This window comes from Salmo salar, chromosome 07 (genome assembly GCF_965601325.2).
Source record: "Salmo salar chromosome 07, fSalSal1, whole genome shotgun sequence".
Taxonomy (NCBI): domain Eukaryota; kingdom Metazoa; phylum Chordata; class Actinopteri; order Salmoniformes; family Salmonidae; genus Salmo; species Salmo salar.
In genome coordinates, this window is record NC_138297.1 from 51,779,216 (window position 1) to 51,851,304 (window position 72,089).

Here is a 72,089-nt window from a genome sequence, read left to right on the forward strand (position 1 = left end):
GAACACTGTTTTTATTCACCCAATTATCTGGACCCAGTTCAGCAAGAGATCTTTGTTTATTGTCTTTGCATGTGCATTGATAAAGGAAACTAGAGTCTCGTGGCTCAACCAACATCATGTTGATTGAAACTCCTAATTGTGTTTCAGATGCGGGAATTGTGATTTGTTTTTGTTTTTCTAGAATGGAAATGTCACACAGTGTCACACAACCCAAAAAGTTTTCACTTGTATTAAGGCTTCCCAAGTGGCGCAGTGGTCTAAGGCGAGGCGTCATTACAGACCTGGGTTCTATCCAAGGCTGTATCGCAGCCAGCCGCGACCAGGAGACCCATGAGGCGGCACACAATTGGCCCAGCGTCGTCCGGGTTAGGGGAGGATTTGACCGGCCGGGAAGTCCTTGTCCTTGTCCCACCGCGCTCTAGCGACTCCTTGTGGTGGGCCGGGCGCATGCACGCTAACTTTGGTCGCCAGCTGTATGGCGTTTCCTCCTACACATTGGTGCGGCTGGCTTATGGGTTAAGCGAGCAGTGTGTCAAGAAGCAGTGCGGCTTGGCAGGGTCGTGTTTCGGAGGACGCTTGGCTCTTGATCTTCGCCTCTCCCGAGTCCGTACGGGAGTTGCAACGATGAGACAAGACTAACTACCAATTGGGGAGAAAAACGAGGTAAAAGTAAAATCATGATTTGTATAGTAATTAACAGTCAAATGAATGATGTGAAAGGTGAAATTATGTGGAATCAGCAAATCTGCCTAAGCTGAAAAGTACTTCCTTCTTTTACAAAATGTGGTTTCCAAATTGGTATTATTGTGTGCAGTCTATCTCTGCAGAGAAACTGTCCTCAAGTCCAAGACAGGAACCGACACAGTCTGGTGATCTGTCAGCAAGAAACCAATCAAATCTATATTGGCTTCCACATGTGACTGCTCCCCCAGACCCTTGTAAACAAAACGGAATGTCATGAAACGCTCACCATATACTGTATATCCAGGGATCGAGACGACAGCTCTTCCTCTACTACTTACTGTGGAAATGTATCACGTCTTCATTTACATAATTAACTTTCACATCCTCACTACCTCTGAAATTGAGTTAATTTCATCCACACAATCCATTCTCCTCCTATAGACATACTTCTCATCTATTGTGAAGTGGATCTGCAGCTTCTCCTTGACCATGGCCTTCAGCTCAGAGTCCCTGGGGTTGTGTGAAAGAAGACCTGACTGCAGTAGAATAGTCCCATTGAACAGGCCAGGACCAACCGGCCTGTTGTCCTGGATGGGCAGCTGCTGATCCCAGGAGGATGTTGGAATGATCAACAAACCCCGAAACCCCAGCAGGATTAGGAGCGCTCCCTAAAGTGTCAGTTACTGGGAGAGATGAGTACATTTACAGGCTGGAACAGAGCTGTAGAACAATAGAATAGTGTAGAGAATGAGGCATGGATTGATGGAGGGTCACGGATACAATATATAGAAGAGATTGTATATTTGAGGGGCAATATTTCAATAGAAATTGAAATCTACTTTGATTTGGGTAATTTACGTCAGCGATATTTTATCCAAATGGGTTTAGAAGAGATGACTTGACACGGGCCAGAGAGATGTGACACTGACTGACAGGTATTCCAGAGCCAGAGTGTGACATCCATGCGACATCCATAAGGTTTAACCAAGAGTGGTTGCACAACAGTATAGTACACACTGATCTGGAACGTACTCAATGCACTGCTTATCATACAGTATGATATTACACACACACACACACACACACACACACACACACACACACACACACACACACACACACACACACACACACACACACACACACACACACACACACACACACACACACACACACACACACACACACACACACACACACACACACACACACATAATAGTTTCATGAATGTTCAGTTAACCGCAACCCTAATACTATAAATGGTAAACAGTGGCCGAAGGGTGACAAAAATGTACTTGGCTAATTTCTTGGCACATGTCATGGATTCCATACCTCCAGGCAGAAACAGGAGCCCTCAGCGACCACTAGTATCCCAGCTGAGAGAAGCAGACTTTGCAGATCGTAGAAAAAAAATGCAAAGGCCACATAGCACCACTGAGAAGGCTTTCATCTATTTTATGGATTTAAGATGAATGAGTCCCAGATTTATTTATACCACCTAGATACCACGTGTGTCATTTTGACTGCACATTCATATCTATTTATGATTGGACATGCCACAAGTTACAGTTGCACTTAAACATTCTCACTGTCTAGGATATGTTTCTTTGAAATGTAATAGGCTATACTGTAGAATTTCAGAATTGGGGTTAAAGGTGGAACGTTTTTGATAAGACAAGTCAACAAGAACAAATAGACTTTATTATTACTATACATTATGAACATAATGTTTTTGGAACTTCGCAAGTCAGTTGAGGGCCAATATTTGGGGGGGGAGCCAACTTCTTGGGGAGGGCCTGAAGATTTCATTGACATTTATCTTGCAGTTCGAAAAGTTGAGATGGGCACCGGTACAGTATGTTACCATTTCACTGTGAAACAGATATTGAAAACACCTGTCATAAGTTTGAAGTGACGTTTTAACTTTCATTGAGAGGTGTTAACGCTTATTTATTTTCTACACAAACTCGCTTGGTAGTAAAAAACCCCATTGAGAAAAAAAAGGTTGATGCACTGCGACAGCTAAGCGTTGGATAGAGTTTCACATTCTATATATAAGCCTGGTAACTTGTGTCACTGGGCTATTTAAATGCCATGCAGTGTCCCACTGTCAAAACATAGGCCGTGCGAGGGTAGAACAGTATGGTGGAACTTTTTGAGACCAACACTTATTTCTTCAACGATCTGCGCTATCTCGAGGGAGATCATGGACCATTGCAGCACTTGGACATGGCGGGGGTGTCCCCTTTGTACCACGGGAATGACAGCCCGTTGTCACCTGGGGGGGATCCGTCCGAGACTGGATGTGACAGCAGCGGAGAGGAGCATGTCCTCGCACACCCGGGTCTTCAGCCGCACTGCGAGGGGCAATGCCTCATCTGGGCTTGTAAGGTTTGTAAAAGAAAGTCTGCACCGACCGACAGGCGCAAAGCGGCCACTCTCAGGGAAAGAAGGCGGCTCAAGAAGATCAATGAAGCATTCGATGCGTTGAAGAAAAAGACCGTGCCCAATCCGAACCAGCGGCTGCCCAAAGTGGAGATTTTACGCAGCGCCATAAACTACATCGAGCAATTGCAGGACCTGTTGCATACACTGGATGAGCAAGAAAAAACGCCCCAAAATGGGTCATATAACTATAACGTGAAAGAACACCATGTAAGCTTCATTTGAGAAATATTTGCATCTGCATTTTTTGTCACTTTATGCGTACAATAATTGGCTTTACACTTAAAGGGAAAATTGCCATAATGAGAAATATCTTACTGTGCATTATACTTGTAGGCTTACTACTTTGTATAATAACACGTGTGTTAGTAGACACTTAAGCTAATACATGTGTGTGTACGTGAAGGCGTCCAATAAGGAGTACCATTGGAAGAAGAACTGTCAAAACTGGCAGACCTCAGCTGATCATTCCAATGCACCAATGACGAATCAGAGAGAAGGTTGGTGCCAATTATGAATAGTAAATTAGATCTAAATTGCTATTTTGCAACTCATCAACTGATTGTACGTCTTATATATTTGATTTCTATATTTCAGGCTTCACGGAGTCTTCAGCGTCCACCAGCCTTCTTCGCCTGTCATCAATCGTTGACAGCATCTCAAGTGAAGAGAAACCGACTTGCAACGAAGAAGTCTCAGAAAAATAATGCATGATTTATTGGAATTATGTAGCCTGTATAAGCGACGTCAACATTTCGTATTTCAATTGTCTATTTCGAAATTATTTTCACTTCTTTATTCATATGTTTTAGTTTCCATTTACTTATATTCATTTGTACAAATTAACGGGCATTTTGTAGTCACTGTTTTCTTTTAAATTGTATGAATGGTCAATATTTTATTTCTAAAGTATGACAACAATGGAACTATAATCTTTTATTTCCAAATGGACATTTGATAATTGTAAATATTTTATAATATATTAACAACTTAATTTATTTTACATATAAAAGGCAGAAACACAACCTCAAGAGATTCATTGTTGTATTTGAGTATTTCTATATGAACTGACCAACAAAATAAATTGTAAGCATTGTATCTTACAAGGCATCTACACGTTTTGTTTTGTTCATCACTAACTATGCACTTCATTATTTATTTTAAATACTTGTCAGGTATTTTAAGAAAAATTCAGTTTTTACACATTTTGATATAATTACAAATGACATTTTCTACACTATATATCCTTGACACATATAGTATAATATAGTATCATGAAACCCATGCATTTAAATCCTCAGGTATTCATTTTGTAATTATCCTATGTTGTACCAGTCTTTTAATTAGACTTGACTCACTCCAAATACTATAGTTTAATGTATGTTTGTATGGGTACTTAAGGTAGGTCCTACTGTGTTCAACCTCTTTGCAGGTCATGTCATTCTTATTATGTGACAAACCTTCAGCCATACCTTTCAGGTCCCATAATGATATCCGAGGATATCCCTAATGTCCCCACTAACCCACTTGATCATGTGGAATTTGAATAGAGATATGACACTGTACATGCAAGCATCGGCCACAAGTTCCCCCAGTATTCATGGGTATTAGAAGACCATAAAATCCAACGGGACCTGAAATGGGCTCCTTTCTTTGTTCCAGCTGCCAGAGAGCTAGCCTGGTCCACTTCAGTAGCGTTACATTTACGTTTTAGTCATTTAGCAGACGCTCTTAAACCAGAGCGAATTACAATTAGTGTGTCCATCTTAGGATAGCTAGGTGAGACTACCACATTTCACAGTCGTAGCAAGTACATTTTCCCTCATAAAGTAGTTAGCAAAGTTGGTGCTAGTCGGGAAAGAATGTATTTAAAAAATATATATTTTATTAAAGATTATTACCATTATTATTATTATTATTATTTTACTATTATTATTATCATTGTTTTGTCACCTCTAAACTTGGTCAGGAGGCAATGGTGCAATGGCTCAGTGATAATGAAGCCAGCTATTAGCTCCTAATTAATGATCACTTGTTTGATCATGCACATTAGCACAACGTTTACACATAGTTTATAAGGGACCCCCTGAATGTATGTTTGATATGATGATCTCTTTCTCCTACATGTGTTGACTTGGGGAGGCCTACTTGTTTATGATCCCACAGTGCATTGCTGTGCTGACCTAACCCTGCATCACAGTGAGCACTGCTCCTCTCCCTCTCAGATCTCTGGGGCTGACACACTGCCCCTGCTGACCCCTGTGTGTCCAGCCTGGTGTCATAGACTAGTCATAACATAATGTTAGCCACAACAAATTGGAATGTGTAACATATCATAAGAATTGTAAATTCAAAACATATTGTACGAATTGCAATTTGTAACATATCATATGAAATGTAATTCGTAAAATATCATACGAATTGTAATTTGTAACATATAATAAGAAATGGATGATAAACATCCAGAAATTAATACATGTCATACCAAACGTAAAATATCATCATAATTTCAGCGTCCCAGATTTTTGTTTACTATGTTACGTCCACCCCTGATTCCAGGTTGTTTTGTCTGCCTTTCCCTCAGCCCTCACACAAATGTAAGCACACACACACACACACACACACACACACACACACACACACACACACACACACACACACACACACACACACACACACACACACACACACACACACACACACACACACACACACACACACACACACACACACACACACACACACACACACACACCTCACACTGACTCATGACCCCATGCACACACACAACTTATTAGTGACTCATCCAACAGTCATTTGAAAAAGAGGCCATAGTAGAGATGCAGTAGGGTCTCTGTGGTGTGTTGTTTTGTATTGCCGCTGAGTACATTCAAATTAATTAACCTTGCCGTCTTTGTATAAAGGCGTAAAAGGCTTTAGGGTAGGGCATGTTTTGGGTGATTTCTCAAAACAGCAGATTGCATATCCAATGTACTAACATTTAGCCAAATCACAATGTCAAACCACCCATGCTCCTATTTCTAGTGCGATTAAAAATAGATTTAATGAGCACTTCAGTGATGCCTGATACAGTAAGTACTATCAAAGGATATAGGGCCTGTACTTCAAAGTCCCTTCACATCTTTACTTTTACTTCTGATTCTCTCACTGAACCAAACTGAAACTAGATAGCCCCCACAGTAATGTTATTTTAATGGATCGAAGCAGCTTTCTCACAGTGAGTTTGTGGGCCTGTTTCCCGGTGTCCATGAGAATTGTCCAGCGTCTTCCTTCCAAATGAGTTCTAAGGCTCTCCTAGATCCCCCTAAATGACTTTGTCAATCTACTGTTTGTTTTTGGATAATATCATTGATATGTTTTAACAAAATCTACCACCTGCTCAACATTGAGACCTAAACCTTGGGAAAATAGCAATTACCACCTTTATGTTGAGAGGGACGTAATTTCATTGGGACCTGTTATTTTAAGATTTAGATGCAAATTGATCAGTCTGGGGTATAATAGATGTGATTCCTATACTAATGTCTATGATTACTGTCTTATTTATGTATAATACAGTCTTTATAAGTTAGGTGTTATAGATTAAATTGTTTAATCCTCTCTCTGGGTGTTTCAAATGGAGGATAAGTGCAGTATGATGTATTATCACTATATGACTTGTTAGTAGACAACATCGGCCTGCAATTTTACAGAGATTTCCTTGTCACTTACGATGCGATTGAAATGGATTTTGCTGTGGAGGATGTGTTTAAAAAGTCAAGGCCGATGAAAGGGGAGATTTTATAGGAGAGGATCAGCCTTTGGGAGAAATGCCTTGATTTATCAGGCTTTCCTAGAATATCCTGCTACGAAATGGTTCCCTGCAACATTGTAGTTGGCAGCACACTGCAGCTCCCTGCCAGACAAGTGGTGTTGCCAATCAAAAACCCTTGTCATGTGATATGATCTAATGCACTCACTAAAGTAACTGTCCAGTGAAAGCCTCTGTTAACTCATACCCAAATAATCTTACTCATACCCGAATAATCTTGTTGACTCATCCAATACTCGCATTTGCGGCCAAAGCCTAAATTGGACAACAAAACACTTCGAAAACCCCACCTCAAACTTCTGTCTCAAACAGAACATTTGAAAAATGCTTGCTATTTCCTCATAAAGTATGATGTCATACTCCTGAGGAGGATAAGCTGGCCAATCAGTGGTCTAAAGGAGGATAAACTGGCCAATCAGCGGTCTACTCACATGAATATTTGTAATGCTTGCATTAATATTTGTAATTATGGTATATGCCCACAACATTCTGTTGCTGAGGTACACCCACACAATTCCAACACGGTAAAGCTGCTTTTTAACATACTTAATTACACTTTTTGGAAGGAAAACTATTTCACTCATATTGTAACTGACTGTTGGTCATATTTCATAGAAATCTAGAAAGTTACTTTTAAGAAATGGGCTGCCTCCCATTTATAAAAACAAACATTGGTTAACTGGAAAAGTGAAATACTATACTTGAAGGATTATAATGTGTCACAAGTGTGATTTAAATTATTGTATCAGTCTGAAACATGTTGTTCATCAGACAAAATTGAGATGATTTGTCACCATACTCTACATCTTTCAGAAATATAACAAAAATACGTTTCCATCTATGGCATATAGTGGTAAGTAAACCTTTATGGAACATTTGATACATGACACCTATGGAGACCGGATAAGAGGGGCACAACATCACATGCAATCAAAGTTTAAGCAGTTTAGAAGAAATACGGGTTCCACACGTGAGGGAAAAGGGACATTAAATCCCAGCTAATACCATACACTTAACTCTGCCTCTGACCCCTGACAACAACTCCGGAATAGAGGCGATAAAAAACAAACCCCCTAGTTCCCAAGAGACACCACTACCACTTCAGATCACAGAGCCAGAGTGAGTGTGTACAACGACTGGAGCAGCGCATAGGCCTCTGCTAGATGTATCGCCACTAACACCATATGCTGGTGCAATCGTATCCTATAGGCTCAATTAGCTGTCGGTTGTTGCCAGGTTTTCTCGTTGTCCATATTGTTGGGGTTGTTCACAGTCAATATAGCCTTTGATCTCATCGGCAGCATCGAGGGCCAGGCTCATGCCAATGTCTTCTTCAGCTGTGCGCAATACAAACTCGGACGGCAATTCCGTGGCAGGTATTCGGGTGTTTTCTTAGGTGTGCGCTGTTCCCAGAGATAGAGGAGGACAAACGTTTTGACACGTTGTGAGAAATATCCACATTGTATCCTTGTAGGGTGTCAACAAACACAAAGCTCGAATAATTACTCCGACGACTGAAACAGGCAGCTCATCATGGCTATTCATCAGTGTTTGTTCTAGCTAGTCACTCATGCGTAATTAGGCTATGCACATGTGGTTGGGACGACAGCGGCCTCTTTCGAGATGCAGCTTAAATAATGAATATAGCATGCTTATTAACATGTATTACAAGCCGAATGTTTTAAAAATTAACACAATTGTAATGCCAGATTTCTAATTTTATTGAGTAAAATTAATCAAGGATAGAATGCGATACAGGTATTTTAAGAGGGGCCTCAAAACTATACAGTATTAGACATTAAGAGACCTTTCCAGGTGCAACAATTATATGTACATGTTTAAATGTATAGGCCTATCTGTTTTGAATATCATTTGACATAATTAGGTTTTAATAGTGTTTGTTTGGCTATGGCAGTAAGCTAGGTCTTGCAAATTATTCACGAATTGAAGCCCTCGTGTTAATTGCTCAATTACCTATTTTAATGAGCTTTAACAAACACGGACACCCCGTGTATGACACCTTCAATGATGAGTTAGGACCGGTTAGTGGAGTTACCGCTGCAAAATGATCCGGATTTGAAATGTTACACCTCTCTTTGCAGCTGGGCTGCATCTGTAACGCTGCTATTTGTCTCAAGCATAAAATTGGCCTGCGAACTCTTGTACATGGTTCACCTCGTTGCTATTGCTCAGTTTTAGAAAACAAAACTAATCTCCATTATTATCACACTTACATATGTGTAAGATTTTGAGTGTTGGCTCATTGCAATATTAGTAGTGTATATATTTAGAAATTGGTATAGAAAAAGCACAATTTTGTCGCATCTGAGAGGTAAAGTTATTCTCCTCTTTACCTGTTCAACTATTGGTGTTCACCAACCATTACCTTTAGTCAGAATAGCTCTGTTTCTTACAGAAAAGGGCCATGTAGTGGTGTAATGAGTGGGAAAACACCAGGGAGTGCAGATCTGGGGAACTCTGCAGGGTAGTGGGGGTGAGGGAGCGGGTGGGGTGGAGAGCTGAGCTAACCCCAGTCTGCCTGGGCCAATGGGGCATGGTAATTAGATCTGGCCAATGTGGGCCTTGGGCTCTGGACTGGGGGCATATAAGGGGGGCCCCATGGCAGCAGCCCCCTCATATCACTCAGAGGTCTCCTCTCTCACCCCACTGCTCTCCCAAAGCAGAGAGTTATTTGCTTCCTTTCTTCAACCACAACAACAGCCCAGCCATGGATGTCTTCTCCCCATCCCAGATTTTCTATGACAGCGCCTGTGCCTCCTCGCCAGAGGACCTGGACTTCGGCCCCGGGGAACTGGATGGCTCAGAGGAGGACGAGCACGTCCGGGTCCCTGGGACTCCTCACCAGGCGGGTCACTGCCTTCAGTGGGCCTGCAAGGCCTGCAAGCGTAAGTCCAGCACGGTGGACCGGCGGCGGGCTGCCACCATGAGGGAACGACGCCGGCTGAAAAAGGTGAACCACGGCTTCGAGGCTCTGAGGCGCTGCACCTCAGCCAACCCCAGCCAGAGGCTGCCTAAGGTGGAGATCCTGCGCAACGCCATCCAGTACATCGAGAGCCTCCAGGAGCTGCTCCATGAGCATGTGGAGAACTACTACGGCCTTCCTGGGGAGAGCAGCTCAGAGCCTGGGAGCCCCTCGTCCAGCTGCTCCGACAGCATGGTGAGACTGAGACCAGACACACACGGACTCATATACAGCTTTTCTCACTGTCTCCTCATCTCTGTGCAGCACACAAAGGTTTTATCAGGTCCTGCAAGTTCAGTGTCTGCTGAAACGTTTTCCCTCATTGGACTAATTCAGAGTACTCTAATTGCATGATGGATCACATTGCTGTTAGCCTCTGTCTTGTTGCATCTCCCAAGATCTTGAGTTGAAAAGCTTTTGTTTGGGACTCTAGCTCAGTAGCTTCATTTCCGATGTCTCTGAGCATGCATATTGTAATAATTTGATATTACGATGCCATATCTAATTTGCATTTAGAATATCTCCCTGGATCTGAAGGGGAATAGGCTCACTTCAAATGTAGAATGTTTATTGAATAGACTTGCACTGATTGTGCTGTTGGGGGATCTCAATTACAATGTTCCCTTGTGCATTTCATCTTCTTTGGCTGCATCATTCATGCAAACATCTCTTTTGCAGTGTTATATATGCATGATGCTTTATGTTTCACCTGGAAATCCTATCCTTTTTTTATTGGTGTGTTTCGTGCATGTACATTACCCCAGTGCGGGCATGATACCTTCTCAGTTGGCCAGACAAGATTAGAATCAGCTCTACAAAACAGTGGTTAAAAGGTGATGCAATGCTAAATAATATAATGGATCTTTATGATGGTGGATGGAGTAATGGCTTTCCCACTGCTGGACACATTATAGCCTAATAAACCCTGCTAAATCCACCTTACTGAAGTCTGGCAGGAAAGACTGTGCTTTTCTGCATTCCATTCTGACTGCATGTTCTCCGCCGCTGCCAGGATTTTCTGCAGATTTACTGGGAGAAAGTGTCATCTTGCACAAACTGGTGTTGCTTCCACTGATACAATCGATTCGCCACGGCTAGAGCCAGGCAGATCATGGGAGTAGCCTGCAACTTTGGCCCTGAGGTGGCTGTGAAATAAAGAACCCTAGCCAGACAAGCAGGAACACTGTGGATTTATCAGTCTGGCAAGATGACCAAGGATTACATTATTTACCCATATTTTAATCTTATTTAATATATGTATGTTCTTATCTTAGTAGCTTTCTTTGTTGTGCACCATTTACAATCCTCAGATGAGGAAAATGCGCTTGACATTTCAAAATGTCTGAAACGTAGAAAGGTGAATAATATCACGTGCTTTGTTATGACTGCTGTGCTAACGTTAGTTTACTCTGTTTGTTTCCGTGTAGGTTGACTGTAACATTCCTGTTGTGTGGCCTCAGATGAACACAAGCTATGGCAACAACTACAGTTATACTAAGAATGGTAAGACAAATTGATTCATACGTTATTATTTTGTTATGTCATGAAAACGTATAGACATAGTCTAATGAATACATGTAATGGGCTTATGTAAGGTCTGTCTGCCACCTGTGTATGTTGAGTATTGTAAAACTTGCCAGGTTTACTTTCATTAGTTTTGATTCGTACTATAAAGACACAAATGGGGTTCCAAGTTAAGTGAATAATTTTGCCTTTCTTTTTAAGTTCACCATAACCATAAAATGACTCAATGGGACGTGGTAGTTAACTGATCTCATCCATAAGATAGCTCCCTTCTTTGTCTTGACTGACCTTGTCCTTCCCCTGTTTGTCCTGTCCAGTGAGCTCTGGAGAGAGAGGTGCTGGTGCCTCCAGCCTGGCCTGCCTGTCTAACATAGTAGATCGCCTCTCCTCGGTGGATGCCAGTGCCCCAGCAGGGCTCAGAGATATGCTTACCTTCTCGCCCTCCAGCACCGACTCCCAGCCTTGCACTCCAGAAAGCCCCGGGACCAGACCTGTGTACCACGTGTTGTGAAGAAAACCTGCATTAGAATATAAATATTCTCATGGCCCTGATCTTCAACCGCATACCGCTTTTACTTCCTATTTCGGTGATGGCTAAGATCGATCAGCACCTGCCAACCTTTGTATTGTAAATAAGATTGTAAATATGTACTGTAAATGTTCATTTATTTTAAACAATATTATACCAAATGTAACATATTTAATTGATCCTTTTCATGTGTCTGTCCTAATATAGGCCTATGCATCATTCAAACAAGTTGTATTTAAGCTATTGCATTTGTTAGCTTCATGTTTCTCATGATCAATAAACGTTTCAATAATTCTAGAGTTCCCACATCTGTTGGTGTAAATGCTGTTTATTCTATCTAATAGAGTGTTGGTGTGGTGGGAGGAGATGGGAAGGGGAGGAGAGAGGGTTTGTGTACCTGTTTTTTCTTTAGTAACAGATGTTTCTCATTGTTAACACCCCTAACTACACCCTAAACACTATCGCTTTCAACAAATGGCCTGAACGTAACACTTGAAATTGTGTGTAAGGGAGAGGAAGGGGTTACTAGTATCATATGTTGCGTGTCATCAAAGCCTATAGCTCATAAAATCAAAGCGTTGCAGTCTTTCTCCTGTTGTATTGTGACCCCATTAGGCTAAAAGGATTTCCCTCACATTTATAATAGAAGAAGACGGTGAAATCAAATGTTTTTTGACTTGGGTTTGAGAGCAACCAACAGGTGATGTAGGTCCTGTATCACTTGCCCTATGGCAGCACAGCACACAGTCACGACCATGTGAAAACATAGAAACCTGTCTCGTCGTGACACAACCTTCGAGAGACACTTAAGTCTTCATATTTATGACAAGCACCTTCCTGGTGTGACACCAGAGGGAGAGACTCAGTGGCGAGTGGGCCGTACTGGTAGTTAAACTCTGGCTCTGCCTCTGTGGCACGATGCTAGATGGCTCTGTGGCATAGCAAGCATACCAGCGAGGGCTTCTATTTCAGTAAGCCACACCGCTGGCTACGAAGCTCCCCATGCATTGAAGTCATTTTCCATGGCTAAACCTTGGATATATTCATAAATCACTCATCATGCACCAGGCATGTGACGTCATGAGATGACAAGATATTTAATATTTTTTCCCCACATCAACAGATAGTTTGACCCATGGTTACAAACGGGGTAATTTGCATCAAGTACTTTATTATTAGGATATCATTAATCGATTTCAATTTGATTCATATTCCAACCTGGACAATGTAAGGACTAAACGAAGCCTGACACAAATCACTCTAATGTGAAGTACTCTGGCATTTCTCACAATAGCCAAAGCCATTATTTGCAGTACTGAGTATACACTATTACCACAAGAGGGAGGTATTTCTAATACTTGACTATGAGATGTCACTTCTCATTCTCTCATGACTCCATAGCTTGTTTTATTGCTTATCTAATAAGTAGGCTGTGATATTGTTTCATCATATTCCAGTTAAACAATAACTACCTGACAATTTGATACTGATGTAGGATCTTCATTTTAGCCAGTTTACTACAGCAGGAAAATGATTCTGCAGCAACAGGAGATGTGAATTATTATGTGGATTATAATTAATGGACATTTTGTAGGGGTTGATACATTTTTAGTAACGGAAAATCAAGTCTGAGATTTCATAGTGGAAATGACAAACTCCAGAAGCCTTTTTAAACATCAAATACACTACACGTTTTACATTTCCTGGATTGCAGGAAAGCTCTCCAGCAACAGGGTGATCAAATTAAGATCCTACATCTGTAGGTCTTTGACAGACATTGTGCTCTTCTAACGGGACAGGTTGGGATGAAAGGAAGACAGGTAACAATTCAATTGCTCTGTAGGCTACATCAAAACTCCAAAATCCACGTGCTCAAGTGGAGCCAATGTTGTCCTCATGTGTTCACTGTAAATCCCTCCTTCAAATTATGAGGAGGCTATGAGGAGGTTAGCTAGCTGTCAGACTCTTAAATTAAACATATTTATCCACATTAAGTGATTTATAATCGCATCAATTCAATACAATTCAAACAATTTTGTCATTATGATGGCTAACTATTGCCCTTTCATTGAGGACATATCTTTGAGTGAGTAATCTAGACACCATGTTGATTTGTCCCACTGGGCACAGACGTCTATTCTACATTGGTTAACCAACGTTGATTCAACCAGTGTGCCCAGTGGGATTTTAGGCTATAGCTAGTTGGCTAGTTAATAATAGTATACACCCCTCAAATTCAAATCTGGACCTCAAACCATAATTCAGTCCCTCTAATCAGGGATTGATTTAAACCTGGGAGACCAGAGGGATATACCACAAAGCAGGAACAATGAGTTAGCCAGCTAACTTGCCTAAATTTAAAATGTGTATTTTTTTGTTTTTTGGGTCTATACAATTTATTTGGTCTATACTATTAGCCTGGCTGACGCGCGACCCACGTGACTACACAGCGAGGTGTGACTGGAAGACTTCCAGACTTGGTGCCAGACAGACTACCATACTATAGGCTTCAGTCTAATCTTCCATGCTTTTCCTCTGTATAGTAGACTGTATCATCATTTATGTTAACATAACCTTTGTAGTTAGTCTATCCTTTCCTTTTTCATTTTCTTCCATGGGGAATCATATAAAGTATTGTTTTATCACCTACTTCCAAATGTCTGTGGTACAAAAGCAACGTTTTTGACCTCTAGGTTGCCACGGCAGACCAACAGGGTATCACAACACATCACATGCGTGCAATGCACCCACCCTACAGAATAAATTCAGACACCCCCACCCCTGCATCTGGAAGTATGTTGTCGTCACAGAGACAGAGAAGATGTGATTTCACCTGGCTATAAAGTAAGTGTTGTGTTCCAGCATTACATAGAAACACATCAATTCACACCAGCCATATAAGTGTGAATTTCTTACAGTGTTATACAGTGAATACATATGCCAGCTATGCTGTTCTTAATTTGCATTAGACTCATCAGATCATTTAGATGAATTTAAAGGTTGTGATCATGGAAATGACTTGTAGCCAGGATTCATATGTCCACAAAGATGAGATGAGATGCATATAATGCAATGTCATTCCTGAGGGCTCAAATGTCAGTAACCACGACATGGCGCAGTCTCTGTAGCTTGTACATTCTCCAACACAAGCCCTCTAGACTATATGAAGGTCTCGGTAGTGTGTAGCCTACTGATTGATGAATTCAAGCTGAGATCTATTCGTTTTACAGAATAAGAATGACAGATATTAACATATTTCACTGATCTCTCATCAGTGATGCCTAATTACGAGTTTGCGTTTCCATCCTCACTACTCAGTTCATTAGCCCCGTGGAATGAGAAAAGAGGTGATTAAACAGATAGATGGATTGCGAGGATGACTCGCTGTTTATGAATTAGACATTCCTGATGGAAATATTCCTTTGATTCTATCTGAGGGAAATATATTTAAGATATAAGGCCCGAGGAGGTGTGGTTTATGGCCAATATACCACGGCTAAGGGCTGTTCTTAGGCACAATGCAACGTGGAGTGCCTGGACACAACCCTTAGCCGTGGTATACTGGCCATACATCACAAACCCCTGAGGTGCCTTATTGCTATTATAAACTGGTTACCAATGTAATTAGAGCAGTAAAAATAAATGTTTTGTCATAATCGTGGTATACGGTCTACAGCTTCAGCCAATCAGCATTCAGGGCTCGAACCACCCAGTTTATAATAGCACACACAGCCTGGCTTGTCTAGTGGTGTTCCCTTTGACAAACACAATAGTAGGCCGATACACACTATGTTCTATATAGTCAGTTTAGCTGGCGCAAGCAAATCCACATCCTCAGCTTGAGTTTCCTTCCGTCATCTTACAAGGACCACTGAGCTCCGGCATTACTTTCAGTGTCTGCCTTCTGTATTGACATGCCATTGGCGATTGGGTTTATATTCAGATGCTTAAAAAAAAGGGGGAATTATAATGTAAAAGCGTCAACCACAGGCACTTCCATCTCAGTACCTGTCAGTGGAAGGCAGTGTCAGAACCAGTGACCTCATCATGGAGAGACCTTAATTGCTTTTGAAGAGTGCTACACTGCTGCCCTAAAACTTCTGTTCACAGCTCAAACAAACAGGGGTCACGAGTTAGTCCCCTTACCCCAGATTCCAGACAAGCACAATCGACACAGTAGAAGAAGAAGAAGTTTGGGGTCAATAAAGTCGTCATTGTACACACGCACATATATTTATTTATACAAATATAATATGTATAACAATTGCATATCACCTGGTGTTGTCTTTTTTTTCTGTACAATCAGGAAGTACAGTACGTCCAATCAGGAAGTACAGTACGTCAAATCAGGAAGTACAGTACGTAGAATCAGGAAGTACAGTAGATTGAATCAGGAAGTACAGTACGTCGAATCAGGAAGTACAGTACGTCCAGTCAGGAAGTACAGTACTTCCAGCCTAAAAAAATGCAAGTCGTCAATAAGAAAGAGAATAAGTAAATGTACAAAAGGGATCTGTCAGAGGCAAGATGAACTGCTCAAAAGTTGAGGGACAAAACACGTTCACAGCCCAATCTGGTTGGACTATCATGATGGCACATTGCACACAGTGTGGATGTTAAATGATCTTGCACTACTTCAATACCCACCCACAAAGGAACTAGGCCTATATAGAACATACACACATACTAGAGTTTGCTACTAGGAAAACCATCCAATGTAATGTTTGTCTGACAGTACTACAGATACAAGACTCCTTTTCAGTATCAGTGTCGATCATCAACTGGTTTTCTAATAGCTTTCAATGAATCCACATTGCAACTTGTTATACCTAAATATGGTTACTTGTTATGAGAATACTACGTCAGACTATAGGTAGAGGGTTGAAGGAGAGAGTTTAAAACAGAGGTCCCTCATTGATAAGACAACTAGAACATTCCACAGTCCCTTACTCACAATGTAAAGGTGACGACGCAGATCCAGGAGAATGAGTCCATTAACCATACTATTCCGGTACGAATTATACACTGGGCTATAGGTCTTATACAATTCAATCTATTAAATAATCATCTGAATGTTAACAAACACACATGCCTTAATGAAATTACTTTATGCAAAACTCAGATTATAAACAATAAAATAGATTGATTTGAAAATAAAGACAATTGTACCATATGATTAACCCTCCAGGTCATTAATATATATATATAAATGTGTTTGACATTCCTCATATAAATGATATAGCAAATGTTAAAATTATATACGTAGATTTTATTTTATATGATTACTCTATATACTCTCTGTATATATTAATTTGATGGGAGTAGATGACTAACAATCATTAAATGGCTGACTTGAGAGCTGAAAGTCAAGTTATGAAATTGCACGATAATTGTACTCGCCTATTCAATTGTATGAATACACTTATCTCTGTGTATTCATCCCCCTTTATGTACCCCTCTTTTAACAGCCATTTGATTTTAATGGCAGAAGCTGCCTTATGACACACAGTGCATAAGATACAGTTGACCTAGTATAACATTGTTAAGTTTTGTATCTTTACCACATACTGTATATCTCTAATCATTACTTTCATGTGAAATGTAAAACCAACGAAAGTCTGTTATTGCTAAATCCACAAGTTTCCATACAAAATATTTTCTCGCTGCAATATATAAGGTAAAAAAGAGTTCACATTTATCCAAAGCAGGACAAGTTTGACACAAAAAAAAGCAATGTTCATTCACACACAGACACAAGCTCCCATAGAAGAAACAATAGAAATATCACTGTACAAAGCTATAGCAAAACCAAAGTCAGGAAACAGGTGAAATGAATTCAAAACAGATAACAAAAATAAATAAACTATCACAAATGACAAGAAGGAACATTGAGGAGGGTCACAACTTTCAACTGTTAGAGGAAAACTTCAAATGAACACAAACAAAATAAAAGTCAAAAGGATGGGTTTCAGTGCTAGCCTCCAATGTCTCAAATCACAAGCACCATTGTTTACATTTCAGAACACAAATCTTTCAGTTTTGCTTCCTTCTGTTGGTAGTACATTGAAGGGGGAGAGAGAGTCTTCACTGCTTAACAGTATCATATTCTCCTCTACCAGGTGGTTCCTTCAGGATCCTCCGCACAGAGATGGACTTAGAAAATTCCTTTCAGCGTCCTTCACTTCTTCTTTTGGAACAGCCTGTGAGGGATAGATGTAAGAAAAGCTGAGAGCAATGCTTGAAACCATTTGACAAGTCAGTACTTTGACAGGTCAGTAAAGTGGGATGCTAATGTCATATTCTGGTAGAATTATTTACAAAAAAGTGAAGTGTACTCTGCTGCGAATTGCGAAAAGCCCATTGAACTGTGAAAAGCCAATTAAAAATGATTGTGAATTAACCTTTTACTGCAGTGGGCTAAATCAGGGTCACACAGAGTGTTTCTTGGTAGTCTTAAACAAATCTACTTTGAAACAAAAGTATACACATCACACAGATGGTTATGGGCTTAAATAAAAGAAGACACCTGTACCATGTCAGATATAGAGTTGAAATGCATTCAATTTGAGTTTGCATCCCAATAATACACTTTATATACATCATAGAAGACTGAAATAAAACAAAACCGTCTGACATAAAAACAGGATTTTCGGTCGGGTTTTAGAAATAATGTTTATTAATTATGAAATTATGAAAAATATGAATAACATTCCACCTATGAGAGCACTAGGTCATTTGACAGCAGGAAATGGCTACATGTCTGTGGCTTTCCCACTACTACTGAGAACAGAGATATAGCAGAGCCTATTGTGTCCTCGGCCTTGGTCAGCCTGGCCAGGTATGCGAGAGGAGACAGAATGGCAGGGCAGCGTGTCAGAGAGGAAGGCTACATGACGTACAGATTCCATGCAGTCCCATGGTGCTTGCCACCTAGCAGCCTGTTCGCCGCGCATGTCGCTTGCTTGGCCACCGGCCTCTTGGCCACTGTGGCAAAGCCCTGTAGTCAGCATGCCAGGGTTGATACAACATGATCCCTGCTCAGTCCTCACTCCATGTCTCTACTGCGCAGGTCTACAAGCTCTCACATACCTCCCCGAGCTAAACGAGGGCTACACGAGGAGGGTTACTATCAAACGATCCGTGCCACTGAGGATCCCTTAGCCTGCGGGTGGTGTTAAGTCTTTTGTGATGTGCCTCGTGGAGGTATGTCAAGGGTACACTTTAAAGAATGCTCAGCTGAGTTAGCCACAGCAACGTGTTATAGCTTCATCTGAGGCCCAGACAGGCTTAATATTACTACTACCTATTTTCAGAGTTGTCGTTATTTTTGCTTTATCACCTCCAGCAATCTAAGCAATGACGGGGTATATTTGTATATATGATTCAGTCAAGTAAAGTTTGCTCTGTGGTATGTGTTATAAAACATGTAGCATCCCATGAGCGTGAGCTCTTATTTGCTCAGCCATATCTAAAATAATTCACAAGCCACGCGGCTGAATTACTGACACAATATAGACGGTTATGACTATACAGGGGATTGCAACTGCTTAGTTAACAAACACCCTGAAATAGATTAAGCGCTCATTCCAGGAACTTAATGTGTGCAGCAAGCATATGTTTAATGAAAAAATGAAAAGCTTGATGTAATCCTCTGTAACTTTTACCCAAAGGACAAGGCCTGGTATCATTCTGTAGCAGGAGCCTCTCTGGTACTCTCTCTGGGTATAAAGAGCCCAATGGGTTTTAAAGAACCACTGAACACGCCGATTGGCACTTCTGTTTTTTCTGTTGCTCATTAGAAAAACAAGATTTCAGTCTTGGAGGTTTGTTTCCGGAGCGATTCCACGCTTGGTTAATTATGTTTGTCCCCCATGAGACACTGTAGACGCAGAAGCCTACTTCATGTTGTAGTTGCGCAGTTTTATATCTGACTAAGGTGTTTGTTGCAGTATTTCTCAAGTAAAAAAAATGCGTAACATGTTGTCTTATGTAAACAAAGTCAGGCTGCTGGGCAGGTCTGTCTCACTGTATGCTATTGAATAGAGAGCAATCACTGCAGCTGTTCACCCCATGTTAATGGGCAAATGTACTTCATCTAATCAATACCCATCCTTCATTTACCCGTTGTGACACACAAATGTTTCAAACACTTTGTAGTCAATTTGGACACAAGAATAACTGTTTCTGACTCATATCGATGCCACATAGGCAGTTTTCAAAGGCATTCGTTGCGTTTTAAATGTTGTTGCTGTTTCAAATGTGCAATGTGTATCTCCAGACAATGCCAGTCTCCGTCAGTACACCCTATTCCCCAAAAACTTTTGAAGTGCCAAAGAGTCCCGTGTGGCTCAGTTGGTAGAACATGGTGCTTGCAATGCCATGGTTGTGGGTTTGATTCTCAAGGGGGACAAGTGAGAAAATGTATGCTCTGAATAAGTGTGTCTGCTAAATGACTGAAATGAAAAATCCCTGTCAGATCCTTAAAACAGTATGAATCTAAATTAAATCATAGTTTGGTGAATATATAGCCAGTTTAGAGGACTGGTATTCTTACTGTACCTGCTGTTATCTTCATCTGTGTGGTCCAACTCCTTCTCCTTGGTGGCCCCCTAGCCTGGTCCCAGATCTGTTTGTGCTTTCTTGCCAACACCTACAGTCATTTTTGGTGTGACAATGCCCATAGGAGTTGGCAAGACAATACAAATAGATCTGGCACCAGGCTACGGTCCCCCACCCTTAAAGCAATGAAAAGCCTCACCTACGACATATGGTTCTGCTGGGTAGTGAGGTTCTGCTGCTGCTGAGCCTGCATGAGGAGCTGCTGCTGCTGGCGGCGGCGGGCCGTGCGGAGCTTCTCGAAGCGCGCCTCCATCTCCTCCAGGACCTTGGGCGTGTAGCGTACCACCAGCTTCACACTGTCCTTGGCTGCCTTCAGAAGCTCCACCGCCTTCTCGTGGTGCTCCCCCTCCACACTCTGGGGAGATACAATGAAAGAGAATGAGAGAGAAGAGACTCAGAACATTTAAGAAATATGGTGGCAATGTTTTAGTGTTGTAGTGATATGGTCTCTGAAGTCTGCCTCAGTTTCTTAATTGGCATGGACAGAGAAATAAAGAAACTTTGCCAAGACTATTATGTAAGCAACAATGACACAGTTACACAGCAGCAGCTTCAGTTTCTAAATGGTTACAACCAATTAGGTTTGAATGGAAGTCAAGTGTATTTCTACTTAGTTCAACTTAGTTCAACAAGCATTGCATATTTGGTATAATTAGCAATTCCTCCTCAAGCCCAGAGTAATATACCAAGTACCAAGCAACATTTGCGACACACCTACTCATTCAAGGGTTTTTCTTTATATTTACTATTTCAAAAAAAAAAATAAAGACATCAAAACTATGAAATAACACATATGGAATCAAAACAGTGTTAAATAAATGAAAGATATGTTATATTTGAGATTCTTCAAAGTAGCCACCCTTTGCCTTGATGACAGCGTTGGCATTCTCTCAACCAGCTCCATGAAGTAGTCACTTGGAATGCATTTCAATTTTGTATTTAAAAAAATAATTATTTAACCAGGTCGGCCAGTTAAGAACAAGTTCTCATTTACAACTGTGACCTGGCCAAGATAAAGCAAAGCAGTGCGACAAAAACAACAACACAGAGTTACACATAAACAAACGTACAGTCAATAACACAAAATAAAAATCTATGTACAGTGTGTGCCAATGTAGAAGTGTAGGGAGGAAGGCAATAAATAGGCAAAAAGAATTACAATTTAGCATTAATACTGGAGTGATAGATGTGCAGATGATGATGTGCAAGTAGAGATACTGGGGTGCAAAAGAGCAAGAGGATAAGTAATAATATGGGGATCAGGTAGTCAGGTGTGCTATTTACAGATTGGCTGTGTACAGGTACAGTGATCGGAAAGCTGCTCTGACAGCTGATGCTTAAAGTTAGAGAGGGAGATATAAGACTCCAGCTTCAGAGATTTTTGCAATTCGTTCCAGTCATTGGCAGCAGAGAACTGGAAGGAAAGGCAGCCAAAAGAAGTGTTGGCTTTGAGGATGACCAGTGCAATATACCTGCTGGAGCGCGTGCTACGGGTGGGTGTTGCTATGGTGACCAGTGAGCTGAGATAAGGCGGGGCTTACCTAGAAAAGACTTATAGATGACCTGAAGCCAGTGGATTTGGCGATGGATATGTAGTGAGGGCCAGCCAACGAGAGCATACAGGTCGCAGTGGTGGGTAATACAGTTGAAGTCGGAAGTTTACATACACCTTAGCCAAATACATTTAAACTCATTTTTCACAATTCCTGACATTTAATCCTAGTAAAAGTTCCCTGTCATAGGTCAGTTAGGATCACCACTTTATTTAAGAATGTGAAATGTCAGAATAATAGTAGAGAGAATGATTTATTTCAGATTTTATTTCTTTCATCACATTCCCAGTGGGTCAGAAGTTTCCATACACTCAATTAGTATTTGGTAGCATTGCCTTTAAATTGTTTAACTTGGGTCAAACATTTCAGGTAGCCTTCCACAAGCTTCCCACAATAATTTGGGTGAATTGTGGCCCAGTCCTCCTGACAGAGCTGGTGTAACTGAGGCAGGTTTGTAGGCCTCCTTGCTCGCACACACTTTTTCAGTTCTGCTCACAAATTTTCTATGGGATTGAGGTTAGGGCTTTGTGATGGTCACTCCAATACCTTGACTTTGTTGTCCTTAGGCCATTTTGCCACAATTTTGGAAGTATGCTTGGGGTCATTGTCCATTTGGAAGACCCATTTGCGACCAAGCTTCAACTTCCTGACTGATGTCTTTAGATTTTGCTTCAATATATCCACATAAGTTTCCTCTCTCATGATGCCATCTATTTTGTGAAGTGCACCAGTCCCTCCTGCAGCAAAGCACCCCCACAACATGATGCTGCCACCCCCGTGCTTCACGGTTGGGATGGTGTTCTTCGGCTTGCAAGCATCCCCCTTTTTCCTCTAAACATAATGATGGTTATTATGGCCAAACAGTTCTATTTTTGTTTCATCAGACCAGAGGACATTCCTCCAAAAAATACGATCTTTGTCCCCATGGGCAGTTGCAAACCGTAGTCTGGCTTTTTTTATGGTGGTTTTGGAGCAGTGGCTTCTTCCTTGCTGAGCGGCCTTTCAGGTTATGTTGACTCATTTTACTGTGGATATAGATACTTTTGTACCTGTTTCCTCCAGCATCTTTACAAGGTCCTTTGCTGTTGTTCTGGGATTCATTTGCACTTTTCGCACCAAAGTACGTTCATCTCTAAGAGACAGAATGCGTCTATTTCCTGAGCAGTATGACGGCTGCGTGGTCCCATGGTGTTTATACTTGCGTACTATTGTTTGTACAGATGAACGTGGTACCTTTAGGCGTTTGGAAATTGCTCCCAAGGATGAACCTTGGGCAAGTTGCTGCAGGGGGGGGGGGGCTGAGATGTTGGCCGGGGTAGCCAGGTGGAAAGCATGACCAGCTGTGGAAAAATGCTTATTGACGTTATCGATTATCATAGATTTATCAGTGGTGACAGTGTTTTCTATCCTCAGTGCAGTGGGCAGCTGGGAGGAGGTGCTCTTATTCTCCATGGACTTTAGTGTCCCCAAACTTTTGTGAATTAGTGCTACAGGAATTAAATGAACAGGTGTTCCTTGTTAAAAGTTAATTTGTGTAATTTCTTTCCTTCTTAATGCGTTTGAGCCAATCACTTGTGTTGTGACAACGTAGTGGTGTTATACAGAAGATAGCCCTATTTGGTAAAAGACCAAGTCCATATTATGGCAAAAACAGCTCAAATAAGCAGAGAGAAATGACAGTCCACCCTTTGAGACATGAGGGTCAGTCAATCCGAAAAATGTCAAAAACCATTAAGCGCTACAATGAAACTGGATCTCATGAGGACCGCCACAGGAAAGGAAGACCCAGAGTTACCTCTGCTGCAGAGGATAAATTCATTAGAGTTAACTGCACCTCAGATTGCAGCCCAAATAAATTCTTCACAGAGTTCAAGTAACAGACACATCTCAACATCAACTGTTCAGAGGAGACTGCGTGAATCAGGCCTTCATGGTCGAATTGCTGCAAAGAAACTATTACTTAAGGACACCAATAAGAAGAAACTTGCTTGGACCAAGAAACATAAGCAATACACATTAGACTGGTGGAAATCTGTCCTTTGGTCAGATGAGTCCAAATTTGAGATTTTTGGATCCAACCGCCATGTCTTTGTGAGACGCAGAGTAGGGGAAGGGATGATCTCTGCATGTGTGGTTGCCACCGTGAAGCATGGAGGAGGAGGTGTGATGGTGTGAGGGTGCTTTGCTGGTGACACTGCAAGTGATTTATTTAGAATTCAAAGCACACTTAACCAGCATGGCTACAACAGCATTCTGCAGTGATACGCCATCCAATCTGGTTTGTGCTTAGTGGGACTATCATTTGTTTTTCAACTGGACAATGACCCAACACACCTCCAGATTGTGTAAGGGCTATTTGACCAAGAAAGAAAGTGATGGTGTGCTACATCAGATGACCTGGCCTCCACAATCACCCGACCTCAACCCAATTGAGATGGTTTGGGATTGACCGCAGAGTGAAGGAAAAGCAGTCAACAAGGGCTCAGCATATGTTGGAACTCCTTTAAGACTATTGAAAAAGAATTCCAGCTGAAGCTGGTTGAGAGAATGCCAAGCGTGTGCAAAGCTGTCATCAAGGCAAAGGGTGACTACTTTGAAGAATCTAAAATATAAAAGCTGATTTGTTTAACACTTTTTTGGTTACTACATGATTTCATATGTTATTTCATAGTTTTGATGTCTTCACAATTATTCTGCAATGTAGAAAATAGTAAAAATAAAGAAAAACCCTTGAATGAGTAGGTGTGTTCAAACTTTTGACTGGTACTGTATATTTTCACATTACAATTCTGGATGTCACGGAAATCAAATGAATCCTTCATGAAGCTTGCTTTTTAAAGCACACGTTTGATTAGTGTTTGTCTGAAGAAGGCACTTTTTAAGTCCAAACACATCCTGACTTTACCATGTAAATTGGTTTTCATTTGATGGTGTAAATGGAGAGTTACGGAATAGGATTCGGCAAGGAGTGACTTTGAAAGGCCAAACTGCTAAGCCGTGTGAAGTTTGGAACACTTTGCTCATGGTGACATTTGCTTCTTCTAAAAAACTGTCGCTTTGATATAGCGTTTGTTGTTGCCCATTGCTTTATTCATTTAGTCGTAGATAGCTCTCCTATATCTTGGACGGTGGCTCACTATAAGCCTCTTTTTATTTAGGCTTCAGAAAACCAATCACTCTGCTTGTGTCACGTCCTGACCATAGAAAGCTTTTATTTTCTATGGTAGAGTAGGTCAGGGCGTGACACGGGGTTTTGTCTAGTTTATTTATTTCTATGTTGGTTCCAGTTTCTTTTTTCTATGTTGGGGGTTTTGTCTAGTTTATGTATTTCTATGTTGGTTCTAGTTTCTTTTTTCTATGTTGGGGTTTTGTCTAGTTTATGTATTTCTATGTTGGTTCTAGTTTCTTTTTTCTATGTTGGGTTTTTTGTATGATTCCCAATTAGAGGCAGCTGGTTATTGTTGTCTCTAATTGGGGATCATATTTAAGTTGTTGTTTTTCCCACTAGGTTTTGTGGGAGATTATTTTGAGTTAGTGTATGTTGCACCTCTTTGTCACGGTTTGTTTTTGTTTATTGTTTATTGTATGTATTGCATAGTTTCACAGATAAATAAAGATGTGGAACGATACACACGCTGCGCTTTTGTCCGCTCCTTCATACAACAAACGTGACAGCTTGACCCTATCAATATTGTGAAAGTTTGACTCAAGGTTTAGACAGAATGCTTCTCTGCTCGGATGTGGTTTGTCAGAAGAAATTTCAAGCAAGACGAGAAAATGAATACCTTGAAATATTAACAGCACACAACTGTGATTGGGATTCGTAAAATAGAAGACGCAAATTCACCGACTATCATAAATAGGGTACAGAGTTTTTCCTGGTCGGTTCACGTGGTCAGGAAAATCTGACCATGTAACCAGACCTAGCAGTAATCATAAATAAGCAATACATACCACACCATTGACAGACAGGAGCTGGTCCCCTCGCTTCAGGCCCCCGTGCCTCTCAGCCAAGCCCCCTGGGATGATGCGGGAGATATAGATGGGAGAGTTCTGCTCCTTGCCGCCCATCACGTTGAAGCCCAGCCCCTCCTCCGTCTTGGGCAGCTCTACCACTCGGGGGTGAGAGTGACCCTCGCTGGCCGCAAAGGCTGCAACTGTGGCCTGCGAGAGAGAGACAGGCGAGAGGATAACGATCAGACCGTTATTGGTGTGTTCAGCACTAACTCCAAGCCCTATACCACCCTATTTTGTCTACGACACAAATAGATTAGATAATGACGATACTAAGTGCATGAACTGGGATTGCATTTCCCAACAGCCAAATAAACTTTCCCATACCCAAGAGCAATGTAGAAGCAAAGCGTACAGACTTAAATTCACTCTGTGGGTGGGACCTTCTGACTTCTCTCTCTAAATGGGGCTTAGAGACGTCCAGTAGGGCTGAGAATAACAAAGTGAGAACCAAGGTGGTGATGTATTGTATAGCCATGTGAGATGTTTTCTGGCTCTGTAAGAACATGAATTAGCACATATCTGTCGCAGCTGGAGAAGAAGAAGCGAGATAACTTCCACCCCCACTAACTAAATCTCTGTGAGCCTGCTTCATTAAATTCCACTGGCTTGGGATAGCTTTCAAGTTCTAGAGGAATCTTCTTCTCGCCTTGTCGTCTGAAACTAAGTGTGCAGGAGCTTGTTAGCCCAGCCTGGAAAAGGAACAGCAGATGTACATCGCCACAGGTGCCTGTCTGTCAAGTCTGTCTCATTATTATTAAGCAATACTTTCTCAGGAAACTGCAGGGGAAAAAGGCCTCTGTTTCAAAGCTTGGTGTATGTGGATCCAAAGTTTCCCCTAGCAGGTGAAAGCCCTGAGATCCTCCACTTCTTCGTCCCCCGCTTTCCATCTCTCTCTCCATCTCTCTCTCCCACTGTGAGGTAAAGAAGCACTGTGTTCAGTATGCCACCATCCCCTCTCTGGCTAACGGCAAATCGACCTTCACAAGTTTATCTCCCTTCCTGGGAGGAAGAAACTAGATGGCGTATGGCTGCCTCCTCCAAATGCAAAAAGTGTCTGGGGCGAACCAAACAAAAATTACAGCTCACTGGGAAATTGCCAAAGTAATGTCACAGTACCGTATGGAAATTACTTAATTTCATAAAATGTTATCATCATCAGCCATCAGTTCAGCTCAGTCTTTTCTCTGGAGCACCATAGACTAAGTGGTCTCCCATCTCTGGAAGATAAAAGATAAAAACCTCAGGCCAGAAATTACAGTCTGGAATTGAATCAATTAACTGGGTAATAAACTGAATCAAGTGCTCATGTTCTCAGGTGGAACACCTTTTAATTGGTAAACGCTCACCAGCAACACTGCAGCAAAGGCATCTAAAATAACATCTACCCTGCTAATGCCTCAAGATTTCTGGTGTATCAAGGGATCCCTGGTTTTCCATAGGACTATAACACGTTTTAGGCCCCCGATGTCCTACTTAAAGTGATTCATGTGAAATGCCCTGAGTGCTGCCCTCCAGACCTTTGGTCAGTGATGTACTTGAGATGTACTTGAAGACGAGGCTGATGGAACAAGCACCGGCTCAGCTAAACGGAAACTCTCAGGAGGTCGGCACTTTCAAAAGCAGCGCTCCATCTCATTTCGATGTCATCGATTGAAATCACTCCCATGGGCGTGGAAGCCAGTGAACGGAGTTTGCTCTATGTTAATTGCTGCTCTACTGACGGCTGTATTTAATATGCTTTTGAAAAGATTGGTGATGGACAAGGACAAAGCTGAAAGGCACTTCATGCTGTTGTCATTGCTTTCTTGTGTAAACAGTGTCATATGGACAATCTGGCTTACTTTAACACTGTTAAATACAAGCCCCAAGGCCTCTTTCATGAATTGTAAAGTAGTTTGATTAGACCTATCTACATTCTCTCTTTCAAAACAGCCTTTGAATAAGCTTTGAAAATAAAATGATTTGTTTATGAATATGTGCTTTATAATGTTGAACAGGGACCTTGAATATTCAACAAATAATGGATATTTGAAGGGAAATGAAAAGGACAAGTCGCTGTAACAGCAGCATACCTTCAACCTCAAAACCATTTGATCTGAGCAGGCTAGAAAGAGTATTCCATCAACATCAGATAAAGTGGTGTCCTTCAATAGACCTAAGCTATGTCTTTGCATACCTTTCATCCAAGGTGGAAATTCACAACACAATCTACAGTCTGATTAAAGTCGTAAAAAAGGTTACCCCGTTTAATACTCCTTGAGAAAGGGACTGAACCATAGTCAAAGTTTTGCAAACCATTTGCGATTGAAGAGATGATGTTTCACTGACAAAAAAGAGCCCTTTGGAATTGTACTCCACACTGGGCCTATTTATCTATTCATCCTGCTTGCCCAGTGTTGTCAATCAATCTGTGTCCTACTCCTCTGTGTGCTCAGTCTCTGGAAGGAGCAGCCAATTGAATCAGTCAGTGTGCGTACCTCCCTATGTTGCCCCATCTCTTCTTCACTCCCTCTCTGATGTTTTGTTAACACTGGGAGAGAGGACCGAGATGCACTCCTCTCTCTCATCTCACCCTCCCTCTTGATTCCCTCTTTTCCTGTCCCCCTTTCACTGTTAGATGTCTGCTTGCTTTATTCTCCTCCACAAAAGAAGCTCTCCTCAGAAGGAATATGAATGAGCGGTGGTGGAGGGACTCATTGGTAGAACCTCTCAAGTGTTTACATCCAAGGTCTGCTAATGAGTAATTCATTGTACACCAAACCTGCTCCAGTCTTTGATCATCTGAAGGAGACATGATGGGTGTTTATGTATCTAGGCTACATTGTACAGTATCTTTCAGCCTCAAGTTTGGTCAATACAGCTAAGCCAGTCTGAGATTAGAGTATGTTGCTCACCTTCGCTGTAGCCCGTGCCTGGTACTCCGGACAGCCATTGACTGTGATTGTTTCATGCATGTACTGGTACACCTGAAATAGAGAGAAAAATGGACAAACCATGTGTGTATTTTCTCAGTACTTTTGAATTTTCTGCTACATTTCTCTAAGTCTCTTGCATGTTTAAACCATGTCGTAGGCTACCAGACTTGGTAGTTGGTAGGGTTAGGTTTTTGATTTCAATTCAAACCTGTATTTTGAGTGTGTTTATTTTGCAAATACCTTAGAAGATTATGTAGATATTCATTGGATTTCTTCATCCACCTGGAACCACCTTTCACTGTTAATAAACTGCACACTATTTGGCGCCTGATCCTGCTGCCTCCTGCTACTTACTGCCCTTAAGGCTGCTCAAACATCTGGTCCCTACGACAATTAGCATAAGCAAAGCGTGGTGCATCAGTAAGTACAAAATACTCATAGCACACTGGGGTGTGGCGCTACTACCCCTTTTGGTTTTCTCTCATGTGGGTAACAAATGGCACTGAGTAAATAAACTGAAGAGAGTGGAGTTTGGAACGGAGTAGAGAGTGGAGCTAAGACTCTTGGTACAGTAGGTGAATTTTCACTGAGGATTTACCCTGGTGTTCTACCAAAAAGCCTCAGACCTGTCTGTTTCCAGCTCCATGGCCCAACTCCTGGTACTCACTGGGCCATGGCCTCAGTGGACCTGACCTGACTTGGGGCCAAGGCAAGGCCACGGGGGCTTTTCGGGCATCATTTATATACTGAACAAAAATATAAACGCAACATGCAACAATTTCAACGATTTTACTGAGTTACAGTTCATATAAGGAAATCAGTCAATTGAAATAAATTCATTAGGTCCTAATCTATGGCTTTCACATGACTGGGCAGGGGTGCAGACATAAATACTCCTCAGTTTCATCAGCTGTCCAGGTGGCTGGTCTCAGAACTGCACATTTTAGAGTGGCCTTTTATTGTCCACAGCACAAGGTGAACCTGTGTACTGATCATGCTGTTTAATCAGCTTCTAGATATGCCAAACATGTCAGGTGGATGGATTATCTTGGCAAAGGAGAAATAAACTTTTTGTGCGTATGGAACATTTCTGGGATCTTTTATTTCAGCTCATGAAACATGGGACCTACACTTTATGTTGCATTCATATTTTTGTTCAGTAATACATAACAATGGCTAACTGTGAATGATGTTTAACACCTTACAAAGCAACTGTTTTGATTATGCAGAGGTTGTTGACTCCGCTCTTCACAAGTCCTCACTGTCGGCCCTAGCTATGGAATCCCAATGTCCCTAGTATAACTTAAGGGTGTATACACTAGTGGAACTCTGGTGTTACAGTCAAAAAGCAGTTCTTTGCTTTTCAGCTGAGCGACTCTTTGATTTCCAATATTGAACACCATCTTGGGACCTTCATTCCAGGACACCTCTTCCACATCTACAGTGTGTTCTAACATCCTCTAAAGAGGAGTCAGCATTGTGAGCCAATGGAAAGCTTTCAGCTGTAAAAGAGCTATTTTGATTCGTTTCTATACAGAATATGACATACTGTATCGACACCATTTACAATAGCACCCCCAGTGTACAGTATGACATTATCATTGAAAATAAGAATTTGTTCTTAACTGACTTGCCTAGTTAAATAGAGGTACAATAAATACATTTTTAAAAAATGACACCTTCCTCTGGTGATCCAACAGAAACAACTAGAAACATTATGAATGCTCTGATTAGTGTTGCATTGTTGAACATTACATGAGACATTGGCCTAACATTCCCCATACGGGGTCATGTAATTGTTAGATGAGACTCATGTTAGCCCACATCCTTTGTGTGTTTTAGCCAAGAGGCTTGCGGCTGGTCCATTCCATAAACATTTTCAGTGCATCGTTCTTCATATAAAGATACAGCATCCATCCATCATTGTGAGCCTGATTTAAATACACTTAAGATGTATGGACTGTTGTGTATTCAAGGTCTCAGTGGATGCCTTGCTGTGAGTCAGGAGAATTGTGTCTAGGAAACACGTGAATAACAATAAAGGTCAAGCTATTTCAATCTGTAATTTGCTTAACTATATGCACAAACATCCACTAGTTGAAGTGCAAATTGGATTTACCACTAACTACTGCTGAATTATTCAACGAGCAAACCAAATTAAATTGTAATGTCTCAAACCCTTCTTGAAGAACAACATTGACTTTGTTTTTTCCCTGTGCAGTGAATTGAAAGCTTTTTCATTGTATTGTTTTTCTCTGGAATGAAAACTAATATGGATTTTACTCATCAGCTCACACCTCGGTATGTTTCTACTCTCTCCAAAGGAGAGCATGTGTTTTCTGGGCTCAACCATCATTCAATAGTTCTGTATGATGAGCTGGAGCAAAACAAAGGCCCTTGCCTCTTTGCGACTTCAAAGTGCTTCATCTGTGTTTCAACAATAAAACAAGTGGTTTCGAGAAGCCGCGGTATATCCGACTGATGAAAAACAAAGTCCGTTGTTGATATGAAAATAAAATAATAACCTCAAGCTCACAATGCCCAACAACCAAATAAATCAATTGTATTTTGTTCTGAGCAAGTATTTCATTTACAAAAATAAGATATTGGAGCTTTTTAGGTTGACCTTAATGAACCCAGTTGAACTCAGTCTGACAACACTGTTAATGAATGAACTTAACCTTCTTTTCTGATAATTCATTGGGGGAAAATAATCTCCAATAACATAAAGAAAACAGTCACAACATAGAACAAATTGCTGTGTTCTTTTTGCAGTCAGTTGATTTTGTGAAGCTCCAGGGAACATACAGATACATACGGGTAGAAAGAGCGCGAGAGAGAGAAAGAGAGAGAGAGAGAGAGAGAGGGAGAGAGAGAGAGAGAGAGAGAGATTTGAAAGACTTGCACTCCTGAAGGCATCATTTCTACCTCATTCCCCTCCTGTTACTATGCATCCATCTTTACCTCCGAACTCTACTTTCTTCCTGTCCCTCCTGAATATACTCTCCCTCTCTCTCTTCCCTCTCTCTCCTCTCCGGTTCACTGGGCGTTTACCACGGCAGGCTTTCATTAACCCAGATCTATTTAACCTCTGTGGAAAGCTCAATGTGCTTGATGGGCTGGGGGCTACCAGTCTACCGTCAGCCTTACGAGGACGCCACAATGCCTGATAGTGGAGAGAGCTGCCCGGAGGGTGCTTGGCATGACGCGTGTAACCATGGCTCCCCGCCCGTCTCCCTCTCTCTACTGAGTCGGGGAGCGGAGAGCAAAATGGGGAAGGAGGAGACGGAGAGAGAGAGCTTGAAGAGCTCTCCTTCTCCTCTCTCTAGCTGACAGAGTTGAAAGGGGTCATTTGGTAGAAGCGAAATGGCATTTAATAACTGTTCATTCACAGACCTCCCTCGCTCTGTCAGCATGACACAAAAATAGAATATTAAACACACAGAGATAATTAAATGAAGTGGCTTTCAGCCTTCAGCTCATAGTAAATGTAGTAAGAGACTAAGGTCTGTTCTCAATGGAGTGGCACACAAATCCTTTCCTTTATATGAACTCAAAGTGAGACCCGTATTCACATGCACTATTCCATTATCATCAGGCTACTACAACTCTATGATCACATAATTGATTCAGTTCAGTTCACAGTTCAGACTATGATTTTTTTTTGCAAGGAAAAATTACCTGCATTGTTTTGTGTCTAATGAAATTCACGATTCGATTTCATGTGTGGTTGAATCGTTTGCTCGGGCCTTGAGGAGGATTTTCATCAGGACCAGTTCTTGATATGCATAACGCTTTAAGTCAAGCTAACAGAGTGGCTGGAAATCATCATAAAGTCCATCATTTCCAGCTGGTTAGCGCTCCCAGTCGTCTTCCCTGGTGTCCTTCCCTTTCCATTTGCAAAGCAGATTGGCTCTGACGACTCACTTTCCCAGAGCTCCGAGATGTCATTGATAGACATGGTTGGAAGAGCAACGCTCCTCCTCACTCCACCTCTCTGTAAATGTGGGTCTTTCACCTTAGCAGGCATTTCCATCCCCCATAAATTTCCCCTATCAACAGTTAGCCAGCTAACCCCATCACCCATAGCTAGGCTGATTCATGTGGCTGTAAATTCTATTGACACTGTGAAGAAGGTTTTCAACCAGATCACCTCTATGACTTCTACAGTAGAGACATGATCAAGCTACCCTGGTCTGTGGGATTCTGTGTCTGCTCATCAGACCATGAAATGAGCTTCACCAGCAGATATGAGACGAGGGGAACAAATGAAATCGCTCAATTATAATACCCGGTGGCCCCAGCTCAATGCAGTATAGGTCATCTGCATTAATGAAATGACATGCAGGTGAATCCCAATACCGCGCAACAATATATGGCTCTGACGCAACCCTTAATCTTCCTGTAATAGCTGTGGAGGAAATGATTTAATGACCTACTATGTTGTTTAATTGAACATACTATGCTGTTTTTACTTGAAGAATTGTCCTTTGTTAAATGTTAGTATTTTGCTGATACAGGCTTGTCTGGTGTGACTTAGTCATTTGTCTGGGCGTACAGATAGGAGGCGTTTAGGTGTGACTGCAGTATGTGACATCCTGTTTTAACAATCTACAGCAACTTAGACGTGTGGAAACATACAGGCTTGAACGGACAAGGGTGGCAATGTTGAGTGGTTGTTTTGATTGCTTCATTTTTGCAAATCTTATAATAAAGTTGTTTGGAAAAATACAGTCTCTCTCCTTTTGGTTAGAATGCCCACGACGTAGCTCTCTCAACTACAAAGATTTCCCATCTGCAGACGCATTACAGCACAGAACAGGGGTCAGATGAGATCAAATGTGAGTACATTACGATTAGCTCACCAATGTAGCTCAAAGAGGCTCAGCAGTCTAGTCTTGCTATGTCAGGGTATTAAGAGCGAGCCGCTGGGAAGTGTTTTACGATACTCGTCACTATCCATAGTCTGGGAAAAATGTGCATGGAAAAATTTGCATGGAAAAATGTGCATGTGCTAGAAAAATGAATACAGGGGTTGTGACCGCATGCTGGATTGTAAACACATGCGACACGGCACGCATGGCAAGGTATTGCTCAATTCACATAAATGACATGTTCTCTGCTCTTCCATAGAGACATGGGAGCATTTATTGTCTTGGGAGACTGTTAATCCAATAACCACTGACGTGAACGCCACAGCTGTTGAATGTTGCAGCATGACTGTATGTGCTGATAACAATCTCTGTAATAACAGTAATCATCATCATGGCCACGACCACTCATCTTCACTCTCCAGCTGCTCTAGCAGTCAGACCTCTACGAGAAAGAGCCATTCTGCACCATGGCAAAGTGTCAGCTCACACAAGGACGTAACTGACTGGAAACTATGGCCGGTCAGCCTCGGCAACCAATCCAAGCTGATCCTCTCTAGTTTCCCTGGTGACTGGATGTGTTGTTGGTGGTTGAAGTGTTTCTCTCGCTCTTTCCCTCTCAATGGCCAGCTGTTGTAACCTAGTCTGTAGGGTGCTGCCTAGCTGCTACTCCTGGCAGAGACATGAAGCCTCCCCCACCACCAGGCAGCACCAGGCTCCAGTGTCTCTGCCTGACTCCCAGGCCAGGCTTCTCTCATCCTGCTGTCCAATGAAAGGGCCAGCCCTCTCTGACATTCCCTCTAGTAGATTACATTTCCTACTAGATGACCTCAGTCTGAGTATGGATGGCCCTCTTACTCTTCAGTCTGTGTGTCTGAGCTGACCATGTCTGGGAAAACACCACTAAAAGTCTGCATTGTTGTGTAGCCACATTTATTCATTAAAATAACCATCAGTCACCTGTGGTCAATTTCCCTGTGTTGGCAGGAGCAAAAGGACCCTGGGGCCGTGGTGCAGGGGAATCGACTCACCTCTCTAATGGCTGTGCAGAACTCACTCTGCAACACCAACTTCAGGGACTGCAGCTTGTGACCCGGGACGTCCCCGGACTCCTGTAGCTTCTCCAGCAGCTCAATCGCCCTGGCCACATCTGACAGAGAGAGAGAAAGAAAGACAGAGAGGAGATAGGGAGAGGCAGAGAGAGGGAGGAGAGAGAGGGAGGCAAAGAGAGGGAGAGAGAGAAAGGAAGAGGGAGAGATAGGTGGAGAAAGTCAGAGAGAGAGAGAGAGAGAGAGAGAGAGAAAGAGAGAAATGACAAGAAGGAAAGAAATGCCCCATTGAATTACATTAACCTCAGAGCCTTGAAAAAGAAGTCCGGAGCGAATCGATAGAGAGGATAATGGAAAAAAAACTGAGTCAAGGCCAAGGGGAACAAGAGAGAGAGAGAGAAAGCAATCCCAGCGTCGTTTGCATTAGGCCTGCTCCATGCATGAGAAAATGGGGGGCGGACTTCGAGGGAGGGAATCGTTCCGTTCAAAGCGAGCGATTCCTGGCAGGAGCGGGCACCACGAGCATTCGATCCTTTTAAAACAAACCCATGATGCCCTGAGTTAAAGACTTTGACTCCTGTGTCTAGTAAACTCGCCACTCCTAATTATCATCCCCTGAAGAAATCCAGAGTAAAGCAGATTGTTTTCACACTCTTAAAGACAAACTGGGAAAATTAAAGAATAGAGAGTACGTGCTGGAAGGGGAGAGGAGGGATTTGGTGCTCAGCCTAATCGTTGGGTCAGTTGTTTTAGAAGAAACTAAATAAAAAGCAGTTGGTGGATAACGTGCATCTGTCAACCCTTTATCCCTTGAGCATGTGCAAAGATCAGCGAGTCGCTCGAAAATGACCAAACCACTTGTAATCAGCTACAGATTTGAGATTTTTCCTACCTAGCCTGATGTCGAACACAGTGACACAGTGCCACTCAGGAGGGGAATTGCAAGATGATGTATTGGAGTTGATAATATAGCTTAGATGTGAAAAATGAAACGTCGTTAAGTGAGTCTACTTTATTAATCCAACAAATATCCAACTACATCACAACAGCAAGTGTATAGTGAGGCTAAGTGCAAGGACTCTAAACAATCATCTTAAACACTATTACCCTGGTGTTGAACTAGTGCCACATTCTGCACCACACCAACAGAGAGAGGTAAACAACCGACGATGTTTATAAACATCACGCAGAACCCAGGGGGGCTGGACTGAGGCGGAAGACAATCTAGTGTAACCCGGTGAGGCAGAGAGGAGACAGAAAAGCTATTACCGTTTACAGACCTAGGGCGAACTAGGTAAGAGGAGGGAGAACTGCATACGTAGAACCTGTGGTTGTTTAGGCAGGTTTGTTTTGTGCCAGTATTAGGCAGTCAAACAGACATACAAGGGCACAACATTTACTGTTAGTACACAAGTATACATGGACAAAGAACATGATACCCAGAGTACCAGCGTGGATTACATTAAACCAGAAGAAATGGTGGGGTCGATTTCCATCAGGATTGGTTACTGCAAGCCACAAAGTGTTGTCAGAGAGATCTTTACAGGGCATTCATCAACCTAACTCCACAACTCCACTCAGCATCTTCTGTAATGATGGTGTTGTATAGCACAGATAATATCGCATAGGACGTTCTAAAGGATGTACAAAAAAATATGTTTTATTGTCACAATAGGTGCAGTGAAATGTTTATTTTTATTTTTACAGGGTCAGCCATAGTAGTACGCACCCCTGGAGCAAATTAGGGTTAAGTGCCTTGCTCAAGGGCACATCGGCTGATTGTTTTCAGCTTGTCGGCTTGGGTATTCGAACCAGTGACCTTTCAGGTACTGGCCCAACACTCTAAGTCTAGGCGTGGGTGGTATAGTCTACCCTCGAGGCAGCTGGTTCTGGTAAGAACCCTAAGCTATGGGAGATGAGAGTGGAGCTGGTCCATAGAGAGTCGGACACAGGAAAGGGTACACTTTTCTCTGAACCTGTGAGTGTGAATGGAGGGATCTAACAGAATTCATTACTACTTTACATTACCCCTACAATGGTTATGTAGCTAATGTACAGAATTTCCATCAGATTTAATAAGCATCCAATGAGTCCCTAAGTAAGGTGAATGAGGTTGCACAATATTCTGTACCATATCTGTAAAAAACAGAGTTAGCTTTGCACTAATGAGTGGCCAGTAATCTGCAGGTATTATTCCAAGCAGCCTGGGTAGTTTTATGAGCGTTTATTTCTCATTATAACGAGGTCAGGGCCAGATCAGGAGAGCTTTTGCGTGCTCTCATTTGCTCATTAGCGCCAATTTCTTTATCCACGTCAAGGTCTCTGACAAGGCCTCCGACATCAAACAACACTTCAAAGATTAAGATTTCAAAAACATTTTTGTTTATAGATGGGATTTTTATGGAGGTCCGTTTTTGTACTTTGACGCTACGCTGATCAAAAGCCATAGTTGGGATTCTCCACCTGTTCAGCACCACTTTCAAGTAGTTTGTCTTTCAACTTCTGTCTGGGGAATTAAATAAATACATTCTTTGAAATAAACTGGGGTGTAGGCTAAGAAGCTATTTTGTAAAAGTAAAGCTAACCGTGTTTGATTGCTAAAAGGAAGGACTTCGGGTGTCAAGTTGTTTGAAAGGAGAAAGCAGTCCGCAAAGGTCTTAGGCTCCAAGCAGTCAAAGGCAGTATTTTAGACCCCTATTTGAATAACAAAAAAAATCGCAAATACCGTACCGACGCCATAAATGTCCTGCCCCATCTGCCCTATTCAGACTGTCCGGTGTCTGAGCCCAGTCAGCCAACACACCAGCAGTAAAACGGGCCTGTGGTTACCAGATGTGACAGTTGTTTTCCCCCTAGACCAGCGATGAGGACTACACCCCAGCAGAGGCTCTCCTGCTCCTAGAGTTATTACAGGTAATAGGTCATAAAGCCTCACCTCTCAAGCAGTTGCATTTCATTTGCTGCATCGTGACACATATCATGCCCATCATCCACACGGCTTCCCTTGGTCTGCTAGCTCATCCACTCTGCAAGCACTGTCATGTCGATTTGTTTCAATAAGTAGATGGCTATTTGTGGACAGAATGTCTTGGACAGACCGTGGATAGTGTTGTGTGATAATTGGTGTAAAACATGCAGCAGTAATAGAACACCATCCATTCCTGTGACGAGCTGCCTACGTCAGGCATTTCTGCTGAAATCCTGTATTTTGTCTACGGTGTGAGGACTGAGTGAGACATCAAATGGTTTCCTCTGTGTGTGATCTAAGGGGTATAAACCCCCGGGGTATAAGATTTGCTTGGCAGCCCAGGGTGATTTGCAGTTTCAATGACTATGGGAATCCAGGCACAGAGTTATGTCACGTCCAAATAGCTTAGTCTGCAACGACTCCCAAATAAGACAATGACGCGTCACATTAAATCCATGCGTGGTGCATTCACCCACATCACCTAGGAGACCAGCTGAGAACTTAAGTCCTTATTATAGTTGGCTCTGTAGACACACACAGACCAGTAAAACCATGGTAATATTGAGCTACACCACCACTAGCAAGTCCCTCAGCCTACAATACTAATACAAAGGCAAACCGCTTTGAAAGAGTAGCTCTACACATCACTAAGAATATCCTTACCGCCCACATGGCGTGGCCTGTTACCAAGCCGGAGCCACTCCATGAATAACTACAGTACATCTGGAGGGTAACACACAGTCAGCCAACACGATCCTGGCCTGCCTTACTAACACTCCAACCCATCTGAGAGAGGAGCTTGAGAGTATGCATGGATCTGGCCCTTTCTCTCTCTCTATTCCACTTCATTAAAAGACCGTGGCTCAGTGAAGCCCCAGGATACCAGTCCTGTAGGCCTACAGATCTCCTCTCTTTGGATTTCCTCACTCCACTGAGATGGATTCACTCCACTGTCCTCACTCCACTGTCCTCACTCCACTGAGATTGAATTACTCCACTGTCCTCACTCCACTGAGATGGAATTACTCCATTACTAAACCATTAGCATTCTCTTCGTCGTTCTTCTTCTCCACACTCCAATGAGACTTCAGCCCCCTTGGCGCTTCACCAACTCTAGAGATGGACTCAGGGGGTCCAGATGTCCGCAACATCTGTGCGACTCACCCCTCCCCCCACGTCGCAAAATGAAAATATTTAAAGAGCAGTTACTGTATGTTCAGCTTTAACGCCGACACAACTGCAAATCGATGTTGCCATTAAAACATCTGCAAGGCATGAGCACTGTTTGCAATAAATAAAAATGATTCTGTTTCATTTGACACATATTTTCAAGGGAAGACAAAGGTGTCAAGGTGATACTGCTGCTCTTATTGGAGGTGTAATTAAGGATGGGGAGCAAGAGATGGGATACAAAACAATGGTTGTTAAAAGTTAAACATACAACTCCTAATTGACATTAATTCAATATGTGTAGTTGGAGAGGCATGTTTCTTGCCTTCATCAGTATTCTATAGCTAAATAAAGTATGAAACACCAGTACATTGCTATGCATTGAGTAGTCTGGAACATTGATGCTACTGGCCAAACATCTGACCTAGTTTAACTTCTCTTTGCCACACAGCAGTGAGAACACATTACCATTGCCTGATTGGATGAGCTGAAAGTAACGAGACGTGTTCTTTGGAGCGGTCACATAGGGCTCTCATCTACCATTTTCTATTTCAACAATCACTCCCGACTGGGTAATGACACATTTCTCTATTTGAAAGGTTTATCATCCGTCTCCAATTACAACAGAGAGTGAAGCAAACTTACTGTTTACTGAAATCACTGTGGCCAACTTGAACCAAAATGATACTGTACGTCCTCCGGTGTACGTATGAATACATTCCTAATGGGCCTATGTATGTGTCCCTAACAGTAATAAAGACAGAAATAAAAGCAATAGAACAAAGGCCAATGTAAATAATATCTGAATTCTTTGTGGGAAAGAATTCTTGAGGCAGCCAACAAATAAAACATTTATGCTCATTCTGATTCATGTTCTAATGCAACGATGAAGGTGTTTTAGAGGGTGCCCAACTTTGGGAGAGAGATATTCTGAAAGTGCTGTTGAAGTGTTATTGAAGGCAGTGTCCACTAAAGAGCCATTTTCAAGAGGAATCAATTAATTAATAGTGCGTATCTAATAAGCTATTAGTCTACTATAGTCTGTTTCTGTGACTGACAATGTAAATACGTTTAGTGATAAATCTGTTTCTGTGACTGACAATGTAAATACATTTAGTGATAAATCTGTTTCTGTGACTGACAATGTAAATACATTTAGTGATAAATCTGTTTCTGTGACTGACAATGTAAATACGTTTAGTGATAAATCTGTGTCTGTGACTGACAATGTAAAGACGTTTAGTGATAAATCTGTGTCTGTGACTGACAATGTAAATACGTTTAGTGATAAATCTGTGTCTGTGACTGACAATGTAAATACGTTTAGTGATAAATCTGTGTCTGTGACTGACAATGAAAATACATTTAGTGATAAATCTGTTTCTGTGACTGACAATGTAAATACGTTTAGTGATAAATCTGTGTCTGTGACTGACAATGTAAAGACGTTTAGTGATAAATCTGTGTCTGTGACTGACAATGTAAATACGTTTAGTGATAAATCTGTGTCTGTGACTGACAATGTAAATACGTTTAGAGATAAATCTGTTTCTGTGACTGACAATGTAAATACATTTAGTGATAAATCTGTTTCTGTGACTAACAATGTAAAGACGTTTAGTGATAAATCTGTTTCTGTGACTGACAATGTAAATACGTTTAGTGATAAATCTGTTTCTGTGACTGACAATGTAAAGACGTTTAGTGATAAATCTGTTTCTGTGACTGACAATGTAAAGACATTTAGTGATAAATCTGTTTCTGTGACTGACAATGTAAATACGTTTAGTGATAAATCTGTGTCTGTGACTGACAATGTAAAGACGTTTAGTGATAAATCTGTGTCTGTGACTGACAATGTAAATACGTTTAGTGATAAATCTGTTTCTGTGACTAACAATGTAAAGACGTTTAGTGATAAATCTGTTTCTGTGACTGACAATGTAAATACGTTTAGTGATAAATCTGTTTCTGTGACTGACAATGTAAATACGTTTAGTGATAAATCTGTTTCTGTGACTGACAATGTAAAGACGTTTAGTGATAAATCTGTTTCTGTGACTGACAATGTAAATACGTTTAGTGATAAATCTGTGTCTGTGACTGACAATGTAAAGACGTTTAGTGATAAATCTGTGTCTGTGACTGACAATGTAAATACGTTTAGTGATAAATCTGTGTCTGTGACTGACAATGTAAATACGTTTAGTGATAAATCTGTTTCTGTGACTGACAATGTAAAGACGTTTAGTGATAAATCTGTGTCTGTGACTGACAATGTAAATACGTTTAGTGATAAATCTGTGTCTGTGACTGACAATGTAAAGACGTTTAGAGATAAATCTGTGTCTGTGACTGACAATGTAAATACGTTTAGTGATAAATCTGTGTCTGTGACTGACAATGTAAATACGTTTAGTGATAAATCTGTGTCTGTGACTGACAATGTAAATACGTTTAGAGATAAATCTGTTTCTGTGACTGACAATGTAAAGACGTTTAGTGATAAATCTGTGTCTGTGACTGACAATGTAAATACGTTTAGTGATAAATCTGTGTCTGTGACTGAAAATGTAAAGACGTTTAGTGATAAATCTATAATATACAGTACTGTGCTGTGTGTTACCTTGAGATTTCCTACAATTGAATCAATGACGGACGACCACAGAAATGATGGTATTATATTGATCAAATACAATGTTCAAACTATAAACAGCATGGTGTCTAAAATAGCCATCAGTTCCAGAATGAGTCAGGCTTTCAAGTACACTGAGTTCACTTTCTGCTCTACTTTGATGACTGGATTTACTAATGCAGCCATCACTCTGGATGTGTCATAAATAAATGTGAAGACCACAGAAGCAGCTAGCAATGCTGCAGTGCTGAAACACGCCAGGTCTGTGCTGTCCTGCCTTAGGCACGGCTTATTTCACTCTTCCTGGGGTCCAAGCCTTTCCACGCCGCAGTATTAAACAATGAGTGCTTCCCTGCTTTCTACACTTGAGTTAAAAGTCGAAACATGATTTTGAGCTGTTTGCAAAACTGGGCAGTGCTCCAATATCCTCAGATAATTGCCCTGTTGATAATAGAGGGCATAGCTGAATAGAATATATTTTCCAATATCGGCACGTAGTTTCAATAAAAATGCTGTGCGGTGTAAATAAACATGTCCAATTAACTCAGCTGGCTCATTAAGACACGGTGCTGATGAAAACAGAGATGCAGGTGCATCTTCTCCATCTCTACTGGGACGTCTAAGGTCCTAATAGAGAAACCTTTCATAGCTGATTGATTCAAGCCTAGTCTGAGCTATTCCTCACTCCCACATGCAATGTTTCCCAGAGCAGTGCCCTAACACTGTCACTACCAGAATGGCTGACTTACACATGCCAGAATAAATTGCCCCAGAGAGGCCATGCCATCTGCCACTTCCCAGTTTGACCCGCGTATCCTTTGTGCCGTTGGCAACCACGCTGAAATTACCACACAAAAACCTCTACTGTGCTCATTCTCTGGATGAGTAGAGGAACAGGCCAGCAGGGGCTTGCCAGACACAAGGCCAGCTCCTCAACAGGAGAGCTTTTTAAATGGACGCACCTCACTTTATCAATCCCCCCCATAAGCCGAGTGAATTAACACTAAATGGCCCTGCCGTGACATTTCTGACTATAGAGGGAAAATGAATCACTCCTTAGACGGTCCCCATCAGGGCTCATTAGCCTAAGGCAGAAGCAGATAAGTGAACTTTGTTTTTGTCTCCCTTCCTCTGACTGATTACCTGGCAGATGTCCATCCCAAACAAATGACATTTCCTTTCACTGTGGTTCTAATGAGAGCTTACCCAGAGATGTGCCATTCTAAACAGCTCTCTGTTGATGAAATTGCTGAGCTGGCTGTTCACCTCACCTGTAATCCCTCCTCTCTGTTATCACCCAAAGCAAGGTACAGTGGGAAGGTTGCTGCGCAACAATGAACAAATCCAGTGACCTCTGCAAGCAAAGCAAAGCCTGTCTGCAGTATGGTGAGACAACATGCTTAGGGCCCTGATTAGGCTATAGTTTGTTGCCCTTTCTCCCCTGTGAATAGACTCAAACAAAGGATCAGTGATAACTTGCAAGGAAATGTGCGGTTGTTCTATATTTATTACGGCAATAAACCATGCACGGAGAGCATCAAAAAAGTATTGACTTCCAGATTTCAAGCTTCTGCTCTCCCTCGATGTTTGGCCTCTTAGTAAATCCACTGTAATTTCAGACAGCACAGAAACCTGTTTGAGCATCTGTGTCTTCCTACACCACTCAATCAGCAAATAGATAGGGATTCTGCTCACAAAGGCCTCAAATGCCTCTCCATCAGCAAATATCTGGTAGATAGAGCACTAACACATTTCACTGTGATTACTGTACAGCCTCAGCCTGACTGGGATTATTAGGACTTCATGGCACACAGTTGATGAGAACTCTCTCGGTATCTCTATCAATATCAAAAGTCTTGGCATGCCTGGAGCCGGTTAGTGTTTGCATGAGAGTCAATCATTGAAGGAGAACTTTGGTGCCATGAGCAGGGAGCTTTCAACACAGGCTGTTTATCCACAGGACAGTGGCATTGGAGTCATTTCCTGAGACAATAGCAGGAAGTGCAGTCATGACCTCAAAGCACACTGTGAGTTTCCCGCCTCTTCGTGTGTGCGTGACAAATTCCTAACACATCCTGCTATCAACAAAAAAACTGGATTATTTTCAATATCAATTACAGTGTTTCTTCGCTAGTGGCAGTAGCGACAAAGGACTCTGTGCAAAGACAATGACAGCTCTTATAAAGCTATCATTATGATCCCCTACATGATCACTGCTGCGGGGCAGTGACCACTTAATGTTACTGTGCAGAGCATGTGGACACAGCAGCCACCTGAATGTTCTCTCTGAAAAGATAGGGGCTCTGACTCACTAGTCTACCTATGCAAACCCAATGGAAAGGGTTGAGTAGCTTATACTGGCATATATATTTCAGTTTAACTGGGGAGAAAAAAACTCTTCCCCAATGTGTCATATAATGAATGACCTGTTCATCAGTAGAATCTCAATGCTAGGAATGTTCCTTCCCCTAATTACTGAATTCCTTGAACTGAAGATGGTGGGAGGAAACGGAGCAGAGCTTCTTGTTTATCATTTTGCCCTGTATCATGTTTTTGCCCTTGCACACACCTCCCATTCAAGCTCATATACAGTATGAGAAGACGTTTGACTAATATAGAGCCTCTATCAGTTGTTGCAGTCACGCAATAACGAATCCAATTGCCACTGAGCCTTAAATTGACTGTAAATCAATCAAATGAGCCAATGTTTAAAAAATGGGAATAAAAGCGTTATATTATCCGTTATTCCTTGGGTATAAAAACAGGTCACTCGCTGATGATCCTCGGTCGGTTTACATCCATTCCATCCTTCATGATAACAACCAGGCTCGATTACTTATGCGCAATGCTGTGGTCAACACAACGTAGAGAGGTCACCATTTGTAATTTTCCAATTTAGACAGATGTTTATATCCTCTTGCCTTCTACATTCCTGTGAGTTGTTGATTCCAAGGCGTTTACAGTTTTTCCTACGGTCACTGACAGTTGTGGCAATCATTCAAAGTGGGCCCATGGCCATTACTTTCCCCAGATGTATCCTCTTTCTCTATTTTTAACACCACCACTTTCGTTTGTGCCATGCAGCCACACTAATGCATTTCACCACCGGATTCGTTTTAAGCACTCTATAGGCTACATATTTACAGACTAAAACGTAGGCTACACATTTAATCTGATTTCCCCAAAGTCCCCGTTTCGAATATCAAAATTAAAGAACAGCCAGGAGAAGCTATCAGAAGCTATCCATCTGTTATCATTGGACAGGCAGGCTACTGTAAGAAAGCAATATCACCTGAAGTCCGCGTGCAAGTAGACCTATTACTACTCCAAACTATGACGTAGGCTATAGGTAGACTACATTGTGGACTGACCCTTCCTTTTAGAATAATGCCGCAGGTGAATTCATTTTTCACTGTCGACAACAGGTATGCTATGGGGTGAAGACCTGTACCCCTTCATTGTTCACTGTCCAAATGACCATTAGATTCAAGAAAAATATAAACCAATTAAAAAATATGTTTGTTATATATTCTTAAGCCTACCCATCCAAAAGTTGTCTGGTGTCTAGAGAAGTAAGGATTTAAGCGTGATTGGATTCCTGCGCCCAATACATTATTTCTCCCAATCACGAAGTGAAGAATACAGCGAGATAATATTCTACTGAATGTTACATAACCGAGATAATGCACTCTATTCATATGCAGTGGGATGTAATACTGTGCGTTAATAACACATTTGTTATAATATTGCTGAACAGCATTATTTAATTAAGCCCTTTTATCCAATTTTGCAGAGTGCGCACCAAACGGTCCAGACATTTTATTCCCAGCAAATAACGGTATCCAGCGAGAGAGAAATATAAGCTGACGAATGTAAAAATTGAAATAATAGCCTATAGTAGTTTCAACTTAAATGTGGTCCGCCAATGCATCGTTCGCTCAAGTTTCGGCATCCAGAAATAATTCAACAAGAAAGCGAATCCGACAATTGTGCGTCTTACCTCGATCCAGAGTGAGCGGTTGGACCTCTGTCGCCATGACTGCTGTTATGGGGAGATATAGCGACTACGGTAGCTGCAGCATCAGAAGCAACTCAAGCTAAACGGGCGCGTGAGAGCACAGAGCCCGTCGGTGGGAGTGGCTGGAAGGGAGAGGGGATTACCTCCCGCGCCGCTGCTCTATCGGACTGACCCAATGGTCCTGTCAAACCGAACAACCGCCGGATAAATATCTTTATGCAAATAATTGAGAGTGGATGGGACTGGATTGACCTATAGCCCAATTGACCAGCTGATATGAACATTTTGATATTGAATTCTTCACTGCCAATTTCATAGGCAACCTGTGCTCATGGCAGGGGATTTTTGTTGTCCTGCAGCCTAAGGCTACAGTCTACAGTAACCACAAAGTGATAAACAGATTTCAATGATGGCATGGAACCGCAGCTGATCAAGGGTTTATAGATTAATCCCCATGTTTATAGTACTGTAGAAAGGAGACCCATGCATAGACAGGAACTGGCTCTGGGCTGGGCTCTCTCTGTATCTCTGTTGCCTTTACTAATGCCTGTTGCAGCTACAGCTTAAAGCTTTGGCAAATCTACTGCATGACCTGTAGCAGTGTGGCCAAAAACCAAGGAAAATGGAATACCGCCCTCTCCATAGAGGTTGTGCTCAATCCCATGGCCATGGGTACATCCTTTAGAGTGGAGGAAGCAGGATTTAAACAAGATGACATATCATACTGTAGGCTAGAGCATTTCATAGGCCTGAACATTTTCATTTGTAAGTGCTATTCTAGATTTAAAGCAAATGAGGGACATTTTTCAAGATGTATTTAGCTGGCTGACTTTTCGGTGCACAATTAGTTATAAACTAGACAACAGTGTTTAAGTTTCAAATGATTCCATTTATTTTTTAATTATGTCTAGGCTCCTCTCAGCGAAGTCTACTTATACATTAGAAAATCAATGACCTCACTTTCCGGTAGATTTCCATTCTCATGTGGGGAAGTGTAACAATGGAAGAGAATATGACTCTGTAGCCTTCCGTGTACCGCTGTGCCATTTTTCAAGATTGCATTTCAGCAACCCATTCCATACTGTATCCTTTATCTTAAAGTGCTTTTCGACTTGCACTTGTAATCAACTCCACACAGACCGTATGTGCTGGCGAATCACAACCACACAGCAGCTCCACCCAGCTGCATGCAGATGCAAATTGTATACGGGTGGTAAGTGGTGGGATGGAGGGAGGGAGGGCTTAAGGCCAGTGAGAAAGAGGACACAGGAAGATTATGTGCTCACATCCATATGGGCTGCTGCGCTAGCGTTTGGAAAACATTTCTGCTTTTAAAAAGAGGAGGGGATTAGACTGCAGTGCTCTTAAGGCCCTGCAACTGAGAGTGAATTGATTACTAAATTGATGATACTTTCTACTTCAGGAGATAGAGTTTGTGTTTGACAGAGAGAGAGGGGGAGAGAGTGAGAGAGATAGCGAGAGAGACAGAGGGAGAGAGAAAGAAAGAAAGAGAGCACTTAAGGAAGTCAGGAACAAACAAATGCCATTGGTTATGTGCAGAATGCACCATCCAAGAGGTAAAAGGCTCAGGGTTGCAGAGATGATCTGATCAAGCCCCATTTTCAAGGAATGATCAATTGCTATTGGGGTTGTTGAGGTTGAAATCAATAGGTAACAACATCAGTGACAACACAATACACTGAAGCTGGTTGCCAGGATGCCATCCTCCTCCTGCTATAATCTGCAACAGGGAGACGGGGAGAATATATCCAGTAGATGGATGCATGGATCTCCTGACTCCTGTCCAGACAAGAATTTCTTATCTAGTAGTTATTAAAAGCAGCAGAGTTATCAATCTGACAAGAGGACACCTTCTAATCTTGTTGCTGTATTCACAAGTATCTGAGACATGTCGCAAACACACAAGCACCAGGGAAACATTGGCAAGCTTGTCAAATAAAACCAGTAGCCTGTAGACTACAGTAGCTTTTTTTGTGTGAACTAGCCTACATTGTTTTTGGTCGGCTCTGGCTACGTTTGTGATGGCAAGCGGTACCGGAGCACTAAGTCTAGGTCCAGAAGGCTCCTTAACACCTTCTACCCCCAAGCCATAAGACTGCTGAACAATTAATCAAATGGCTACCCAGACTATTTGCATTGACCCCCCCCCCCCCCTTTTTATGCTGATGCCACTCTCTGTATATTATCTATGCATAGTCACTTTACCCCTATGTACAAATGACCTCAACTAACCTGTACCCCCGCACATTGACTCGGTACCTGTACCCTCTGTATATTGCCTCGTTATTGTTATTTTATTGTGTTAGTAAATCTTTTCTTAACTCTTATTTTTCTTAAAACTGCATTGTTGGTTAAGGGCTTGTAAGTAAGAATTTAACAGTAAGGTCTACACCTGTTGTATTCAGCGCATGTGACAAATAAAATGTGATTTGATTTGACATTCTGCTTTGCCATCACAGTGGTCCAGACTGTTCAAATCCATCCAACAGGCAGCTGTTGACAGCTGATCAAAGAGACCAGTGAGGAAATCAGTGTAAACATGTGGGTGTTATGCTGGTACTGCATGGCAGCTCTCCTGGAAAACATATCCTATTCCCTATGGAGAGGGAGGGAAATGCCATCTACATATCCTGTACAGTGGTACTATGACAGACACATGAGGCATTTACCTTATGCATTCAATAACTTTCATTCAACCAGCCTGGTCTCGGCAGAAAAGAGAGGTAACACGTCCAGATGTCAAATGAGAATAAATCAGACATGTGACCTAGTACTAGCGGTTAAGATCGTTGGGCCAGTAACCAAAAGGTCATTGGTTCGAATCCCCGAGCCGACTAGGTGGAAAATCTATTGATGTGCCTTTGATTCAGATTCAGATTCAGAGTGTTTAATGGTCATGTACAGGGTTGCAGGTGTGATTGCAGGGTACAGTGAAAATCTTAGGCTTCGAGCTCAGACATGCAGGACTTGCAAGACTTGAGCAAGAGCGTCTGCTAAATGACCAACATTTAAAAATGTTAAATGTAGCCTACTAGTTTGCATTTCTGATCTCTGAGAAGCCAACATTTTTCTAGATTAACTGGCAACCATCCAACGCAGTCACAGCAAGTCAGTCATGTGCTTGGAACCGTAAGGAAATGGTTAAGAAGTAGCTACTTCAAATTGACTTCTGACAAATGACTTAGATTAATGAAACTAAGCATCTACTGCGGTGCTACATTAAACCCAGTCACAAAGTAGGGTATAAAATTACAATCACTATAATTACACCAAATATCATCTCATAAATCCACTTTTATGCTGACATATTGTAACATTGGGTTTAAAATCAATCACAGTACGATATAATTATAATTATATAGACTTTTACACAGGCTTCAACCTGCCCTTAATGAGTAGTCAGTGAGTGGACAGTGCGTTTTGATCCCATACAAACTCACACTGACTCCTCATATCTAACAGAGAGGGAGAGAGGTGAATGGAAGAGCCCTTATGATTTAACCCAGTGCAGCCCCCGTTTACAGGAGATCATTGAGTGTCCACTGCACACCCGTGCCTGGTGCCAGACACAGAATGTAAATGAAACATATCCTGCCAGCAGCACGTGAGTTACTAGAGGAAGAAGTATTGCTTTATCGCTGGGTACTGGGATTTACAGAGCCCTTCCGGTTGGACAAATTAAACCACTGGGAGAATTGACAGCCTTTGACGATCCAAGGTTTTGAATGTAGTCAACGACTCCTGTCCTGTACATGAAAACACAATCTCCCTTTTGATGACATGGTAGTAATTAATTAAAGAGAAGCAAGCAGAGGTACAATCGAGGTACAGATCACAGTGGCTGATCAGAAACCTGTACAAATCCATTATCATGTTGAGCCATGCAGACAAACCAGCTATGGAGAGTTTACTGCACTAAGGCCAGGTACCACAAGCTGAAATGCCATTTTTGCATCTAACTATCAATTTGGAGATTTGTTGGTATGTTGGTCCATTAATATTAGTACTTTCAAAAGTAAACATAACATTAGAAAAAACTAGATTAAAATGTATATATTTTCTGTTTATCATACTACTGTAATCAACACTTGAATGAATTTTAACCACTTTAAAATGGACATACATCAATAACTGCAAAGCTCAGCTCATTACATTAAATGACACAATTTAAAGCCCATTTCATAGAGAATGTTACAAACTGGACTATATTTAGTAACTTACTTTTAATAGATGGTAATTGGGTTTGGCGTTTGGTAGTCTACATTTAGTGTACTTGTCTTTAATTGCCATTTCCCGAAAGACAGGCTCTTCCCACACAGCATCAGCATTCACCAAATTTTGTGTGGTTATCGTTAGAAATATTCTCCAGACTTTCCCAGAGGGAATTGTTGATATGTTTGAATGTTAAAATGTATATTTATTCCCATTTTAGTACATTTATCAGCCACAACATGACGCCCATTCTGTATTCAACAGCATGTTGTGTCTCAACCACTGTCGGGTACAAAACCTTAGATGGTGTAAAATAGGGTCTAAGCTACAACATACTGTATGTGAATATGATGTTTCAGTTTACATATTTTGGATAATTGACAATAAAGGTTAAAACATTATCTTTATTAAAAAATTATAAAATAGTTTGACAACCCTGTTGTTAGTTTTACTTTATCTTGGCCAGGTCGCAGTTGTAAATGAGAACTTGTTCTCAACTTGCCTACCTGGTTAAACAAAGGTAAAATAAATAAAATACATTTAAATTATATCAATCTCAACCGTTGGTTATCTTTCCCAGTGATGAAGACATGGATGTTTCGTGGTATGGTGGGGTATGCAAAATGTGTCAACTTTGAGCACCTTTATCTCTTGAATATTTTGACATTCAGATCCATAAATTCACTTTCTGAGCACCTTCCATTCTATAATGGTCATGGAAGGTTCCGTTCAAATCAATTTTGAATTGATTTTAAATGAATTGATTTTAAATGAATGATTGAATTTAAATGCATTTATCCTCTTACATTGCACTACTTGGAATGATGTGTTTAGCATTGATTGATGCCTGAGAAACCCAAATGGAAAACATTAGTCAGGGCATTTGTAAATCACATTGGACTCTAACGCCAGCCAGATTGATGAGTTGCTCAATTATTGTTTCCAGGTACCAGAGTCAACTAAAGATAGGTATTTTACTGGGGAGTAAGCAGGATTGTGGGTAATTACCAGAGACTGGCTGATGACATTGATAAAGTGCAGGGACCGTGGGCAACAGCATCTGAGCCGACAGCAGTCAATGAACGAAAGACACCGGCGGTGTGACGAGATAAAGGTGTGCACAAGCAAGTCTTGTGTAAGCACTTCAATCAACATGTTTGCAAGACTTCCCACATTGCATTGCTCTTCACTTTAGTAGGTTTATAGAGGCTGCAAATGCTACGGGAAGTGAGACAGCAATCATGATCAATAATAAAGTACATTCAGTGTGTTCACTCTTGCGCTTGAGGAGACAAGACTTGTCTTTATATGACCATTTTACAAATACCCTCAGGGCTTTTCCGAGGAGCTGCTAACTGCAATATTTGCCATTAATCCGAGTCCTCAATAGATAATTTAAGATCAACTTTACCCTAAAGGACCTCAGGATTTCAGAGTGTTTCAAATAAACAGACACGGTCATTTTGGTAAGGGACCTGAAGCAGGGTACACAGTGTGCAGCAAACTCTGCTCACTGAACACCATTCAACTTTTTTTGTTGTTATACTATTGTACACAGACAAATTCTCTTCAGATCTGTTGGTGAGCTGAGGATTCAGCAATACGACATTAGTAACTCATATTTTATATGGAATATAAGACTAATATTAACAATATTTGATGTGCCCAATGCTCCATGAATTTGCAATGCCTTCACCCTGTTCATGTACTTAAGTCTTTTGTATCAGAACAGCATACGATAGAATAGAATAATGTATTTCTTGGCTTCACAACATTAAAGTTGAACTAAAATCATTTATTTTGATGGTTCAAGGTATTTCATAAACTGCGTATTATGAAGACAATGTAGGTATGCATCTTTAAAGTATCTATTAGGAAACTTTTGATAAAGCTCTCAAATAAAAATCAACTTTAAAACCTCTCCCGATGTTCTTATTAGGCCTATACTTTGTAGATGTCCCTGCATAATAGCCAGGGCCTGATTACGAACAGGTTTGCAGGGTCAAACTCAGGGCACGCGCCCCGGGGCCCCAACCCATGGCAAAACGTTTAGAATTGCAGGAAATTAGCTTTAAAACTGCAACATTTTATCTTAGCCTCAAGACAAAGTATGTAGAGTAGAATTCTAAAACTGCACATTGTTCCTCCTGCACCATGGCAAAATGTGTTGAAATACAGGAAGTTAGCAGAGCATTTGTTGTTGTTGTTGCTTAAATGTACCAAATCAATTATTAGTAGGCGAAGAACTGATGGAAAAACGCATAAAATGATTATTGTGAATTTCTATGGGCATAGTTGCAACTTGGAAAAGTTGTCGCAAATGTCACCCATTATCTCATTCTTAAATCGACAAAATCAACAAGTGCATGCATGTTCTCTTGTGCAAGCACTCACTACTAATATGAAGGGAATCTTGCCAAGATTGACTAACCTTGAGGAAAGCACTCCCCCTGAATCCACTTCCCACATCCAGTTCATAGTTAGTATTCCTTGAGACTACTGCATTTCCCTCGAAGTGGCCCCTGTTGACTCTGTAACCACTATCGAGTCTAAAGAAGTCACAAACACCTTGAGAAATCTGCGGATGAGATCAAGGGCTCCCTCTTTCGTCTTTGGCAGCACACCTCTAAACTAGATTTAACCAGAAAAACACATTCAGGAGCCTCGTTTACCAACACTTCAGAAATGCGTCTTTTTCGGCCAACAAGATTAAGTATGACTTAAAAATGTCATTTTCGCAAAAGTCAGACCAGAGAATGGTATTGTTTGTAAAGGTTACTGCACATTCCATGCCATTCAAAATACCAGGAGCGAGAGAAGGCTAATTTTGGGACCGTTCAATTTCTATAATTCCTGGACAGTGACTGCACAGCGTGAGTTGAGAGTTCTCTCATCTTTGTCAACAACTAACAAGCAACAATGTAACAGAACATTAATAACAAATAACAACGCATACGACGAAGTTTTCAGAACAGCGAGGGATGACCCTGACCAGTTTTGGAGTGAAGCAGCACAGAATGTAACCTGGTTTGAGCCATGGGGCCGAACACTGGACAATGGGGACGCCATATTTCCTAAGTGGTAACTATTTTCTGTATGTTGCTTAGTTTGAGTCCATCAATACCAATGAGGTGAACGCCAAATACGGGTTTGTTGCATAATGGTAAATATTAGTCATTTTACAACCGCTGGTGAATGACAAAGCAATGGAAAAAGCTACTATTAATTACATGGGCATTATCCTGCAAGTCATTTCGGTGTAACGTAGAATTCGCTCAGTAACACTTGGGGCACAGAATTTCTAAACCCAGTGGCGCAACATTGTGAGACTTCCGGGAACGCTTGCAAAGCAGACCAGTCCTGGGTTTGAGATGTCAATGAAAGAGGTGAAAAATTCGGAATCTGTAGGCACAACGTAGATTTGAGCCAATGTCCTAACTAGTTGAACATATTATAACTTCACACTCTTCGCAGCCGATGTGAGTAAGACCTTTAGACAGGTCAACATTCACAGGGCCAGACGGATTACCTGGACGTGTACTGCGAGCATGCGCTGACCAACTAGCAAGTGTCTTCACTGACATTTTCAACCTCTCCCTGTCCGAGTCTGTAATACCAACATGTATTAAGCAGACCACCATAGTGCCTGTGCCCAAGAACACTAAGGTAACCTGCCTAAATAACTACCTGTCTGTAGCCATGAAGTGCTTTGAAAGGCTGGTCATGGCTCACATCAACACCATCATCCCAGAAACCCTAGACCCACTCCAATTTGCATATCGCCCCAACAGGTCCACAGATGATGCAATCTCTATTGCACTCCACACTGCCCTTTCCCACCTGGACAGAAGGAACACCTACATTTGAAGTCGGAAGAATACATACTGTCACGTCCTGACCAGTACAGGGGTTATTGGTTATGGTAGTTTGGTCAGGACGTGGCAGAGGGTATTTGTTTTATATGGTTCGGGGGTTATGTGTATGTAGAGGGGTTTTGTATTTATGTGTTCCGGGGTTTTTGGTGTATGTTCTTGTTTTGGGTTTCTAGGTTTTCTAGGTTTTGTATTTCTTTGTTGGCCTGGTGTGGCTCTCAATCAGGAACAGCTGTACATCGTTGTTCCTGATTGGGAGTCACACTTAGGGAGCTTGTTTTCACCTGTCTCTTTGTGGGTAGTTGTATTTTGCACTGCTGTTATTATTAGCCTGTAAAACTGTTGGTCTGTCGTTCTTTGTTTATTGTTTTCGTGTTCACTTTAATTAAAATAAATTATATGATGAGCACGCAACCCGTTGCGCCTTGGTCCCCTTCTCTCTTCAACGACGGCCGTTACACATACACCATAGCCAAATACATTTAAACTCATTTTTCACAATTCCTGACATTTAATCATAGTAAAAATTCCCTGTTTTACGTCAGTTAGGATCAACACTTTATTTAAAAAATGTGAAATGCCAGAATAATAGAAGAGAGGATGAATTATTTCAGCTTTTATTTCTTTCATCACATTCCCAGTGCGTCAGAAGTTTACATACACTCAATTTTTATTTGGTAGCATTGCCTTTAAATTGTTTAACTTGGGTCAAACGTTTCAGGTAGCCTTCCACAAGTTTCCCACAATAAGTTGGGTGAATATTGGCCCATTCCTTCTGACAGAGCTGGTGTAACTGAGTCAGGTTTGCAGGTCTCCTTGCTTGCACACATTTTTTTCAGTTCTGACCACACATTTTCTATAGGATTGAAGTCAGGGCTTTGTGATGTCCACTCAAATACCTTGACTTTGTTGTCCTTAAGACATTTTGCCACAACTTTGGAAGTATGCTTGGGGTCATTGTCCATTTGGAAGACCCATTTGCGACCTAACTTCCTGACTGATGTCTTGAGATGTTGCTTCATTATATCCACATAATTTTCCTGCCTCGTGATGCCATCTATTTTGTTAAGTGCACCAGTCCCTCCTGCAGCAAAGCACCCCCACGACATGATGCTGCCACCCCCGTGCTTCACGGTTGGGATGGTGTTCTTCGGCTTGCAAGCCTCCCCCTTTTTCCTCCAAACATAATGATGGTCATTATGGCCAAACAGTTCTATTTTTGTTTCATCAGACCAGAGGACATTTCTCCAAGAAGTACGATCTTTGTCCCCATGTGCAGTTGCAAACCGTAGTCTGGCTTTTTTATGGCGGTTTTGGAGCAGTGGCTTCTTCCTTACATAACTTTCAGGTTATGTCGATATAGGACTCGTTTTACTGTGGATATATGTACTTTTGTACCTGTTTCCTCCAGCATCTTCACAAGGTCCTTTGTTGTTGTTCTGGGATTGATTTGCACTTTTCGCATCAAAGTACTTTCATCTCTAGGAGACAGAACGCATCTCCTTCCTGAGCGGTATGACGGCTGCGTGGTCCCATGGTGTTCATACTTGCGTACTATTGTTTGTACAGATGAACGTGGTACCTTCAGGCGTTTGGAAATTGCTCCCAATTTGCTCAACAATTTTTTTTTCTGATTTCTGATTTCTTTTGATTTTCCCATGATGTCAAGCAAAGAGGCACTGAGTTTGAAGGTAGGCCTTGAAATACATCCACTGGCTCAGTTGGTAGACCATGGTGTTTGCAATGCCAGGGTTGTGGGTTCAATTCCCATGGGGGACCAGTACAAAAAAAAAAAGAAGAAAAAAAATCTATGAAATGTATGCATTCACTACTGTAAGTCGCTCTGGATAAGAGTGTCTGCTAAATGACTAAAATTTAAAACATGTTAAGGTATAGGGGGCAGTATTTTCATGGCCGGATGAAAAGCGTGCTCAGAGTAAACTGCCTAATACTCGGGCCCAGAGTCAAATATTTGCATATTATTAGTAGATTTGGATAGAAAACACTCTGACGTTTCTAAAACAGTTGAAATGATGTCTGTGAGTATAACAGAACTCATATGGCAGGCAAAAACCTGAGTAAAATCCAACCAGGAAGTGGGAGAACTGACACTTGTAGTCTTTCAAACCATTGTCTATTGAAACTACAGTGTCTGTGATGTCATGTTGCACTTCCTAAGCCTTCCACTAGATGTCAACAGTCTTTAGAAAGTCGTTCGAGGCTTCTATGGTGAATTTTGAGGGAATAACAGCCGGTTCAAGCAGTGGACTGTCTGAGGTCATGTAGTTACTTCATGCGAGTTCACGCATGGTTAGCATTTTACATTTTTCTTCTGTAATGAATACGCTATTGTCCGGTTGGAATATTATCGACTTTTTATGTTAAAAACACCCTAAGGATTGATTGTAAACATCGTTTGACATGTTTCTACAAATGGTAATGGAACTTTTGAGCTTTTCGTCTATTGAATTGCGCTCCCGCATCACGCCTTTGGAATAGTGTTCTGGACGCGCCAACAAAACGGAGGTATTTGGACATAAATGATGGACTTTATCGAACAAATGAACATTTCTTGTGGAAGTGGGAGTCCTGCGAGTACATTCCGCCAAAGATCAGCAAAGGTAAGGAAAGATTTATAACACTAATTTAGAGTTTTATTGATCCCATGACTTGGCGGGTAGCTGTATTGCATTGATGGCTGAGTTCTGTACTCAGAATATTGAACAATGTGCTTTCGCCGACAAGCTATTTTAAAATCTGACACAGCAGTTGCATTAAGGACTAGTATATCTATAATTCTTTAAATAATTGTTATATATTTTGTCAACGTTTATGATGAGTATTTCTGTAAATTAATGTGCACATTCACCGGAAGTTTTGGGAGGCAAACATTTTCTGAACATCACGCGCCAATGTAAAATGCTGTTTTTGGATATAAATATGAACTTGATCGAACAAAACATACATGTATTGTGTAACATGATGTCCTATGAGTGTCATCTGATGAAGATCGTCAAAGGTTAGTGCTTAATTTTAGCTGTATTTCTGGTTTTTGTGACGCCTCTCCATGCTAGGAAAATGGCTGTGTGGCTTTTCTTGTTTAGGTGGTGTGCTAACATAATCTAATGTTTTTCTTTCGCTGTAAAGCCTTTTTGAAATCGGACAATGTGGTTGCATTAAGGAGAAGTGTATCTTTAAAATGGTGTAAAATAGTCGTATGTTTGAGAAATTTGAATTATTCGATTTTTGATGTTTTGTATTTCGCGCCCTGCTATCCCATTGGCTGTTGGCTAGGGGTCCCGTTCCGCTAGCGGAACGTCTGTCCTCAACAGGTTTTAATGTTTGCCACAATGCGGTGGATCGCCATGTCGAGAGCGGACGAGGAGATCCACCGGCCATCATTTATGACAGCCCAGTGACTGGAACTAAGCAGACCATCACTTTTAAAGAACTACAGGAACAGGTAATGATCTTAACCACTTTTAGAGAACTACCAGAACAGGTAGTGATCTCAACCACTTTAGAGAACTACAGGAACAGGTAATGATCTCAACTACTTTTAGAGAACTACAGGAACAGGTAATGATCTCAAACACTTTAGAGAACTACAGGAACAGGTAATGATCTCAAACACTTTAGAGAACTACAGGAACAGGTAATGATCTTAACAAACCTCTTCACACTGTAGATATTCATTTAGACTGTAGGACATCCCTCTAAATATACATTTTCACCAGTATGTTGTAACATAGTATAGCCTCCCCTAAGCAGCTTGAGCCCCTTCCCCTCCTCTCTGCCCAGGTGTCCAGGCTGGCTGGGGTCCTGGTGAAACATAGGGTGTTGAAGGGCGACCTGGTGGTCATCTACATTCCCATGGTGCCCCAGGCCATGTTCACCATGCTAGCCTGTGCCAGGATCGGAGCCCTGCATAGCCTCATTTTTAGGGGATTCGCCTCCAAGGAGCTGTCTGTCCGCATCGACCATACCAAGGTCAGCTGACCATCATAGCTTCACATTGTGTCTCTTTAGTTTGATGTGGTGGATGACACGTCCCTTTGTTCTCTCAATTTCGTTTAAAATGGACCATGCACTCAAATATATTTTGCTATTTGTTATTTTCTCCACTGTCAGATCTGTTTAATGGTTGAATGGTTAAATGTGAAATGTACATGCCACATTTATAGCACTGTTTATAGAAGAGTTGATGGCCCACTTTCACAGTCACAGAGATAGTAATATTACAGTATATAAAGGTCTCACTGAAGCCAAGTGAAGCACTTTGTTGGAGGGATTTCATCAAAGCAGCAGGGATATTAGCCAGTATGCGACTCTGATGCTGAATTACATATACTGAAATCCTTTTAAGCTATATAAGCCAGACCTTCAAGCCTTTTAAGTTTTAGGCCTATATAACATTCAGAGAGGAGCACCTCCACTATAGCTGAAGATTCCTCCTCAAACATTTGGGTAGAGTTGATAAGCCTGTTTTATATTGCATTAGAATGAAAGAACAAGTGTCTCTAATTTTTCAATGTTGAATGAGACAGTCATTTCAGATCTCTTATTAAATTTGATCAGTAACCCGAGGAAGGTATCATGGTGTGCAGATAGTAATTGAGAGGTAATATTGGTCATATTGATAGTACATTACATAATCATAACATGGCCTTTCAGAATGTTCTAAAGTCCATTTCAGACTAATGCATATGTTGAGCTGTGTTGTATCACATCTCTTAAGTCTTGTTTCTTTTAAGAGGCACCGCTAGCACACTGTGTGAGTGCTGTGTCTTCCAGCCTAAGATGATAGTGACGGACTCCTTTGGCATTGAGCCTGGCAGGAGAGTGAGAGACATTTTTATTTTTTATTTTAATTTTTTATTTCACCTTTATTTAACCAGGTAGGCTAGTTGAGAACAAGTTCTCATTTGCAACTGCGACCTGGCCAAGATAAAGCATAGCAATTCGACACATACAACAACACAGAGTTACACATGGAATAAACAAAACATAGTCAATAATACAGTACAAAAAAAAAAGTCTATATACAGTGAGTGCAAATGAGGTAAGATAAGGGAGTTAAGGCAATAAATAGGCCATGGGAATGGTAGATGTGCAGAAGATGAATGTGTAAGTAGATATACTGGGGTGCAAAGGATCAAGATAAATAAATAAATACAGTATGGGGATGAGGTAGATAGATGGGCTGTTTACAGATGGGCTATGTACAGGTGCAGTGATCTGTGAGCTGCTCTGACAGCTAGTGCTTAAAGCTAGTGAGGCAGATATGAGTCTCCAGCGTCAGTGATTTTTGCAGTTCGTTCCAGTCATTGGCAGCAGAGAACTGGAAGGAAAGGCGACCAAAGGAGGAATTGGCTTTGGGGGTGTCCAGTGAGATATACCTGCTGGAGCGCGTGCTACGGCTGGGTGCTGCTATGGTGACCAGCAAGCTGAGATAAGGCGGGGCTTTACCTAACAGAGACTTGTAGATAACCTGTAGGCAGTGGGTTTGGAGACGAGTATGGAGCGAGGGCCAACCAACGAGAGCGTACAGGTCGCAGAGGTGGGTAGTATATGGGGCTTTGGTGACAAAATGGATGGCACTGTGATAGACTGCATCCAATTTGTTGAGTAGAGTGTTGGAGGCTATTTTATAGATGACATCGCCGAAGTCGAGGATCGGTAGGATGGTCAGTTTTACGAGGGTATGTTTGGCAGCATGAGTGAAGGATGCTTTGTTGCGATATAGGAAGCCGATTCTAGATTTAATTTTGGATTGGAGATGCTTAATGTGAGTCTGGAAGGAGAGTTTACAGTCTAACCAGACACCTAGGTATTTGTAGTTGTCCACGTATTCTAAGTCAGAGCCGTCCAGAGTATTGATGCTTGACGGGCGGGCAGGTGCGGGCAGTGATCGATTGAATAGCATGCATTTAGTTTTACTTGCATTTAAGAGCAGTTGTAGGCCACGGAAAGAGAGTTGTATGGCATTGAAGCTCGTCTGGAGGTTAGTTAACACAGTGTCCAAAGAGGGGCCAGAAGTATACAGAATGGTGTCACCCCCCTGGTGGAGAAAGCCCTGGAGCTCAGCTCTCACAGTCCCTCCAAGGTCCTCATCTACAACCGGCCCAGCAGGGTGAGGTCCAAGAGATAGAATACTGTTCTATGTTATTCTGTGGTAAGGCCTAACTCACTAACGTCAACTCTCTCGGAGAGATGCCTGTCATTTCCCAAAGACAATAACTCTGCTGACATGCAATAGTTTTACATTATCCTCTCTATTGGTTACCTAATGCTATTACTTCCTGAATGGACCACGAATCCGGTTCCAGTGTATATATAAATGGGATGATTTCAGCTGTGAGCTTGTATGGAGTTATGGATGGCTCGACAGATCTGTCACTCTTAAACGGCCTGTTGAAACAAAGGCGGGAGAGAGAAACGGTGCGCATGAGGGACTGAATCACGTAACGCACGCAGCGCTGAGATGTGCCCCTAGGTTGTGGTGGGGAGCCTGGCACAGGGTCAGAGTGAAACCAGGGAGAACCGGTAGAATAAAAGACAGTCAATTTCCCCCAAAACAGCCAGCAGGCACTTACAGTAATGTGTTGGCACTCCAGCAAACTGAAATGAGTTTCTTCTCAACTCGTACATAAAAACAGCCAAATCTCTGCTCAGGGAAATCATTCTGAAAATGCTTTGCAAAGTATTGCAATTACTCTGCTCAGGCAATCTTTCACACCTATTTTATTAGTACCACCTATGTTTGGAATGTATCACAATGTCTGGGGTTTTGCACCCTGATTGCTGCTGTGTTACCTTTATGCACAGTTACCCTAGTAGCTATTTTTGATTATGCAACACTGTCACAGTATCCACAGAAAATGGTGCCCCTCCTCGGCCGGGCGGCGCTCGCCGGTCGTCGTCGCCGGTCTACTAGCTGCCGCCGATCTGTGTTTCTGTGTTCATTGTGTTTGGTCTGTCTAGGTCCGCACCTGTTGTCATTTCTGTCATTAGTGGGGGGGTATTTAGTTTGTTCCTTTGGGGTTGTGTGTTGTGCGGGATTGTTTGTTTGTCAGTGGGTTTACGCTGTGGCCGTTTCTTCTCTATCGTTTTTATATTGGAGGATTTATTTTCTCGCCGGGCTGCGCCCCGTGCGTGATTTTCCCTTTGTGGATTACCTGTTTCCCTTTTGGGTATTGTGCACTCCCAGTGCCTTTTGATCACCTAGTGTTTGGGTGTGAATAAACTTCGAGCTACTGGACGATATCTCCTGCATTTGACTCTACTCCTTCCTCCTGCCCTAAGTACCCGTGACAGAATCCCGCACCACCAATTATTATGGAGTCAGCAGGACCCGAAGCAACTTCAGTAGCTGAGCAGGTGTCGCAGCACGCCAGCCTCCTCCACCGCCTAGGCTCGGCGATGGACCAAGTACTGACCCGACTGGAGAGCTGGGAGAGAGGTACCTCCTCCACCAGACCAGCTCCAGTGGCTCAGCTGGCGCCCCTACCGACTCCCCCTGAAGTGGGCTAGAGTGGGATTTGGATTATGCCACCGAGGGAATGTGATGGGACGGCCGCTGGGTGTAAGGGGTTCTTACTCCAAATCGAACTGTACCTGGCGACCGTCCACCCCTCTCCCTCCGACGAGGAGAAAGTGAGCGTCCTCGTCTCCTGTCTTACGGGTAGAGCCCTGGAATGGGCCAACGCGGTTTGGGAGGGCCCAGACTCGGCTCGGGACGACTACCCGGAGTTCACCCGTCGCTTCCGGGTGGTATTCTATCATCCCCCGGAGGGCAAGGCGGCGGGTGAGAGACTGTTTCATTTGAGACAGGGGACGAGGAGCGCTCAGGACTTCGCCTTGGAGATCCGAACTCTCGCCGCGGGATCGGGGTGGAATGAGTGGGCCCTGATGGATCACTATCGCTGCAGTCTAAATGAGGATGTCCGTCGGGAGCTGGCTTGTAGGGACCACGCCATCACCCTCGACCAGCTGGTGGATTTATCCATCAGGCTGGACCACCTACTGGCTACCCGGGGACGTTCTAGTCGGGGTCTGTTCATTCCACCTCCCAGCCCTCCTGCTCCACTGCCCATGGAGATAGGAGGAGCTGCTCCGAGGAAGACCGGAGGGGGGGGCCTCTCCTGCACCCACTGTGGACGCAGAGGACACACTGCGGACCGGTGCTGGAGGGGTCCCCCCAGGAGTCCGGAGGGCAGGCAGAGCACTACATCAACCCCCCAGGTGAGTCAGCACCAGACACACCCAGAGCCCCCTGTCGACCACATGTACACTTCTGTTTGTTTTCCCGATTTTTCCCCTCACTCCCAGTATAAGGCACTAGTCGATTCAGGTGCAGCTGGGAGTTTTATGGACCGTGGGGTTGCTAATAGGTTAGGGATTCCCCTGGTTCAGCTGGACCACCCCTTCCCTGTGCACGCCCTAGATAGTCGACCGCTAGGGTCCGGCCAAGTGGGGGAGGTTACTGTGCCACTGGTTATGACGACGTGGGGGGGTCATGTGGAACGTATCAGCCTATACCTCATCAACTCCCCGGCGTTTCCGGTGGTAGTGGGACTCCCCTGGCTAGCCACTCACAACCCTCAGATTTCGTGGAGACAGAGGGCTCTTAAGGGGTGGTCAAGGGAGTGCTCAGGTAGGTGTGTAGGAGTTTCCATCGGTGCAACCACGGTGGAGAGTCCAGACCAAGTCTCTACCGTGCACATTCCTTCTGAATATGCCGATTTGGCTATCGCCTTCAGTAAAACGAAGGCGACTCAATTACCACCCCATCGACAGGGGGATTGTGCGATAAATCTCCAAGCTGACGCGGTCCTTCCTAGGAGTCATGTGTATCCTCTGTCTCAGGAGGAGACGGTGGCTATGGAGACATACATCGCGGAGTCCTTGAGACAGGGATACATACGGCCATCTAAATCACCCGTCTCCTCGAGTTTCTTTTTTGTGAAGAAGAAGGGGGGAGGCCTGCGCCCGTGCATTGACTATAGAGGTCTAAATTCCATCACAGTGGGGTTCAGTTACCCACTACCTCTCATTGCTACGGCAGTGGAGTCATTCCACGGGGCGCGCTTCTTCACCAAACTAGATCTCAGGAGTGCGTATAATCTGGTGCGTATCCGAGGGGGAGATGAGTGGAAAACCGCATTTAGTACCACATCTGGCCATTATGAGTACCTCGTCATGCCGTATGGATTAAAGAATGCTCCCGCTGTCTTTCAATCCTTTGTGGACGAGGTTCTCCGAGACATGCTCGGACAGGGGGTGGTGGTGTACATCGATGACATCTTGATCTACTCCGGCACCCGTGTCGAGCATGTGGCTTTGGTGCGCAGAGTGCTTGGGCGGCTGCTGGAGCATAACCTATACGTCAAGGCAGAGAAATGTGAGTTCTCCAAACGAGCCGTCTCTTTCCTAGGATATCGCATTTCCACCACAGGGGTGGTGATGGATTGTGACCGCGTTACGGCTGTGCGTAATTGGCCTACCCCTACCACGGTGAAGGAGGTGCAACGGTTTTTGGGGTTCGCCAATTATTACCGGAGGTTTATCCGGGGTTTTGGTCAGGTGGCAGCTCCCATTACCTCACTGCTGAAGGGGGGTCCGGTGCGGCTGCAGTGGTCGGCGGAGGCGGACAGGGCCTTCCGTCATCTGAAGGTTCTGTTTACTGACGCTCCGGTGCTGGCGCATCCGGATCCGTCTTTGCCATTCGTGGTGGAGGTGGACGCGTCCGAAGCTGGGGTAGGAGCAGTTCTGTCACTGCCCCCTAGCCCTAACAGGTTAACTACGATGTGGGGGACAGGGAGTTGTTAGCTGTGGTCAAGGCTTTGACAGTGTGGAGACATTGGCTTGAGGGGGCACGTCACCCTTTTCTCATCTGGACCGACCACCGTAACCTGGAGTACATCCGGGCAGCGAGGAGACTGAATCCTCGTCAAGCCAGGTGGGCTATGTTCTTTACTAGGTTTCAGTTCACCCTTTCATACATTCCGGGTTCTCGGAACCGGAAGGCCGACGCACTGTCGCGTCTCTATGACACCGAGGAGAGGACCATCGATCCCGCTCCCATACTCCCTGCGTCCTGTCTAGTGGCGCCGGTAGTATGGGAGGTGGATGCGGACATCGAGCGGGCGGTTCATTCCGCCTCAATGTCCCGCGGGTCTGAGGTTCGTTCCGCTTGGTGTTCGCGATCGCCTGATCCGATGGGCCCACACTTTACACTCCTCGGGTCATCCTGGGGTGGAACGGACAGTGCGAGGCCTGAAAGGGAAGTACTGGTGGCCCACCTTGGCTGAGGATGTAAGACACTATGTCTCTTCCTGTTCGGTGTGCGCCCAGTGCAAGGCTCCTAGGCACCTGCCTCGAGGGAAACTACAGCCCCTCCCCGTTCCACAGCGACCTTGGTCTCACCTCTCGGTGGATTTCCTAACTGATCTCCCGCCATCTCAGGGGAACACGACGATCCTGGTTGTTGTGGATCGGTTCTCGAAGTCCTGCCGTCTGCTCCCATTGCCCGGTCTTCCTACGGCCCTACAGACCGCGGAGGCCCTATTCACCCATGTCTTCCGGCACTACGGGGTGCCCGAGGACATCGTATCTGATCGGGGTCCCCAGTTCACCTCCAGAGTGTGGAGGTCGTTTATGGAGAGGCTGGGGTCTCGGTCAGCCTGACCTCGGGTTTCCACCCCGAGAGTAATGGGCAGGTAGAACGCATCAACCAGGATGTGGGCAGGTTTCTGCGGTCATATTGCCAGGACCGGCCAGGGGAGTGGTCGAGGTTCGTGCCATGGGCCGAGATGGCCCAGAACTCTCAACGCCACTCCTCCACTAACTTGTCACCTTTTCAAGTTGTATTAGGTTATCAGCCGGTCCTGGTGCCTTGGCAGCAGAGCCAGACGGAGGCCCCTGCGGTGGAGGAATGGGTACAGCGCTCTCAGGAGACCTGGAGGGCTGTCCAGGAGTGCCTGAAGCGGGCTATCCGGCGACAGAAGGAGAGCGCTGACCGCCGCCGCAGTGAGGCTCCCGTATACAATCCAGGGGATAGAGTCTGGCTCTCGACCCGGAACCTGCCCCTCCGCCTGCCCTGCCGGAAGCTGGGTCCACGATTTGTGGGGCCATTCAAAGTCCTGAGAAGAATAAACGAGGTGTGTTATAGGTTACAACTCCCTTCATATTACCGCATTAACCCCTCGTTTCATGTGTGTCTCCTCAGGCCGGTGGTAGCTGGTCCACTGCAGGACGCTGAGGTGCGGGAGGTCCCTCCGCCCCCCCTGGACATCGGGGGGTCCCCGGCGTACACAGTCCGGGCAATCCTGGACTCCTGACGTCGGGTAGGGGGCCTGCAGTACCTCGTGGACTGGGAGGGGTACGGCCCGGAGGAGAGGTGCTGGGTTCCGGTGGAGGACATTTTGGATCCCACTATGCTCCAGGAGTTCCATCGTCTCCGTCCGGACCGGCCGGCGCCTCGCCCTCCGGGTCGTCCCCGAGGCTGGCGTCGGCGCGCTGCGGGAGCCGCGCGTCAGGGGAGGGGTACTGTCACAGTATCCACAGAAAATGGTGCCCCTCCTCGGCCGGGCGGCGCTCGCCGGTCGTCGTCACCGGTCTACTAGCTGCCGCCGATCTGTGTTTCTGTGTTCATTGTGTTTGGTCTGTCTAGGTCCGCACCTGTTGTCATTTCTGTAATTAGTGGGGGGGTATTTAGTTTGTTCCTTTGGGGTTGTGTGTTGTGCGGGATTGTTTGTTTGTCAGCGGGTTTACGCTGTGGCCGTTTCTTCTCTATCGTTTTTATATTGGAGGATTTATTTTCTCGCCGGGCTGCGCCCCGTGCGTGATTTTCCCTTTGTGGATTACCTGTTTCCCTTTTGGGTATTGTGCACTCCCAGTGCCTTTTGATCACCTAGTGTTTGGGTGTGAATAAACTTCGAGCTACTGGACGATATCTCCTGCATTTGACTCTACTCCTTCCTCCTGCCCTAAGTCCCCGTGACAAACACAGGGAGGATACTTTTAAGGTGATACGTTGTATGTTGTCATGGAAACTGTCCGAGCAAATCACCATACCTCCCTTGTTGGAGAATTTGAGATGTCCCCCTTTTTCTGTTGTTGAAGTCGTTGGGAAATTTCCGCTCTTGTAAATGTTAAACCACTCTAGTAATCACTATGAAAAGGCAGCGAGTGGTTCCAGAGAAGTGGAATTCAAAACCCACCCATAAGGCCCTCGTGAATCAGAGAAGGGTCCTACTACTGGATTCTATTCTTTTGGAAGAGGAGAGAACAATTGAAAAACAGCTCAAGGTTTTGGGGGTCTTCTCTCCTTTCCCTCGGCCTTTGGGCAGTTGGAATTCCACGTGTTCTGCATCATGAAAGCTCACTTATTGAAAAATGCACAGTTGAAAACCTAAGTTGTGAAGACTATAAAAAACGTTTCTTGAACAATGTGGCATTGGTGGTCGGATGAGCCTTGTTGAGTTGTGTACAACTAATGCATCTGTTTTAATCTGTCTCTTATGTCCACGTGGTAAAAATGATTGAATGTGTGTCTCTTGAATATGTCATGGAAATGAATACATCTCTCCTGGTTGATTGTCTGCAACAGGAGAAGGTGTCCACGCACCCTGACCTCAGTCTGGACTGGGAGGAGGAGATGTCCACTGGACGTCCTCATGACTGTGTGTCTCTCCCTACCAGCCATCCTCTATACGTCCTCTACACGTCTGGGACCACCGGAACTCCTAATGTACAGCACTCGGACTAGACACAACACGTTCATTACAGGAAAGGGTGTAAAGTCCCACTGGGAACAGACATCAGTTCAACGTCTAGGTTTGATTTACATTTGGTTGAGTTGTCAACTAATGTGAAATCAACAAAAAATGTCACCATGACATTGGATTTAGGTTAAACGTTGGGTGAATAAACAGATGAAACTCCCTTACATTGATTACTTTTTTCAAATGCAATCCATTTTCCATTTTGATTCAACGTCATCACATTGCATATTTTGGTTGAAATGACATGGAAACAACGTTGATTCAACCAGTTTTTGCCCAGTGGGGTCTGACGACTTTTATCATAAGGAAGCCAGTCAATTTCACAGTTTAATGCAAGAGATGAGTATCATATACTACAGTAGACTTTCCATGGCTCTGCAAATGTGATTCAAGTTCCTTCTAAACTCTACCACCATGAGATAGATGAGACCATGTTTAAACCAGAACCAGTAGTACTGAATATGAGGTGAACCATGCAGGAGGTAGAGAAATTGCCCGGAGGTGGCTCTAAATTGGAAAAATACAGCTCCAGATAGCTCACAGCTCCAGATAGCTCCCAGCTGAACTCCTACAGGTTTTGTTACAATACATCGTAAAGATGGCCTCACGAAATAGTTGAATTTAAAAATCAAGATTTGGACCAGGGTTTGATGTATAATAAAATAAATAAACCTGTTGAGAGCTTGTTGCATTCGTCTTGCATCAACGTTCGCCTCTTTTCTACGTGTCCCCCTCAGGGCGTTGTCAGGGATACTGCTGGGTACGCTGTGATGTTGACGTGGACCATGGCAAACATTTATGGCCTCAAGCCCGGTGAAGTAAGTCCATGTGAAACATCTCCTGTGTTCTTTATCATTGTATTACAGAACATACACCATATACATGCACAAACATAGTACAGTATGGATTCTCTCTTCTTTCTCTGCCTACTCTCTGCTAGGTATGGTGGGCAGCGTCTGACCTGGGCTGGGTAGTGGGCCACTCCTACATCTGCTATGGCCCTCTCCTCCACGGCAACACCACCATTCTATACGAGGTATGTACCGTAGCCTACATAGGCCTATTATAATGACCTGTGAATGGGTCACCATTGGTCAATTAACTCCAGAAAAACAAACAAACTCAACTTTCTCAAGGACTTGTCCCTTTCACTCAGTGATTCCAAATGCTTCGCAGATTACACTATTTAAAGATAATGAGCGCAAGAAAAATGGACTCCTAATGACGTATGATTATATGTGGTTTCAGACAACCGGCATCTTGATATTCATGCACATGATCATCATTGCAAATTTACACCGGCCTCATTAAATCAATATTCACTGGCTCAACAAGGCCCAGTTAGCTTGGTTTGTGGAAGTTATTTGTATGAAGAGCTGCTGGTGATTCTGCTGTGTTTGGGCCCTGGGAAAATAACCCCAGGGCCCAGGGCCCAGGGAGAGAGGGGTGGGGAGGTAGGACTGCTCATGGAGCCTATCTGCCTCAATTAGCCTTTTGGTCTCTGTGGCTGTTGGAGGATTGGAGGTGGGTGTTGAATTCATCAGCCTGGCTTTAACCAGAGCCTGTTGTCTGTGGCTGCATTTGCCTTGTGGAGTGCACTGCTCCTGTCTACCCTGCTCCACACAAGACCTTCTGTCCTCTCACTGATCAATACACAGTCATAGATATTCACACTGGGAGGAAATGAAGGCCCTCGAGTCTGTTGTTGTTGATTTCCCAGCTCATTTTAATCTGTCTCTCTCTCTCTCACACACACGCCTCGTCTCTCTCATGCCTCATCTCTCGCTCTCTCTCCTTACATGTGGAGCAACCTCGCCGACTGAACCTTTAGAGAATGAATATCGGTTCCGCTCGCCCGTAGGCTCTTCCTCACTGCGACTTTTGTTGGTGCACAAAACTTTCTCAATAGAGTAATCTTGTTTCTATTCATCAGTTTCAGCCCATCTGTCTGGGCTCCAAATAGAATTTTGTCTCCATTTCAAACAGATCTTGCCATGAATATTCATTCTGTTCGGCACAGTGGAAGTGTTAATGTTGTGGAACGTCAATAGTAACAAAACTTTATGGCCTTAGTACTGTTCTTCTGTTTGATAGGTGGCTGGCTGAGTCATTACTACTGCAAGCCTCTAAAAACAGCTTGCTCTGAATGCACTGCTACACTTCAATACCCAATTGGCATGTTCATGTAAGCTTATGTCCTCAGGCTGTTTGGGTTTGTAACGGATCTCTCTCTCTATGCAGGGCAAGCCTGTTGAGACGGCGGATGTCAGGGCGCTCTTCCGCGTGCTGTCAGAGCATGGTTGTTCCTCCATGTTCCCCGCGCCCACTGCCATCCGAGCCATCCGCCAGCAGGACACCCATTCCGCCATAGGGGCTCAGTACCCCCTCACCAGGTACCCTCACCACCCAATCCCCACATATTGACATAACACTGTGGAGATGGACCATTCAACAACTGTCGTGGCTAGCTCTGTTTTGTACCTTTTCTGCCCACTTGAAGTAGGCCTACCCTTTATTCCTCTCAACGTCCAGGGACTGGGTACCTTTCATCCATACCCAGTGTTGTCCCCCACTGGCTGAAGGTTTTGGCACTGCCTGCCCACTCTCTTGTTAGTCTCTGTCCATCTGCTGGAACAGTGTCCCTGCCAGGCCCAGGCTCATCACTCACAACCTGTGTTCCCATTTAGACCTGATTGAGGTTTAATCAGGATGGATAAAACACCGGCAGGGCATTCATTCCTATTACATAATACTGTGCTGCTGCCATGCTGCTAAACACACAGGGAATCACTGAGTGCTGTAGAGAGCCCCAGGCAATACCATCTTTGATGGTGCCTGGTTCCAGGGACTGAAGTGATTGTTATCCCCATGGGAAATGTCATCATTTATATTGATAATAAATCTGTTGAAAATACAGTTTTGGTTCCTTAATATTTTGAAACAGTATCACAGTCGGGGGAGTGGTGGTAACTCCACTTATTTAGATTTTTCTCCATACCTGTGTCATAAAGCAGGGGCTTTGATCTTTGGTCATAGTTTGCCATTGAATAATCTGCATGTAGGGTATTGAAGGTATTTTGTGTGCTGTTTCTGAACACTGTTTTGCCTCGATTGCTCCAGGCAGACTTGAGACACAAATCCCAAAGGGATTGAATTCATTGTTTTCCCTGGACTTTAACATGACATTCTTTCTGCTCATTGTTATGATGGACTATGCTTCAGTTGTTGGTTTAGTCATGTGCCATGCAGCATCTTTCCATGACTGTCTTTCTCCCAGAGGGAGCAGGTTAGTGAAAGACTACAGCAATTCAATGAGAGAGAATTGACGCACAAACACAACAACCGTAATCTAAGATGTTTCCAGAATCCAGACAGACTCAGACAGTAGTCGAATATCCGGTTGACCTTTGTGTTTCCTTGCCTGGAGACAAAACAGACAACCATCAAATGTATTTTTCTCCCTCCTCTACTACCAAACAGGTAGCAGCGCTAACAGTCAAGAAGCAGACACTAGACGTTGTAAGGGCTGTCTTCAGGAAAGGACCAAAATGCAGCAGAGTTAGTATTCATCCTTCAATTTAATTGGAAAGAACACTATACAAAAACAAGGAAACTGACAGCCAACAGTCCTGTCAGGTGCAACCACACTAAACAATTACCCACAAAACCCAAAGGAAAAACATGCTCCTTATGTGTGACTCCCAATCAGCAGCAACGAGCACCACCTGTGCCTGATTGGGAGCCACACACATGGCCCAAAACAAAGAAATACCAAAACATAGAAAAAGGAACATAGAACGCCCACCCAATGTAACACCCTGGCCTAACCAAAATAAAGAACAAAAAACCCCTCTCTATGGCCAGGGCGTTACAGTACCCCCCCCCCCCCCAAAGGTGCGGACTCCGGCCGCAAAACCTGACTCTGAAGGGGAGGGTCCGGGTGGGCCTTCTTACGGCGGCGGCTCAGGTGCGGGACGTGGCCTCTGCTCCACCCTTGACGTCGCCCTCTTATGTGGCGCACCTGGCCGCGCCGAAGGTCTGGTGGGCGACGCTGACTGCGCCCGGCTGGCGACCGGCGATGGTTGCGCCCGGCTGGCGGGCGACCCTGGCGGCGCCCGGCTGGCGGGCGTCCCTGGCGGCGCCCGGCTGGCGGGCATCCCTGGCGGCTCCGACGGCACTGACCCAGGATTCACCAGGCTGGGGAGACATGATGGATGCCTGGCCCTGGGCACAGGCACAGGACTCACCAGGCTGGGGAGACAGGACAAAGGCCTGGCCCTAGGCGTAGGCACAGGACTCACCGGGCTGGCGGGCGTCCCTGGCCACTCTGGCAGTTCAGGGCAGTCTGGCCACTCCGGCAGTTCAGCGCAGTCTGGCCACTCCGGCAGTTCAGAGCAGTCTGGCCACTCCGGCAGTTCAGCGCAGTCTGGCCACTCCGGCAGTTCAGCGCAGTCTGGCCACTCCGGCAGTTCAGCGCAGTCTGCCCTCTCTGGCGACTGTTGACTGGCGGGCAGCTCCGACGACTGTTGACTGGCGGGCAGCTCCGACGACTGTTGACTGGCGGGCAGCTCCGACGACTGTTGACTGGCGGGCAGCTCCGACGACTGTTGACTGGCGGGCAGCTCCGACGACTGTTGACTGGCGGGCAGCTCCGACGACTGTTGACTGGCGGGCAGCTCTGGACAGGTGAGACCCACTGGAGGCCTAGTCCTGGGAGGTGGCACAGGACGGACCAGGATGGGGAGACCCACTGGAGGCCTAGTCCTGGGAGGTGGCACAGGACGGACCAGGTGTCGGAGACCCACTGGAGGCCTAGTCCTGGGAGGTGGCACAGGACGGACCAGGATGGGGAGACCCACTGGAGGCCTGGTCCGAGGAGGAGGCACAGGATAAACCGGGCTGTGGGGGAGCACTGGAGTTCTGGTACGGACACTCTTTACCTATACTCCAGGCTGAATGCCCACTTTGGCCCGGCACGGGCGAGGAGCAGGCATTGGGCGAACTGGACCCTCCCAGCGCTCTGGAGACACAGTGCGCAACGCCGGCGCAGGATAACCTGGACCGAGGAGGCGCACTGGAGACCAGACACGCTGAGCTGGCACCATCCGCCCTGGCTCGATGCCTGCACTCGCATGGCACTTGCGGGGGACTGGTATGTAGCGCACCGGGCTTTGAACGCGCACTGGGGACACCGTGCGCTCCACAGCATAACACGGTGTCTTACCAGTACCACGCTGCTTCCGGTAAGCACGGGGAGTTGGCTTAGGTCTACCACCTGACTCCGCCAATCTCCCCGTGTGCCCCCCCCAAAAAAAATTGTGGGGCTGCCTCCCGTGTCCGTTGCGCTCCCTTTCCTCATACCAGCGCCTCTCAGCTCTCGCCGC

At 43.5% G+C, this 72,089-nt stretch overlaps 3 protein-coding genes and 1 pseudogene across 4 annotated transcripts; 3 read left to right on the forward strand and 1 right to left on the reverse strand.

Moving 5' to 3' along the window:
• Positions 1 to 2,758: 2,758 nt before the first annotated feature.
• LOC100136544 (myogenic factor 6) lies at positions 2,759 to 4,239 on the forward strand. Its single transcript, XM_014208355.3, has 3 exons — positions 2,759 to 3,339; positions 3,536 to 3,629; positions 3,727 to 4,239. The coding sequence occupies exons 1-3, from the start codon at positions 2,827 to 2,829 to the stop codon at positions 3,834 to 3,836; spliced, it is 717 nt and encodes a 238-aa protein (XP_014063830.1). The 5' UTR covers positions 2,759 to 2,826; the 3' UTR covers positions 3,837 to 4,239.
• Positions 4,240 to 9,689: 5,450 nt separating this feature from the next.
• LOC100136547 (myogenic factor 5) lies at positions 9,690 to 11,979 on the forward strand. The gene is given in 3 exon segments (NM_001123644.1): positions 9,690 to 10,139; positions 11,372 to 11,447; positions 11,786 to 11,979. Coding segments are annotated over 3 exon segments (720 nt in total).
• Positions 11,980 to 16,211: 4,232 nt separating this feature from the next.
• LOC106609408 (protein lin-7 homolog A) lies at positions 16,212 to 45,956 on the reverse strand. Of its 2 annotated transcripts, none has more exons than XM_082977751.1 (6): positions 45,795 to 45,956; positions 35,004 to 35,122; positions 29,081 to 29,152; positions 26,124 to 26,333; positions 20,760 to 20,971; positions 16,212 to 18,197 (listed from the first exon to the last, which is right to left on the reverse strand). In XM_082977751.1, exons 1-6 carry the CDS (start codon positions 45,829 to 45,831, stop codon positions 18,176 to 18,178), a joined length of 672 nt encoding a protein of 223 aa, XP_082833877.1. In that variant the 5' UTR covers positions 45,832 to 45,956; the 3' UTR covers positions 16,212 to 18,175. The 2 variants fall into 2 exon arrangements, with proteins under 2 accessions (XP_082833877.1, XP_014063677.1); XM_014208202.3 differs by having other exon boundaries at positions 20,756 to 20,971; positions 45,795 to 45,951.
• Positions 45,957 to 52,764: 6,808 nt separating this feature from the next.
• LOC106609382 (acyl-CoA synthetase short-chain family member 3, mitochondrial-like) overlaps positions 52,765 to 72,089 on the forward strand; it is a 55,514-nt pseudogene continuing 36,189 nt past the window's right edge.

Bases quoted from the DNA above. Each gene is read 5' to 3' on its own strand.
- LOC100136544 (XM_014208355.3), top strand. From the start codon at position 2,827: ATGGTGGAACTTTTTGAGACCAACACTTATTTCTTCAACGATCTGCGC. The intron at 3,340-3,535 runs GTAAGCTTCATT...GTGTACGTGAAG, and splicing joins ATAACGTGAAAGAACACCAT to GCGTCCAATAAGGAGTACCA. The intron at 3,630-3,726 runs GTTGGTGCCAAT...TCTATATTTCAG, and splicing joins AATGACGAATCAGAGAGAAG to GCTTCACGGAGTCTTCAGCG.
- LOC106609408 (XM_082977751.1), bottom strand. From the start codon at position 45,831: ATGGCGACAGAGGTCCAACCGCTCACTCTGGATCGAG. The intron at 29,153-35,003 runs GTGAGTCGATTC...TCTCTATTTCAG, and splicing joins TCTGCACAGCCATTAGAGAG to GTGTACCAGTACATGCATGA. The intron at 26,334-29,080 runs GTGAGCAACATA...TCTCTCTCGCAG, and splicing joins AGGCACGGGCTACAGCGAAG to GCCACAGTTGCAGCCTTTGC.